Raw genomic sequence first — 72089 nt, forward strand, 5'->3', positions numbered from 1 at the left:
GACAGTGAGGAAGTATGACCTTCCAGGCCTCCATAGCCTCATCTCGAACCCACCTCTGTACTCAACCTGGAAAAGGACGATCGATTACAAAGTCAACATGGCGATAAAACACTATACTACAAGGAATCCGCTCTAAGTTCTCTCTCAAGTTCTGGATAGATAACACTCCACCCTCTGCAAATCTCCTATATCCGAAGAACCCACCATCTCCTCCCATCCATCTTCACGCTAAAAAAACCCACCTATCTGTACATGCCCTATTTGTAAAACCGACGACGAGACAGTGGAGCACTTTGTTGGACTCTGCTCCAACCTGGACCATCTCCGTCAGGATTTTACCAGCAAAGTCAAGGAATGTATCGTGGATTATCCCATCTGTTTAAACTTGTATGATGATGATGACCCACAGCAACTTACCCTTGCTACTCTGTAACCCTTTCATCCATGCCTGCCTTCCGAAATTCATAATAGCCTTATTCTACTATACCTCTTTTTTCTATACAAAATTGATGCCTGTCGTTTAATGCTATCCAAAGCTCTTAACCGGATGGATTGACACTTTTATTATATTTGGATTCCGGGAATCTCCAACATAGTGGAGGGATCAATTAAGAAGAAGAAGATTACTTCCTAACCAATTGCCTCAAGGACATTTCCCCCCAAGAAAGGGGTAGGGGCCGTAGCCAGTGGCCTCTTGAAATAACCGAAGCGCCCCCTTTCTATTCCGATAGCTACCCTTTTCACTTCTGACAAATGCCCCTTTTGTTCCGATAAGAGACCTTTAACCAATGTTTCCCATTATAGGTTTATAAGAAATTGCCATGATTGCTCATGATGGCGGTCTCCTGCGTTTTCTGTAATTTATCTCTTTTTTTTATTGAAACATATTTGAGTTTGTATGCATCTTATTTAATGTACTTAAAAATGTATAATTATGTAAAATAAAGAAATAATTGTTACTTTATGTATATGATTATGTTCTATTTTGAAAACACAGAAATAAAAACAAATAAACAAACGAACTTCAGCCATACATAGTTATATCTAGGTCCGAAGATAAAGAAAATCTTTACTACAGCTATAGCCCCCGCCCTATTGATTCAAACATGTTCCGAGGCAGTGGAGCAGGGGGGCGCAACGGCTCAATATTCGATAAGAACTAAGTATACTTTTCACTTCACACATGTTGACATGGTGTAACCTTAAAGCTCTTATTCATTCTTCGATTGAGGAAGAGATTTTGCTTTAATTCAGATTCATTCAGGTTTATTCAGATTCAGATAAATGTTATTGGTCCATTTGGAAATTCAGTTGTTGGCATTACACAAAGCACATGAACAATATATAATAGTATACAAATAATACACAGCAGTGAGGGCATTAGTAAGAATAACCCACACAAGGTACCTTTAGAACAGTTTGTTTGGGCTGTTTTGAAGGTATCGAGTGTGGGTAATTTTACTAATGCCCGAACAAAATTATGTGTATTATTTGTTTTATAAGATTATGTTTGATTTGTTTTATAACATGATTTTACTAATGACCGGTCATTTTCCAAATTACGCGTTAGGCAAAATAAATGCCCAGTCATGTGTACGCTTTCAGCCAATCATTTGATTAGGATCCTCGTCATCATCTTATAAAAAATAATATACAGAAATAGATAATACAAAGTAGCAATTTACAATGACATATTCATATGGAAACACGGATATAAATAGTTTTTACATGGTGGAATAATATAAGAAAATGAATGGACGAAAGCCTCACCCATCGTGGTTATTATCTTGAATAGCATCTGATCGGTCGGAAAGAGACCTCACAAATGCATTGAAAAGTAATTATGCGAGAGTTATAGGATACTACAAAAGTCGATAGGAGCCTATCCTGAAATAGTTGCTCTATTTTACCATAACATATTGTAACCCCTCAATTTTTACCGGATAACACATTGACCAAAAAGTTGTCAGAAGTAAGATGGTGTATTAATAAGCATTTAACTACAATATTTTCAAAGTAAGGTAAGGCTAGGTTGAATTTATGCTAAATGGCACTATGATATAAATCTAATACCTTTTTGAGGCTAAGCCAAATTGAATTGTAGCCTGCTCACCTTAGAAAACTTTATAGGCAAGTAACATCTAGTCGATATATGAAAATGAGCAACAAGTATAGCGCCATCTATCGTCAAGTTTTCAACAAGTTTGAAGCGAATCTAACCCTTATAACAAGGTCATTTTTTGTTGTAAAAGCAGAAAAACAAGAGAAACAATGTTGACATAATGTTGTCACAATGAACCAGTACAAACTATTCCTCATTATATTTTCGTATCGTGAAATCAGGGAGGTGTCACTCAAGTGCACCTCATTTCAATTTAATTCTTTGTTGATCTACATTTTTATTTTAGCGGAACATTTGCGTTTACTGATGCGTTTTGGTCAGAATTTAAAGTAATTCCATGTATATAAAGTGAAGTTGAAGGAGTCATTAAATAACTATGAACATTATTTCTACTATCAAGTTATTTGTCTATACATTACCGACCGCATCATTAAAAATACACTGTTGACCATAAACTTGTTAATTTGTTGCAAATGAAAATCAATAAAATCCCTGTGGAGGGAAAAAGTATGAAAAAGTATGGAAAAAAATCTTATAACAATTTTCTTACCTCTTTTTTATTCTTGATTTTATGTTTTTAATCGCCTCAGAACTTTATCGACCAAAATATTTCTATGGATATTTTCATATAGATGGTTCAATAAAGGCCTTTGATGATGATGATGATGATGATGACGATAGTCATAGGTAATAAATTATACAACGCGGGTACTTACACCGTCCATTAAAGGTTTAATGTCCATTTTTTTTTTATTATATCATAAGTATAGGCCCACCGATGTATCCACTGTTCTTGCTTGAATAATGTAGTAATCATTAAAACTATGACATATTTAATTTATCTTCTTATAAAGAAGTACATCTAAATTATCTATTGTCAAAAAACTGTGAAAAAACAAACTCGCGGATGTGAAAGATTTTACAGAATAGTGCGTCCCAGAAAAAAACGAAACCGAGAATTATCGATGTTTTATCATAACTAAGTTAAATTTATGATCAATAAATGACACATATTTGGAAAGCTTGGATCCTCTTTTCTTTCATGTGATGCAACTCATATGATGCATATTTTAGGCATGAGTGATTAAAATCAATTTGAAGAGAGGAAACCAAAAAGTCATTTGACGGACTATATCTGAATTTTAAAGAAAAAATCACATTTCTAGAAAGTTGAGTTTCTACTCTCACATATGACACCTCAATCAGGAAAAATGAGTTAGGAATGACAAAGTTCTGTTTGTTTAAAGTAGTGCTTGTATTTCCATAATTGTATCAAACGAATTCGTTTTCACTGGCTCAACAACATAAAACCATTCAGTTTATGGTGTAATCAAGTTAGAATATGTTGATTGATGAACTATTACCAGTCTCCTTTTAACAGATTATGCTTTGTGTGGTTTTGAATGAAATAAACTGAACTGAAAATTGAAGTTAAATGTGTATGTTTACCATCTTCTTACAGATGAAGGATACTTATAACATCAAGAAAGCGTTTATGGTCTTTGACGGCTTCATCACTCTGGGCGCCCTCAAGAGCATTCCGATTCACTTTACGCTATACCCATGTCAGATCAGCTCTTTACCCAACTTAAGGAAGGTAAGAATTAATGTTAGCCAAGCCTGACCTCTGTACTTTGGCTTAATAACATAACAACCACTAAACAAGTTGCAGTCAGTGAAGTGTTGATTTTATGTCATATTTGATGTAAATCAAATCCAAAAGCATAACTTTTCATTTAACTGTCTCACAAGTTAAATAGACTTCAAGCCTTTTAATTCTTATCATCGTTTTGCCCTGCTTTATGACATAAACTTTATCTATATACATGTAGTATATATATATGTCTGTCATCATGCATTGCTTATTCCCTCCATTTTTAAACATGTACCATTAAAGGTAGCTTAGAGAAATATAGTGGCACATAAAGACGCATTTGGAACACTAAAGGCATTGTTGTTTTGTTTAGTAATCAAAGTTATTTTTTAAATAAATAAGTCTGAATGGAAATTTAGCTTAGATAATTATAAAGTTATCCCCTTTTTAAAAAAATACCATGGAATGTTATAGTTGTTGGTAATTTAGACAAAAACCATGGTAACACCGAACTAAGGTAACCATGGTTCGGTGTTACCAGGGCTTTTGAGTTAAAGTCTCACCTCCCTGGTGTTACCATGGTTCTTCGTCCAAATTACCATCCACCACATGAACCATGGTTACCATGGTTCTCACATGCCTTTCGTTACCATGTTGTTGTTGTTCTTGGGTTTTAAGACCGACCAATCCAAAAAGATTATTTCTATGGTTCTCCCGTACCTTGGTTACCATGGTACTTGCACTACAATGATAATGCACCACAGACACCTTTCTATTCTCCATGTAGCTAAAGAAAAAATAGCATTGGTTACATTGCACTATAGGAATTTGAATCAGCTGAAATTCTACTACCTCAATGCATTTCTAACACTGTACTCCTCACAAAATCTGCCAGCCCTTGTTTTTGTTTTTACTTTGAAAGAGCATGCTGGTCTGCAACGTAGACACAAACATGACAGGAGCTGGCAATAAGTTCACTTCCAACACAATTAACCATTTTCCCGAGTCCCAGCCACTTCGCTCGCAAACATCTGTTAACAAAAGACATCACAATCATGTTGATTCATCTGTATAAGATTTAACATTGAAGTTTGTTTCATTTTTATTGTCTGTCAAAATATCACACATCATAACGATTAAATTACATGAACGTTTAAAAGCGAGGATCACTTGAAAAGGTTAAATTTTTGCATATTTCAACCAGAAAAAAAGAAAAAATAATAAAAACATTGTTAAATTGGCTAATTACACTGTATTGTCTAAAAAATTATGGCCAGTTTTAACGAAGAGATATCAGTCTTGAAAGTTTGGAGTAGATGTTTAAAAGAGTAGGTTTGGCAATTTGCAATAGTTTCTTACTGACGGCAGCCATCTTGAGTAGAAAAAATGAGCACACATTTGTGCTGAAAATTTTATTAGCAATTTCGACTGGGGAAAATGAGGTAATTTGCCCAAATGTAAGTACTTTATTCATATATTTCAATTAGGAGAATAACTCACAAACGAAAAAGCAAAGCAACATTTTTAGCTGTAGATTTTTCAAGGTACATGTAAAGGATTGATTTGAGCAAAGCAATTAGAAATGAAAATATTGTGTACTATACATATAAGTCCACTATATTTACAGGCAAGACAAAATTAATTAGGGCCTTAGTATTTTGACAAGTGCATGGAAGCGGCCCTGGGGAGGGGGGTTGTGATATTATGGTAACTAAAGAGTGTGCTATTCATCAATAAATCTATTTTAAACCCATTTAATTTTTCGAATTATGAACCTTCAGATAACGATTTCCTATCCATTTAAAGAGGGCATTTTAGTAATTTTTAATTTAATCAAATTTAATGCATAGGTCTTTGTTAAGTGCTCATTACCAATAATTTAATTCACCTGTTAAGAATAAATGTATTTAAATAGTCAGAATGCAAATTGAATACATTATTTGTTGCTAGGTAGGACAAATATTATGGCTTGCCCTACCTAACAACACGTAATGTTCGCATTCTGACTGAGATAATTTGTAACGCGGCACTTAACAAAGATATGTGCATTGAATTTGATTATATAACGAAAATGGCCTAATCACAATATTTTATTTAGGACTAACCCTTTACACTTTTTAAAGGAAAATCCAACCAATTAACTACATGTAATAATTAAATCAATTACCCCCCCCCCACACACACACACACACACGCACACACACACACACACACACACAAGGAATGCAGCGATTGAACAGAAGCGTTTATAAATTGCCCATTCATTGGGTACGAGGTCAACCGAATACTATGCTTATGGAGGTAAAACCATGCATTGCATAAAGTTAACCACTTTGTGAATTCCGACCGTAGTATCTGGTCATTAGAGAAATTATCTTTGTTTTTGTACTTTTTTTACATTATTCAAACATGGGATCAGTGATTCAAGAAATCTGTATACCTGGTTATGGTAATAATTTCCTATATACACACGTCAGGAGAGACAACTGTAGATAAAATAAAATAATTGCTCAGTACATACGCATAATCAGTGGTCGAATGTTAAAATCAGAATTGTTTGTGATTAAAAGTCAAAAGGACGAACCATGATACATATTCCATGACATAAGTTATACTTATCTGGTCATGGAAGGGCCCAAATGGACCTTAAAAACGTTGTAAAAACCTTGTAAAAATGGATATGAAATATGTATTTTTTTAATGATGTGGTACAGTGTAATACGCTTCAATTGTCTGTATCTTGTAGGATAAAGCTGAGTAAATATGCGTAAGACCTTTGCTGTGCTCAGGTGTCATTCATTTAAACGTAACAAAACTTCGGCAGTTTTCTTTTTTTCAGCGACTTTTCGCATCATATCTGAATGAGTCATATTTGAAGGAGTCATAATTTAAGTGTCATCTCTTTTTCCATGCTTTCCTTTCACATATAGATACGACCAACCAACAAGGGTTACATCGATCATCAGCACTTCTTGAAGATGATGGGTAAGGAGTTTGCTCCTGGGGATGATGGAGGTGAGAGTAAGTGCATCGCGGAGGAATCTTCAGGTACTCTTGAGGGCCACCACCAAACCCAACTGGATAAACAGTGAGTGGAACTGAAAGGATAGCATTCAAAATGATGTGATAGTTTACCAATACAATACATGTAGGACTAGTCACCAATTGGAATTATTAGCACATCAATAAAAGACTTGAAACTAAACTAAAACTAAAGAAACTGCATTATGATTGTTACAGAATAAAGAGCATATAGGAATTCATATTCAGAATTGTGTTGAAGTTAACTTGTGCATGCACATAATACATATTTTAGCTGCTTTGATTGGTCTACTCATGTGACACTTTACCTTTATTTAGAGTGTATCTTCTTACACAAGTAATATTTGAAGCCATTATTTTGAATATGCATGATGTATACTGGCATAGAACCGCATACACATTGAGCGAAATTTGTAATATGCATATATTCCATGAGTAGCTACAGAGTATCAGATAAAATAGAGTTAATCTGTTTGCATACCACATTGGAGTTACAAGTATGTTGGGAAGTGCTTCATCGATTCCTTAAGGATCAACATCACCATCCACCAGGCGTCCAAGGGAGCCTTCATCTCGGTGGACAAGCTCCTGCAGGATCTCAAGGACCGGATGAGAGACAAGTACGGCACCTTCCAGGGAGCCTTCGCTCAGCTGGACAAGAGCAAGAGCGGCCGCATCACCATCGCAGAGCTTCTGTGGCTGTGATAATGGTGATGATGATGGTGATGATGGTGGTTTTGATGATGGTGATGGTGATGATGGTGGTTTTGATGATGGTGGTGGTGATGATGGTGGTGGTGGTTTTGATGATGGTGGTGGTGATGATGGTGGTGGCGATGATGATGTTGGTGTCGGTGGTGTTAGTGGTTGTGATGATGGCGGTGGTGGTTGTGATGATGATGGTGGTGGTGCATGGTGGTGATGATGATGGTGATGGTGATGATGGTGAAGATGGTGGTGGTGATGATGATGGTGATGATGGTGGTGGTGATGGTGGTGATGATGGTGATGGTGGTGATGTTGCTGATAAAGATAGTACTGGTGATGGTATTGATGATTAGGTTGCTGATGATGTAGGTGATGTAATCGATTGAGATGAAGAAGATTTTAAATATAAAAACAAAAATAATAAAGCGTATGATTTAAATGAGAATTATGAGATCCAGGATTGTAATTTAAGTAGTGATCATTATAAAGGCCCTGATATCTTAGCAGAACAATACAAAAAATCCCAATGCATGTCTTGTTTTGATGAGAGATTGATATATACATCAACAATTAAAATCGTGATTGCAATTTGAATTTCTATCCAGATAAGTAAACAATAAAGACACAATGAGCATAATGCAATGTACGTCAAATTCCTCATCAAAACCCACATCTAAAACATTACCCTACAACCAAATTCTATCTAAGGATTGGACTACCAACAAGCAAGAGCACCCTGAACTATGAAGATTTCCTGAAGGCCTTCGACGAGGGACGGGAGGAGAGGTACCAGAAGAAGAATCTGCCGGAGGTTCGTCCAGAGATTGTTCTCCACTCTCACCACAGACAAAGCCCTGCATAAAATGAGGAAACAAGTGCAACATAACATTACCACGATAAGTTCTTATTTCCTGTTTACCATTATTATTATTAAGTATTTATGCCTTGGAGGGGGATAGCGAAGTCAATGATTAGGACCCTCAGATCTTTCCTCTTGGTATCTGATTTTGGATGTTCAGGTGGACCACTGCACTAGTTCAGTTTGGTTCAAAGTCATATTCCATGCTTATGAAAATTATCAATGATGTAATAAGAATAATAGAAATACTAGGCATTTGTATGGCACCATCTTTATTTTCTGTTAGCAAAGCCTTGATTTGGAGAAATGGCACTCATGACACTTATTCTTAAATTTTCCTTGTGGACTGCAGAATAGTTTTAGAAAGATGTTCTCTCTAAAACTCTTCTGCGGTCTATTCTGAGGTCCACAAGGAAAATTCAAGGTGAAAAAATGGTGCCATGAGTGCCATATCCTCATATCAAGGCGTTGCTAACAACAAAAATTATAATGTGTATAACATATATGTTCATATCTTTAAAAAGAGGTTTACCTACATGTTAAAATACATAATCTATAATTGTGATTGTATACTAACTCAGAAAGGGTAATAGTTTTTCATTAGAGTCTTGACAATGCATAGCAGAATGACACATTCTGAAATGATATTTTCATGTGTTTGAAATTGGACGTAAATGAGGTTCATATTGTATTCAAATATGATAAAATTGCAAATTGGTCACATAAGTGACTTTGATCCTAGCCCACCACTTTTTGTACGGCTGTCTTGTTATGTACTAAATTTAATGAGTGAAACCATCATTTGAAATGCCATGCTTCATTGGTAGATTGGGCATAAGATGTATTCTTTCCAGGCATATAACTTCATGATAGATTTAACTGTGTCCGTTTCTTGAAGAAAATCCTGAACCTTCTTTAGTTCAAGCACATTATCATAGCTGCCAACCATTTCTATTTCCTGGACTTCAAACGAATGATCCAACCTTAATAGATTCCTGTTGAAAACAACTGTGTACAACTGTACACTATAATCTTAATTTTGCCTCGAGCAGTTCTTCCTTAAGGTTTTGAAAGGATGGCATGTATACCTTAACCAGGGAGACGGATCACTCGAATTCTTGGTTGGCATTTGCTGTCCACAGCATTGGAGGGCTGAATATACAGTCTAGTACAGAAAGATCTCAGCTAGCTTCAATGCTCATTCTTTTTAACCCTCAGGCCTTTGGCGCGTTTGAGAAGGACAAGCTCGGCCGTCTGAGCCCCGGTGATTTCCGTCGAGTCCTCGATCACTTCTACTTCAAGATGACGGACAAACAGTTCAAGTCACTGATGACCAAACTATGGGTAAACTCTGACCTGACCATCAGTTACCCAGCATTCCTGGATGAGTTCTCAGCCAACGAACAAGAGGTGATTAATCAACCAACATGTGATTTTTTTTTCTACAAGTTTATGTTGACTAGGATTGAAGGTTTTAGCTTTTCGTCACAGCCAATGGCTGAATTGAGAAAGATTTACAATAATGAAAATATACATTTTTTCCCCCCTCAACCATGCCCACCTTGAGTAAAAAAGAGGATTTGGGGGAAAAACGGCATCTAACAACATCACCCCCCCCCCCCCTTTGAGTAAGAAAATTGGGGGGAAATAGGAAAGAATAGAGAAAATAAGGGGAAAATCAGGAAAATCGGGATAAAATTGGGAAGAAAATGAGAAGAAAAAAATTGAGGAAACTGATTTAAATCAGGTAATTATCAGGCCTGTATAACTTAAAACATAAAAATTATTCTGCATGAGAAAATAAGCAATTGGTACACTTTTAAAGTAATGATTATGAATCGCATCTTCTTTCCAGCTTGCTAGGAACTGGATCGAATCAGTTCAGAAGAGTGACGCCCAGAACAACAACCACTCCTCACCCACCATTGATGAAATCAAGCAGGAGCTCTGACAACTTGTCAAGGCACGCTTCTACCGCTTTGCAAAACGTTTCTCCAAGATCGACTACGCAAACATCGGTGTGGTAGCTCGGGATGACTTCAATGTAGTCCTCAATGAACTTGTTTTCAGATTGAGCTTAGATCAGGTAGGGACTTAAAACAAATCGTTGATTGCAGATATATTTATCTAGGTCATGCTTACCGAAGAAACCTTGTGCAACCATGAGAATATGGACATTACATGTATGCACATTGATCCGTACTGCTTAGGAAACAAGTACAGTCAAAGCTGCTTTAGCCACCACCTGTGTAAAAAGACCATATATCCAGATTCACTTGAACAGCGTTTCTCATTGAAATCATTCTTTTAAACATATAAGAGGTTTCTTGTTACGTTCCATCATTCTTATATTTGAAATTATGAAAAATTCGACATAAATTAAAAGATGAAATAGCAAATAATTTAGGAGTACCATGGATACCAATTCAACAGAATTTTTTATTAAAAAAAGAGCCCCCTTCAGTACTAAAAGAGCCCCCGTGAGAAGGCTCACAGGCGCTCTTTTTTGGGAGGGAAGAGCCCCTGTGGACAAAAAAATTAATTTGAGCCCTGTTCATATCCCTTGTAAATTTGATGTAGTTTGTGCTTTTCGTAACTAAAGAATGAAATGTGGATTTGTTGAATAAGAGCCTTTGTCGAATACCTTTAGATGTGTGCTTTAATATGTCACATTCTCGAGAAACATAAATGAGGACAAATCCAATATGATTGTAATTAGAAGTTAGGAATTTTGTTTGTTTAGGAAGTTGATGTCCGAGTATATCTCACAATCTATCTCTACTATAAAAACTCACCTTCTCTTGTGATGATGACAGAGAAGGTCGAAAGTTGTCATGGCTGAATAAAGCCTCTGAAAAGCACCACAGCCAGCAAACCAGGTTGTCGAGGTCTCATGGGGATAGTTTTCCGGAACCGGGCGTGGCTCTGTTATTCAAACTTAATTGTCAGATGTAAAAGAACTATTGAAAGCATTTACCGTGGGTTGTCAAGGATCCGACGACATTTACAAATCATGTGCATATGTTTTTTTTTTGACAGAATTATTATGATATAGAATCAAAGGAATTTCTTGTCTCCACCGCAGCGAGAACGTGAATCTGATCGGTGATTGCTAGCCATGAGCAGTGATGCAGTGGCACTTCACGTTCAGGATTGCCTATTCTCCCGCAAATAGTTTAATTTAAAAAAAGAAAGTGAGTACATGTATCATGTGTGGATACAAAAATATCTGAACCCATAACCAAAAACTCTAAAGGTAGAAAATAAAATGCAATTGGAAAAGTACAGCATCAAAGTAAATGTACACTGTAAAAGTAATCCTTTCATTCGCAGAAAACATTATCTTATGGCAACACCATGGAGGATAACAGTCATGACTGTATGGTCTGGAGTTATGTGATGTCCAAGGAGACTCCAGACCTGGTGGGTGCCATTAATAAAGAGGGCAGGCATCTCTGGAACATATCCACTCAGTCAGGTTGCAGAACTGTTTCTACATATGATATACATGTACAATGTACTTGCTGTTGTAGATCTATATTTAACAGAGGAGTTGAGGAAAGAAGAAAAGAGGTATCTCTGAAAGAATTCTACATGTGATCACTCAGTCAGTTTGCAGAACTGTTTCTCCATATAGTTTACATGCATTTCTAGATTTAGAAAGGAATTGACGAAAGAAGAAAATAGACATCTCTGGAACAATTCTACATGTGATCACTCAGTCAGTTTGCAGAACTGTTTCTCCATACAGTTTACATGCAGTTCTAGATTTAGAAAGGAATTGAGGAAAGAAGAAAATAGGCTTCTCTGGAACAATTCTACATGTGATCAGTTTGCAGAACTGTTTCTGAATATAGTGTACCTGTAGTTTAAGATTTAGAAAGGAGTTGAGGAAAGAAGAAAAGAGTTATCTCTGGAACAATTCTATGTGCGATCACTCAGTCAGTTTGCAGAACTGTTTCTACATTATGGTGTACCTGTAGTTTTAGATTTAGAAAGGAGTTGAGGAAAGAAGAACGAGAAGGAGAGAATGTTTAAACTCACTGTAAGGTCGAGTCCTGGCAGTTTGAGTTATAGGTTCACTCCTCTCATCGCCACTGACGGTTATTATGGCAATGTCATATGTTGTCCCTGGAATCAGATCCGTGACCTCTGCTGCCGGGTCAGTGAAGTCTCCATTGAACACAGCTATGCCATGATCAGGTGTGACTGTGATGGTAAAGTCATCTGCATCTCCTGCATACGCCCATACCAGGTTTAGTTCCCGCTGACCAGGCACGATGCTCAACTCAGATGGAGTTGCAGGAACTGTTTGGAAAAAGAAACACAATGTATATATATATATAAATTATATATGTAACAATGATTTCAAGGTAGAGTATACAGTAAATAATGCAGATACGGAAGGAGGCGAAAACCGGAAAAGCATAGCTTGAGTTGGGAACGCCCATAAAAGGTTAACACAGTTACCGAGAGAACATTTTAGATATTATTATGAAAATTACATATTATACAACAGAACGTTGATAAGAAAGATCCCAAGATCTATTCACAGGTGTATCATCTTCACTCCACAACATATGACCCATCCATCTCAATACACTTCTTTTTACCACTTCAACCGAAGTTCCTTCCAAACCCAACCCTTCCCTGAGCTCATGCACTTGGGTTCTTTCCGTCAGATAGTTTCACACCACACATCTTCCATATTGTGGCTTTTTCAGTTCTTCTCCAGATAACCTCTTCTTCAACACCAATTAAAATAATTGATTTCCTTATCATTATTACTACTATTATTAATTACCTGTTCTCTGATCCACACTCTTCCCCTCGCTAGTCTTTGGCGTCGCGTCTTCAACACCAACCCCACTCACCGACACCACAGTGAAGTTATAGTGCCTCCCCTCTGTTAAATTTGACATCTGAGAAGAATACTCATTAACACCAGTCATGTAATCTACTCTGATTGGTTCCTGACTGTCGGGTTCAAAGGTCAACAGAAAATAGTCGAAGACGCAGCCCGACCACTGCTTGAGATGCCACTGTACATCGACAGTAGTTGTGGTGTATTGGCTGACAGAGATGTTTTCAACCGACTCAGGCACTGCAATTAAAGGATAACAAAAACAAGCGCTTTAGCAGTTAACCGAACAAACCTCGTACAGTACCATTATTACAGGCAGGTGGTCTTTATGTAGGGTTCGTTTTAGTTGGTGGTTGCTAAACAGGTTTCACGCTGAAGCACGCTGGCCATAGCGCGGCGAGGTCGTCGAAAAGTTTGTGCATGTACAAAACTGTTGACGTATGCTAGCGTATGGCTCATACGTCCTGCATACGCAGGCCATAAGTTGTAGGTAAGTTATAAGATCGGTGACACAGGTTCACACACGTTACTTGTAAGTTACTCTTAAGTTGACATACGTTGAGATAATGTCTAGGGTACCCAAAAGTTATTTCTAACCTATGAGTAACATGCTTTGAACCTATTTCGAACTTATCTCCAGCGCATATTGATGTATGTAGACGTATTTGGCATATTCCAGACGACCACAGAACTTACTGAACCCGTTTCCTAACTTACTGCTACCGTATAATGGCATATTGGCAACGTTTAGGGGTATATAAAAGTGGGGTTCACAGGAGTTATCAAAACGTTCTATATAAGTTACTACTCAGGTTATTTATACGTCCATCTCATTATGAATAAGCTATGTAAATGCCCAAAATTGCAGAAAAAAACATTGATAGTTCAGCGTATGCCGTTATAGAGAAATTTTAATACGTCCGCATACGCTGGCTAAATCGTCAAGGTGTGACAGGGCCATATGTACATACGAGATGGGCGACTGCAAACTTCTAATTGATATGATTCAATCTGAACTCTTTATAAGACAGGGTCCTAAAGTACTAGATAATACAAACCTGCAACCAGGTAGATAAGACTCGAAGCTCTGGTGCTGTAAGAGGATGAGCCTGTGCCCACTTCACTGTAAACAGTCATGCCATAGGTCTCCCCTGGTCCTGGCAGGTTCACACAGGCTGCTGAGAACAATTCTTGATCGGTGTCTTCGATGGTGGATGGGAATGCGTCTCCACGGCTACACGCGATCCTGTACCTCTCTACCGTGTCGTTCTGCCTCATCCAGGATGCGTTAACTGATGTCAGGGTCGAAGGTCCTTCCTCGAGGTCCACTCCAAGGGGCACTACATGTATGTGAATAATAAAAATAATAATAATCATTATGATGGAGATAATATAATTAATAATAATAATGATATTAATAATGATAACAATGTATATAATAATCTATATGATAGCTGGAGGTTTTGGGGCCTTTTGATGTCCTTTGGGGGAATGCGTACCCGAGGTGCCGAAGCTGTGCCTGGCAGAGTTCATATTTCGCGAAAGCATGCCATTTGGCTGCAAAATATAATTTTCCATAACAAAGCGCCATTAGAAAATACAACCTGGATGGCTTGCAACCTGCTACGCCCACTGATCGCCTGTATACAAAAAGTCTAATACTGCCCCAAGTGCTCGCAAATACCACCCATCCAGTACCTGTGATTCATGAACAAATATAGCTTTATACCGTATTTCTTCCCCAGAAATCAGTTGGTTCTACAATGGGAGGAACACAAGACTTAAACCTGTAACGATTTAAATGATGATCTTAGACAGTTCTTTGTGCGATTCAGATCTTTCATAACACTAACAGAAGGACACAGAAAAACAAGGAGGTTAAATGTCCGTTAAAACAGAACAGTCTTCATCGAAGAAATCATGATTATAAGCCCATGATCTGAACAGCATTCTGTACACATTCTTTTTCTTTAAAACATTCTCCGGTAAGATCCCATTTAAGATTATCTTGAATTGTTATACCAAGTAATTTCATATGAGATACCACTTCAAGCTGAACACCATTGATCTCCAAATGAGGGACAGGCGGTGTATTGCGCAAGAATGAGATCAGCATTGTTTTGCACTTTGTTAGATTGGCCTCACGTCGTTTATTTCACACCAATCAACAAGATAATCAATGTGTGTTTGTATTAAACTGCGGAGGGTCCGACTTGTTGACCTCTAGAAGACTTAGATCATCAACATATTTCGAGCGGTTTTCTGTAGACAACGCAGCATTATTAACCATTATCAGAAATATAATGGGTCCTAGTTTAGTCCCCTGAGGAACACCACAAGTGACGTGGGAAAGATCTGATGTAACCCGCGATAACGAACAGTTTGCGTTCTTTGTGTCAGGAAACTACAAATAGTCGGGAGAATGGAGCGGTCGACTCCTATGTCAATAATTTTTCTGATTGTTGTGACATTGCTGAAATCGATCATACATAAGTTAACATTATCCAAGAGACTGATTAAGTAATGGCAAAATGATGTTCCGGGCATGTTCCCAAACTGTTGGGGATCAATAGCATAGTGCACATCTTCAATAACGGGCAAGGAATCCCTCAAACACTCGTGCCAATACTGATGTGATAGAACTGCGCCTCAGTTGGTCAGGCGTCGTTGCCGGCGGGGCCTACGGCATGGGACACACCAATGCATTTTTCCAGATATGTGGGAAACATCCATTTTTCAAACAGCAGTTGAAAAGGTGGGTGAGCGATTCAGACAGCTCATACGCAAATTCCTTGATGAGGTGTGTTGGACAGTCGTTCGGGTGACCAGCCTTGGAGACATTGACTTTTCGAAGGCATTCAAAGACCTTTTGTCGCTCGGTGATTGGAGGTGGTGTTGGCGCAGGGAGGAAGTCCGGCAACAAAGCCAGGTCGAGAGATGGAAGTGCCGAGCAATTCCAGCTAATCTCCAAATTTGATTTGTCGGCTGGAAAGCTGAGAGACTACTTCTTTTTAGTCCTGCTAGGTGCCGAATTTGCTGGTGCCATTTCCCAGGTTCACTGTGCTTCAGATGCTCTACTTTCCTGCTATAGAGACTTTTTTCTTGGCAGAGCTGATTTATGGTATATGTTACTAAAACATTTATATTACCCAAATAATATACGCAAGGGCACAGATTCTTACGTTGAAAGTGAGGGATGACTCTCTCTCGAACATTCTCATGATCAACCAAAGGGTCACGTGACTGGACTTGTATTCAATGCGCGTTCTATCAGACATGAAATGCCAAACTTACTCGCCCACTTGGCTACCGATCATGCTGAAATCATTTGCATTTGAAAGTTGGCTGAACGCTGCATGTGAGGATGTTGAACTTGGGTTTCCATCTAACTAATTTTGCAAGGATAGAATGACCAAGACTGGTGGCGGAGTATTGACTGCCATCGACGCTAGCCTTTGCCCTAGGAGATTAGAAAACTTGGAACATCTGGAGTTGATAAGCATCTAGTTTTCTTCTGCGCAAAAGAAAATGTCTTCTATTATCTCTATATCATCCGCCTAACTCCAGTATGCCCAGTACTGGAACTCGCTTCAAGAGCACATTGACAACATTCAGAGGACCTCAATTCATTTTGATGGTATTATCCTTACCGGAGAACTGAATGTTGACCTGTTACAATTATTTATCAAGCGATTCTTCACGTCTTCTTTCTATATTCAGCACTATGGAACTGACTCAGCTTGTTACTACTGTAACCCGTCCTTCCAAGGACGACACTTCGTCTGGTACCCTGATCGACCATGTGTTCACCAATCGTATTGACCTTTTCGTTGAGGCATCTGTCTGACCCAACCCTGTTCCAAGTGACCATCATGGCATTGTATTTAAGATCATGTCACCTAAACCCTTTGCTTCCAAGGCAGTTCTTTGTGAGTTCCTCAACATTCCCAAAGTTGACTTTGACCATATGAATCGCCTGTTGCAGCTAATTGTGCCATGGAACCTTTTCATCGATCCTGAAGACATAAACTCTACATGGGAAGGACTCTTAGACATCTTTGAGGCTGCTTCTAAAGATACTATTCCAAGATGTCGGATGAGGACAAGGAAATATAAGCCATGGATGTCTATAAAAGAGATAAAGCATATGATTTGTAAGAAACGTAAGCTCTTTGTTAGAGCTCAACGGTCCAACTTAGTTGCCGACTGGAGCCTCTTCAAAAAAGCTCGGAACCTTGTGAAATACGAAATCAGGGCTGCTTACTGGCAGTATGTTAATGACTTGTTCCTTTGTTGTGATAATAGAAAGAGGTTTTTTGCCTACATTATAGGGAACATAAGCGCCACTCACCGCCTGCTACTATCGCGAGCGGTAGTCGCATCCTCAACAAACCACAGGACATTGCATCTGAACTTCTTGCAGCTTATCAAACCTCCTTTACTGATCCCCAGGGAGTTCTATGTCAACCTGAGAAGTGTGACTTCCCAATCAACCAGCTACAATGTTTTGAGATCTGCGTAAGTGATGTCTACCGCCAACTACTTTCTCTCCGGGAAAAGAAAGTCTCTGGTCTAGATAGCCCCTCTCCATCCTTGCTGAAACATCCTCCAGCATATCTAATCTGTATCACTAGCTCTTGTTAAAGTCCCAACCATGTGTGAATCTGCCAATGTTACACCTGTGTTTAAATCTGGTGATAAGTAATCTCCGTTTAACTATCTTCCAGTGGCCCTTACTTCAGTCGGGAGTAAAATCAAGGAATCGCTGATAGTTGCTAAAATAGAATCTCATCTTGATTCTTCATGTTCAATCGCTACCTTTCAACACGGTTTTTGTAAGGATTACCATCAAACTCAGGACATGTACATGTATGTATCTTGCAGAGCCAATGAACTTATTAGATTTCAGGGTCATATAAGGTCAAAGGTCATGGGGCTCATTATTTATGCAAAAAATAGCTTGTCAGTGCATTATCATTAAACCGACGGACTGGGGTAATGTAAAGCACTTTGAGAGGGCCTGTGATCCTGAAAAGTGCTAGAACAAACTATTATTAGTTCATTCAGTTCAGTTCATTTTATTCAAAACCACACAAAGAATGATATAATATTATATTGTTAATTAAAGATAAAGACCAGTTATGGTCATGCGATTGCATTGTGAAAGAAACGTTGTGGAATCGATCAGAAAAGGTTGATCATCTAGCATATAAGTATTGGTTTGTACTGCAAGGTTCTGGAATCATCAAAATGATAAGAAAATGGCCTAGTCTTGGAAAAGTTACAAGCACTGTACACAGAAAGATGTATATGGGACTACGCGACACGTGCGCGACACGTGCGCGATATCTATTATGTCCAAATAGATATACTATTTTACCAAACATATCAATTAGTAGGCGGTTCCTCAGCAAAATTTGTATCATTACGTATTAGTCAAAACATATTCTTTCACATGATTGGTAAGAGCTTCCATTTCATTTTTTTAGAAGGGGCGTTTCCAAATCTGGTATTTACCTTTAAGAAGAGCAAGAGATAAAAGTGCAAGTACACTGTAAGATTTTAACGAGGTTCCAATGTCTTATCATCTGCACTGACTGTTCAACTTACGTGCAAAGACTGTGATGGTGCTGACTGCACTCGGCTTGTTGTTGCTAATAGCAACCACCGAGAGGTCGTACTGTTCTCTAGGTTTGGTTAACCCTACGCAGTAAGCCGTCAACTGCTGCCCGCAATGACTACTGTGCACAGGAATAGATGCTGGGGAGGCAGTACCATCGGAGCACGTGATCTTGAAGGTATCCACCACACTGTCAGGGACTGTCCATGTAGCTGAGATGGCTGTAATGTTAGACTCACCCTCGGAAAGTTCAACAGCCTCTGGTACTATTTAAAAAAAAAATCATGCAACCAAAACCCATGACAAGTAGGCCTTCTTTCGTTTATTAAACTGATTTAAAGATATCTATTTATAACATGAAAATACATATCAAATATTTGAGATTTCTGTAAAACTATGTTGATTACCCTATGTTAACCTTTTTAATGCAATTTGCTGTTTTAACTGCCCTATTTTCAATGCTGCATCTCATACTGTTCAGGCCACGTTGTTTTTCCGTAAAATTGAAAAACATATAGGTCTATATAGATTGTGACGATTGTTAGTACAGAACACTACTTTGATCACGAGGAACATTGAAAAAACAGACAATTATAAAAAAAAAAAGAGGCTTACTTGCCGTACATGTTGGTCTACCATGTCATATGGTAGTGTAATAGTTAAAGGGAGATGGTTGTCAGACTCCATGTGCAGTAGTTCATAATTCGCCTACACTTAGTGGTGATACCATGAATAGGTGTACAAGTCTCGCACACAGCAAAATCCCCCAAAAAAGGGTATGATTTTGTATATGAAATCCCTTCAAATGAAATGGCCCCACTTTTAGTTATTGACCTTAATCATGGGTAACTATTAATACCTCACCCATTTCCAATATTCTGACTAAACTGCAAACCCCAGATGCAAAAATCATTGCTTTTTATATGGAACTCCCTAATAATGGATACCGGTACCCTTTTCTGCCTAAAAATGGGTATGGGTTTGAATGTATCAGACAAGGGATTTTCTAACATTTATGGGATAAACTTACATGCAGTGATTGTGATGGTGTCTGTCTCACTGCGTTCATCACTGCTGACTGAAGTAACTGATATAGTATAGTTTCCTCCAGGAGTTAGGCCAGTACAATATGCTATTAGGTATTCTGAGGCGTAGACCTTGTCTGTTGAAGCAACTCCATTGGAACAGGAGACTTCATAGTAATCCACTATACCATAAGGCATGGTCCATGATGCAGTGATGGTGGTAGTATTCACCATATATATCTCCTCATTTAAAGTGACTGCTTCAGGCACTACAAGAAAGAACAACAAATTGTGATTATGTGTGTGTGTGTGTGCTTGTAAAGCACTTTTCACGTTGATGACATTGTAGTCAATTTCATTTTGGGTGTCTTGACAATTGTCCTTGTTAGCTCCTTCCATTCCTAGTTTATCAGAAGTGTAGGCACTCTAAGTCAGCTGAATTGCAGATATCTTTGTTTACAGGTATTCAGGTTCTTACCAAGAACTGTTGGTACAGAGAATCATGTAGAAAAAAATGTGTGTCCTGCAGAAAACGGTATACCGCTGGTATTTTCTCCTGCTCTTTTTACAACTTTATGAACATCCTGTTTCACAGTCATTTCAACATTTAAAGGAAAGCTCACCCAAAAGAATAAGGGTAGGTATTCTCAAAAATGAAATGTATTCCTCCCCTTTAAATTGATATTTCTTTCTACAAAGGTGTTTAAGTGATATATAAATGAAGATATTCCTTGCATGATGTAATGCTGCCTTTTGGCATAACATGGGCACAGCCATTTTATTGATAATGTGACGTACCAGGTGAACTTGTACATGTATCATACACAAAGCTTTAGTTGGAAAGTTTTTTCAATTCAATAACAAAACCTATACTTTTCAATGGAGGAAAATCATAGATGAAAAGGTAACAATTATATTTAATGAAAATATATAGCAGAGTTAAAAGAACACTCATCTCTTTAAATAAACTAAAACATAGTAGTTGAAAATGTTATTTCATCTATGCGAAACCTTCAACACAAAAGCACAACTTATGTATGTCATTTGCGTTCTGGAAATTGCAATACAAAGGATAAAACAAGTGAATGGAATACATCCCCACCACACACACCTCGAAAGGAAGCATTATTCTTGCTTTATACCTCTTTTATATTCTTTGGTGGACAATCATGTAGATTAATGGGCAAGAATATAATAAACTTCTTAGAACAATAATCAAGCTATTACTTTAAGAGTTAGGTGTTCTTTAGGGTAAACATACAATAACAAAAATAAAGGGAAAGAGAAAGTCGGGTTTATATTAAATTTGTTCATTACTATATTACTCAAGAGTCATAGATTTATGAAAGAGATAATTGAAATATGAAGAGAAAAATTGATATTGAACCAAACTTTCCACATACAACTATTTTACTATGACCTTTTTTTTTTTTAATTCCAGCAACTAATACATGTAGCAATAAATTTTCAGGATGTCACTCAAAATTCTGTGGAAGACCATCACAAAACCTCATTTGGAAGAAGAAACAAAAATAAGACACAAGAGCATCTGGTCTCACTCAGGTGGATGCTGAATTAAGACTGGATTGCTAGGAGGGAGGCCATAATAACGTCTAACCCCCAGCATAGGAAAGATAGACACCAAACAATGACACTGATACTGACTAATTAATAAACATGAAAGATCAACTTACCTGCAACAATGTACACGACTATGGCTGGACTCTCTCCATTGTTTTCCCGAGTGATAACACTAATTGAGTGATTGCCCCCTGGTGTGACCCAAATACAAGTCACCTCAGTAGCTGAACCAGGAAGATAATAGTCAGGAGATGGGAAGCCCTCAGAGCAGTCCACTCTAAACCAATCGGCTCCAGTTATTACATTCCAGGTGACAGTAACTGACGTTGTGTTTGATGAACTGTCCTCAAAGGTTACTACGTCTGGAGCTAAATGTAAATAGTTATACAAAAATATAACCAAGATTTTAGTTGGTTTCATCCCAAAAGCCAGAATAGAAACCCAAATATCTAAGAGTCCCATTCATTCTATACAATATGGAGCCAAACAAAGCCTGAAACAGAGAGAGGTGAAAGCTAGTGACTAAATAAAGTAAGGCATGAGCCTGAAAACTGAAATCTAGCTTGCCCCTACATCTACGTTTCAATGTTATACAGAAGACTACTGGATTATTTCATTGTTATTGCTACTCCTCTTCATTTTACTCTCACTTCAGGTCTTAACCACAAAAGAAAAGCCCAATTTCTACTGGGTGGTTTGCTAAAGGACCCCCCCCCCCCTACCTAAACAAATAAAATTTTAAAAAATAAAAATTTGGTCTCGACTACAACTAGATTAAAATAAGCAATAGAATAGATATATTTTTTTTTGTAATGATTTGAAAAATGTAAATTGGTTATACCAAGGGTACCAGATTGTCATATGAATAATATGATTGAAATTGAAGGGACCAGTAAACCTTCTTGAGGCTGGAAGTCTGAAACAGCTTTCAATCCTAGTAATGGGAATTCAGTCGCATAACTGGTTACCGATTGATATCCAATTTGGTTTTCTTGGACTACAACAGCAACTTAGATATTTCTTAAACTCGAAGGCTAATTAACATCAGGCAACCCAATATGAAAATACTTTTGACTACTCTGGACCTCAGAAGATGAGCGTTCATTTTACAAAAAGTATTTTCAACTCTGTATTTATTTCAACATTAGGGCAAGTCCAAGCTACATTAATATGTATTGAATTCAGGGAGAGAGAACATATACTTTTATCCACATGAATTTAGTTTTTCATGACCAAAAGTATTTATTGTACAGAAGTGTAATTACTTACTTGCTGCTGTAAAGGTCTTAGTGACTGGGCTCTCTTTATCCCCACTCACGCTGGTCACAGTAATGTCATAGGGAGCTCCAGCCATCGATACGTTACAAGTTGCTTCAAAAGTGTTGTCGGTCCCTTGATCATGGTTGAGAATGAATTCAGTGCTCCAATCAGCACCACAGTCTACGATGAAGTAATCTTCTTCTCCCTCTGGATCATCCCACTGTACAGTTATCTGTCTCGTTGTGATTTCACTAGATCTCAGAACTGCACTTTTTGGATCTACAAGAACATCACAAATAAAATATATACAGTCAATGGAATCACATTATCATGATCACTATCAAGTATATGGTATTATCAAGTATATGGTGTCACCAGTGAGAGGAAAGGTGAACTGGATCAGTGTGACTCTTGGGTCTCTCCTCCCGGTATAACTGATCAGGACATACACGTGTCCAACCTCACCTCCGTTTCCCCCTACCCTATTCAAATAGTGCAGTGGGTTCTTAACATGCATTTGTGATGATTCTCCTACACACCAGACCTCAAATTTACATTTAATCCGAGAGATGGTGTCTTTTCTACTGTAGCCTAGCCTGGAACTATGGAACAGAGTCGGGTATGCCATCCATAGCTGTTGGAATTATAAATCAGATCATGGTTTGTTTTTACAGAAAAACATACCTGGAAATAAACCGTTAGACTGGGAAAGTAACCGAAAGTAATAGTATTTTGAAACTTGAAACTTACATGAAGTGATTTTGATGGTGTCTGTCTCACTGCGTATGTCACTGCTGACTGAAGTAACTGATATAGTATAGTTTCCTCCAGGATTTAGGCCAGTGCAAGATGCTATTAGGTATTCTGAGGCGTAGACCTTGTCTGTTGAAGCAACTCCATTGGAACAGGAAACTTCATAGTAATCCACTATACCATTGGGCATGGTCCATGATGCAGTGATGGAAGTAGTATTCACCATATATATCTCCTCATTTAAAGTGACTGCTGCAGGCACTACAAGAAAGAACAACAAATTGTGATTATGTGTGTGTGTGTGTGCTTGTAAAACACTTTTCACGTGGATGACATTGTAGTCAATTTCCCTTTGGTCGTCTTGACAATTGTCCTTGTTAGCTCCTTCCATTCCTAGTTTATCAGAAGGGTTTGAGCTCTAAGTCAGCTGAGTTGCAGATATCTTTGCTTACAGGTATTCAGGTTCTTACAAAGAACTGTTGGTACAGAGAATCATGTAGAAGAAGTTGTGTGTCCTGCAGAAAACAGTATATCGCTGGTATTTTCTCCTGTTCTGTTTACAACTTTATGAACATCCTGTGTCACAGTCATTTCAATATTTAAAGGAAAACTCACCCAACATTATGAGGGTATTCTAAAAAAGGAAATGTATTCCTGCCCTGTGGAACGATATTCCTTCATACGAAAATGTTTAAGTGATGCATGAATGAAGATATTCCTTGCATGATGTAATGCTGCCTTTTGGCATAACATGGGCAAAGCCATTTTATTGATAATGTGACGTACAAGGCTAACTTGTAAATGTATCATACACAAAACTTTAGTTGGAAAGTTTTTTCAATTCAATAACAAAACCTATACTTTTCAATGAGGGAACATCATAGATGAAAAGGTAACAATTATATTTAATGAAGATATATAACAGAGTTAAAAGAACACTCATCTCTTTAAATAAACTAAAACATAGTAGTTGAAAATTTTATTTCATCTATGCGAAACCTTCAACACAAAAGCACAACAACTTATGTATGTCATTTGCGTTCTGGTAATTGCAATACAAAGGATAAAACAAGTGAATGAAATACATCCCCACCACACACACCTGGGAAGGAAGAATCTATTACTTTGAATACCTTTAGATCAGGCCTTCTCAACTAGTTTATTAGAAGTGCCAAAACTAAAAAGAATTTGTAGTTGAAGTGCCACTCTGTATGGTTGACTGTGCTGCGAGGGAGCGTAGCGATTGAGCCGAAAATTGGTGGGGTCCAGGGGCGAAGCCCTAATGGGGGTAGCAAGGGGCAAAGCCCCTGAAGCTGGTGGATTTAGGGCTTTCTAAAGGCCCAAATGGGGCATTTTTAGCACCATGTCATTCCACAATAAAATCAATCATAATTTCATATTGATTTGAATAAATAAGTACAATTCCTGGGTACAAATACACTGGAGGTATATTTATATGTAGTTTTTTGTGTGCAATAAACGCGGGAAATGTCAAAATAAAGTGAAAATCAAACAAACAAAAACAAGGTGTTTCCAGAGATTGGCAATGTTAAAATTGGTATCCCATCGTAAGCTAATTGTTGTTCAGACCTCAGGTTCAGATTCATATAAAATGGTAAAAACGATAAATTCCCCTTTCTTCCTGTTTGTTAAGCAGGCATTTTGGGCTTAAATTCGACTGCAACTTCTTGATTAAGCTCAGTATTTAATTCTAAAATATATATTTTCTTTCTTTCTTTTTTTTGTTTTGTTGTTGCAATAGTCGCGCGCCACTCAGACTAACCACAGCGCCGCCAGCTGAGAAGGCCTGCTTTAGATGATAAATGACTTCGCATAGTACGTCACGTTATCAAGAAAATGGCAATATCCATGTCTTGCTGAGAAACTCTACATTATTCTTGCTTTATACCTCTTTTATAAACTTTGGTGGACAAGCGTGTAGATCAATGGGCAAGAATATAATAAACTTCTTAGAACAATTATCAAGCTATTACTTAAGAGTTAGGTGTTCTTTAGGGTAAACATACAAATAATACATATAAATGTACCAAATAAAAAAAAAAAAAGGAAAGAGAGAGTCAGGATTATATTTTGTTATATTAAGTTTATTCATTACTATATTACTCGAGAATCATAGATTTCTAAAAGAGATAATTGAAATATGAAGAGAAAAATTGATATTGAACCAAACTTTCCACATACAACTATTTTACTATCACCTTTAAAAAATAAAATTGCAGCAACTAATACATGTAGCAATAAATGTTCAGGATGTCACTCAAAATTCTGTGGAAGACCATCACAAAACCTCATGTGAAAGGAGAAACAAAAATAAGACACAAGAGCATCTGGTCTCACTCAGGTGGATGGTGAATTATGACCAGTATGCTAGGAGAGAGGCTATAAGGGGGTAGGAAAGATGGACACTAAACAACGGCACTGATACCGACTAATTAGTGAACATACAAGATCAACTTACCTGCAACAATGTACACGACCATGGCTGGACTCTCTCCATTGTTTTCCAGGGTGACAACACTAATTGAGTGATTGCGCCCTGGTGTGACCCAAATACAAGTCACCTCAGTGGCTGAACCAGGAAGATAATAGTCAGGGGATGGGTAGCCCTCAGAGCAGTCCACTCTAAACCAATCAGCTCCAGTTAATACATTCCAGGTGACAGTAACTGACGTTGTGTTTGATGAACTGTCCTCAAAGGTTACTACGTCTGGAGCTACATGTAAATAGTGATACAAAAATACAACCATGATTTCAGTTGGTTTTATCCCAAAAGCCTGAATAAAAACCCAAACATCTAAGAGTCCCATTCATTCTATACAATATGGAGCAAAACAAAGCCTGAAACAGAGAGAGGTGAAAGCTACGGACTAAATAAAGTCAGGCATGACCCTGAAAACTGGAATCCTTGCCTCTACATCTACGTTTCAATGTTACACAGAAGACGACTGGATTATTTCATTGTAATTGCTACTCTTCTTCATTTTACTCTCACTTCAGGTCTTAACAAAAAAAGGACCTCTCCCCCCTCCTCCCTAAAAAAAAAAAAAAAAAAAAAAAAAAAAAACTTTTGGTCTTGACTAAAACTAGATTATAATAAACAATATAATAGATATGCTTTTTAAAAAATGATTTAAAAATGTATTGTACAGAAGTGTAATTACTTACTTGCTGCTGTAAAGGTCTGAGTGACAGGGCTCTCTTTATCCCCACTCACGCTGGTCACAGTAATGTCATAGAAAGCTCCAGCTATCGATACATTACAAGTTGCTTCAAAAGTGTTGTCTGTCCCATGATCATGGTTGAGAATGAATTCAGTGCTCCAATGAGCACCACAGTCTACAATGAAGTAATCTTCTTCTCCCTCCGGATCATCCCACTGTACAGTTATCTGTCTCGTTGTGATTTCACTAGATCTCAGAACTGCACTGTTTGGATCTACAAGAACATCACAAATAAAATATAAAGTCAATGGAATCACATTATCATGATTATTATCAAGTAATTGGTGTCACCAGTGAGAGGAAAGGTGAACTGGATCAGTGTGGCCTTCGAGTCTCTCCTCCCGGTATAACTGATCGGGACATACAAGTGTACAACCTCACCTCCGTGTCCCCCTACCCTATTCAAATAGGGCAGTGGGTTCTTAACATATATTTGTGATGATTCTCCTACACACCAGACCTCAAATTAACATTTAATCCGAGGGATGGTGTCTTCTCTACTGTAGCCTAGCCTGGAACTATGGAACAGAGTCGGGTATGCCATCCGTTGCTGTTGGAATTATAATCAGATTATGGTTTGTTTTTACAGAAAAATGTACCTGGAAATAAACCGTTAGACCAGGAAAGTAACCGTAAGTAATAGTATTTTGAAAATTAAAAAACTTACATGTAGTGATTGTGATGGTGTCTGTCTCACTGCTTATGTCACTGCTGACTGAAGTAACTGATATAGTATAGTTTCCTCCAGGATTTAGGCCAGTGCAAGATGCTATTAGGTATTCTGAGGCGTAGACCTTGTCTGTTGAAGCAACTCCATTGGAACAGGAGACTTCATAGTAATCCACTATACTATAGGGCATGCTCCATGATGCAGTGATGGTGGTAGTATTCACCATGTATATCTCCTCATTTAAAGTGACTGCTGCAGGCACTACAAGAAAGAACAACAAATTGTGATTATGTGTGTGTGTGTGTGTGCTTGTAAAGCCCTTTTCACATGGATGACATTGTAGTCAATTTCCCTTTGGTCGTCTTGACAATTGTCCTTGTTAGCTCCTTCCATTCCTAGTTTATCAGAAGGGTTTGAGCTCTAAGTCAGCTGAGTTGCAGATATCTTTGCTTACAGGTATTCAGGTTCTTACAAAGAACTGTTGGTACAGAGAATCATGTAGAAGAAGTTGTGTGTCCTGCAGAAAACAGTATATCGCTGGTATTTTCTCCTGTTCTGTTTACAACTTTATGAACATCCTGTGTCACAGTCATTCCAATATTTAAAGGAAAACTCACCCAACATTATGAGGGTATTCTAAAAAAGGAAATGAATTCCTGCCCTGTGGAATGATATTCCTTCATACGAAAATGTTTAAGTGATGCATGAATGAAGATATTCCTTGCATGATGTAATGCTGCCTTTTGGCATAACATGGGCGAAGCCATTTTATTGATAATGTGACGTACAAGGCTAACTTGTAAATGTATCATACACAAAACTTTAGTTGGAAAGTTTTTTCAATTCAATAACAAAACCTATACTTTTCAATGAGGGAACATCATAGATGAAAAGGTAACAATTATATTTAATGAAAATATATAACAGAGTTAAAAGAACACTCATCTCTTTAAATAAACTAAAACATAGTAGTTGAAAATTTTATTTCATCCATGCGAAACCTTCAACACAAAAGCACAACAACTTATGTATGTCATTTGCGTTCTGGTAATTGCAATACAAAGGATAAAACAAGTGAATGAAATACATCCCCACCACACACACCTGGGAAGGAAGAATCTATTACTTTGAATACCTTTAGATCAGGCCTTCTCAACTAGTTTATTAGAAGTGCCAAAACTAAAAAGAATTTGTAGTTGAAGTGCCACTGTGTATGGTTGACTGTGCTGCGAGGGAGCGTAGCGATTGAGCCGAAAATGGGTGGGGTCCAGGGGCGAAGCCCTAATGGGGGTAGCAAGGGGCAAAGCCCCTGAAGCTGGTGGATTTGGGGCTTTCTAAAGGCGCAAATGGGGCATTTTTAGCACCATTTCATTCCACAATAAAATCAATCATAATTTCATATTGATTTGAATAAATAAGTACAATTCCTGGGTACAAATACACTGGAGGTATATTTATATGTAGTTTTTTGTGTGCAATAAACGCGGGAAATGTCAAAATAAAGTGAAAATCAAACAAACAAAAACAAGGTGTTTCCAGAGATTGGCAATGTTAAAATTGGTATCCCATCGTAAGCTAATTGTTGTTCAGACCTCAGGTTCAGATTCATATAAAATGGTAAAAACGATAAATTCCCCTTTCTTCCTGTTTGTTAAGCAGGCATTTTGGGCTTAAATTCGACTGCAACTTCTTGATTAAGCTAGGTATTTAATTCTAAAATATATATTTTCTTTCTTTTTTTTTTTTTTTTGTTGTTGCAACAGTCGCGCGCCACTCCGACTAACCACAGCGCCACAAGTGGCGCGCGCCGCCAGCTGAGAAGGCCTGCTTTAGATGATAAATGACTTCGCATAGTACGTCACGTTATCAAGAAAATGGCAATATCCATGTCTTGCTGAGAAACTCTACATTATTCTTGCTTTATACCTCTTTTATAAACTTTGGTGGACAAGCGTGTAGATCAATGGGCAAGAATATAATAAACTTCTTAGAACAATTATCAAGCTATTACTTAAAAGTTAGGTGTTCTTTAGGGTAAACATACAAATAATACATATAAATGTACCAAATAAAAAAATAAAAGGAAAGAGAGAGTCGGGATTATATTTTGTTATATTAAGTTTGTTCATTACTATATTACTCAAGAATCATAGATTTCTAAAAGAGATAATTGAAATATGAAGAGAAAAATTGATATTGAACCAAACTTTCCACATACAACTATTTTACTATCACCTTTAAAAAATAAAATTGCAGCAACTAGTACATGTAGCAATAAATGTTCAGGATGTCACTCAAAATTCTGTGGAAGACCATCACAAAACCTCATGTGAAAGGAGAAACAAGAATAAGACACAAGAGCATCTGGTCTCACTCAGGTGGATGGTGAATTAAGACCAGTATGCTAGGAGAGAGGCTATAAGGGGGTAGGAAAGATGGACACTAAACAATGACACTGATACTTGAACTTGAACTTGAACTTGAACTGATACCGACTAATTAGTGAACATACAAGATCAACTTACCTGCAACAATGTACACGACCATAGCTGGACTCTCTCCATTGTTTTCCAGGGTGACAACACTAATTGAGTGATTGCGCCCTGGTGTGACCCAAATACAAGTCCCCTCAGTAGCTGAACCAGGAAGATAATAGTCAGGGGATGGGACACCCTCAGAGCAATCCACTCTAAACCCATCAGCTCCAGTTAATACATTCCAGGTGACAGTAACTGACGTTGTGTTTGATGAACTGTCCTCAAAGGTTACTACGTCTGGAGCTAAATGTAAATAGTGATACAAAAATACAATCATGATTTCAGTTGGTTTTATCCCAAAAGCCTGAATAGAAACCCAAACATCTAAGAGTCCCATTCATTCTATACAATATGGAGCAAAACAGATCCTGAAACAGAGAGAGGTGAAAGCTAGGGACTAAATAAAGTCAGACATGAGCCTGAAAACTGGAATCCTTGCCTCTACATCTACAATTCTATGTTACACAGAAGACGACAAGATTATTTCATTGCTACTCCTCTTCATGTATTTATTTCAACATTAGGGCAAGTCCAAGCTACATTAATATGTATTGAATTCAAGAGAGAGAGAACATATACTTTTATCCACATGAATTTAGTTTTTCATGACCAAAAGTATTTATTGTACAGAAGTGTAATTACTTACTTGCTGCTGTAAAGGTCCCGGTGACAGGGCTCTCTTTATCCCCACTCACGCTGGTCACAGTAATGTCATAGGGAGCTCCAGCCATCGATACGTTACAAGTTGCTTCAAAAGTGTTGTCGGTCCCTTGATCATGGTTGAGAATGAATTCAGTGCTCCAATCAGCACCACAGTCTACGATGAAGTAATCTTCTTCTCCCTCCGGATCATCCCACTGTACAGTTATCTGTCTCGTTGTGATTTCACTAGATCTCAGAACTGCACTTTTTGGATCTACAAGAACATCACAAATAAAATATATACAGTCAATGGAATCACATTATCATGATCACTATCAAGTATATGGTATTATCAAGTATATGGTGTCACCAGTGAGAGGAAAGGTGAACTGGATCAGTGTGACTCTTGGGTCTCTCCTCCCGGTATAACTGATCAGGACATACACGTGTCCAACCTCACCTCCGTTTCCCCCTACTCTTAATCAAATATTGCAGTGGGTTCTAAACATGCATTTGTGATGATTCTCCTACACACCAGACCTCCATTTAACATCCTATCCACGGGATGGGATCTTTTCCACTGTAGCCTAGCCAGCGACTATGAAACAGAGGCACACGTTTCGGTCATCTGCCTGGGCTAGATTTGAACCAATGGTTTTTCGTACTGAACCTTAAACCTGAAATACTAACATCAACAGATGCCGTTCTTCAATCAGTGAGCGTACCCAGGAAAATCCATCACTAGAGTTGGGTATGCTATCCGTTGCTGTTGGAATTATAAATCAGATCATGGTTTGTTTTTACAGAAAAACGTACCTGGAAATAAACCGTTAGACCGGGAAAGTAACCGTAAGCTATGAACAGTATTTTGAAACTTGAAACTTACATGTAGTGATTGTGATGGTGTCTGTCTCACTGCGTATGTCACTGCTGACTGAAGTAACTGATATAGTATAGTTTCCTCCAGGATTTAGGCCAGTGCAAGATGCTATTAGGTATTCTGAGGCGTAGACCTTGTCTGTTGAAGCAACTCCATTGGAACAGGAGACTTCATAGTAATCCACTATACCATTGGGCATGGTCCATGATGCAGTGATGGAAGTAGTATTCACCATATATATCTCCTCATATAAAGTGACTGCTGCAGGCACTACAAGAAAGAACAACAAATTGTGATTATGTGTGTGTGTGTGTGTGTGTGTGTGTGTGCTTGTAAGGCACTTTTCACGTTGATGACATTGTAGTCAATTTCACTTTGGTCGTCTTGACAATTGTCCTTGTTAGCTCCTTCCATTCCTAGTTTATCAGAAGGGTTTGAGCTCTAAGTCAGCTGAGTTGCAGATATCTTTGCTTACAGGTATTCAGGTTCTTACAAAGAACTGTTGGTACAGAGAATCATGTAGAAGAATTTGTGTGTCCTGCAGAAAACGGTATATCACTGGTATTTTCTCCTGTTCTGTTTACAACTTTATGAACATCCTGTGTCACAGTCATTTCAAAATTTAAAGGAAAACTCACCCAACATTATGAGGGTATTCTAAAAAAGGAAATGTATTCCTGCCCTGTGGAATGATATTCCTTCATACGGAAATGTTTAAGTGATGCATGAATGAAGATATTCCTTGCATGATGTAATTCTGCCTTTTGGCATAACATGGGCGAAGCCATTTTATTGATAATGTGACGTACAAGGCTAACTTGTAAATGTATCATACACAAAACTTTAGTTGGAAAGTTTTTTCAATTCAATAACAAAACCTATACTTTTCAATGAGGGAACATCATAGATGAAAAGGTAACAATTATATTTAATGAAAATATATAACAGAGTTAAAAGAACACTCATCTCTTTAAATAAACTAAAACATAGTAGTTGAAAATTTTATTTCATCTATGCGAAACCTTCGACACAAAAGCACAACAACTTATGTATGTCATTTGCGTTCTGGTAATTGCAATACAAAGGATAAAACAAGTGAATGAAATACATCCCCACCACACACACCTGGGAAGGAAGAATCTATTACTTTGAATACCTTTAGATCAGGCCTTCTCAACTAGTTTATTAGAAGTGCCAAAACTAAAAAGAATTCGTAGTTGAAGTGCCACTCTGTATGGTTGACTGTGCTGCGAGAGAGCGTAGCGACCGAGCCGAAAATGGGAGGGGTCCAGGGGCGAAGCCCTAATGGGGGTAGCAAGGTGCAAAGCCCCTGAAGCTGGTGGATTTAGGGCTTTCTAAAGGCCCAAATGGGGCATTTTTAGCACCATTTCATTCCACAATAAAATCAATCATAATTTCATATTGATTTGAATAAATAAGTACAATTCCTGGGTACAATTACACTGGAGGTATATTTATATGTAGTTTTTTGTGTGCAATAAACGCGGGAAATGTCAAAATAAAGTGAAAATCAAACAAACAAAAACAAGGTGTTTCCAGAGATTGGCAATGTTAAAATTGGTATCCCATCGTAAGCTAATTGTTGTTCAGACCTCAGGTTCAGATTCATATAAAATGGTAAAAATGATAAATTCCCCTTTCTTCCTGTTTGTTAAGCAGGCATTTTGGGCTTAAATTCGACTGCAACTTCTTGATTAAGCTCAGTATTTAATTCTAAAATATATATTTTCTTTCTTTCTGTTTTTTGTTTTGTTGTTGCAACAGTCGCGCGCCACTCCGACTGACCACAGCGCCACAAGTGGCGCGCACCGCCAGCTGAGAAGGCCTGCTTTAGATGATAAATGACTTCGCATAGTACGTCACGTTATCAAGAAAATGGCAATATCCATGTCTTGCTGAGAAACTCTACATTATTCTTGCTTTATACCTCTTTTATAAACTTTGGTGGACAAGCGTGTAGATCAATGGGCAAGGATATAATAAACTTCTTAGAACAATTATCAAGCTATTACTTAAGAGTTAGGTTTTCTTTAGGGTAAACATACAAATAATACATATAAATGTAGCAAATAAAAAAATAAAAGGAAAGAGAGAGTCAGGATTATATTTTGTTATATTAAGTTTGTTCATTACTATATTACTCGAGAATCATAGATTTCTAAAAGAGATAATTGAAATATGAAGAGAAAAATTGATATTGAACCAAACTTTCCACATACAACTATTTTACTATCACCTTTAAAAAATAAAATTGCAGCAACTAATACATGTAGCAATAAATGTTCAGGATGTCACTCAAAATTCTGTGGAAGACCATCACAAAACCTCATGTGAAAGGAGAAACAAAAATAAGACACAAGAGCATCTGGTCTCACTCAGGTGGATGCTGAATTAAGACCAGTATGCTAGGAGAAAGGCTATAAGGGGGTAGGAAAGATGGACACTAAACAACGGCACTGATACTTGAACTTGAACTTGAACTTGAACTGATACCGACTAATTAGTGAACATACAAGATCAACTTACCTGCAACAATGTACACGACCATAGCTGTACTCTCTCCATTGTTTTCCAGGGTGACAACACTAATTGAGTGATTGCGCCCTGGTGTGACCCAAATACAAGTCCCCTCAGTAGCTGAACCAGGAAGATAATAGTCAGGGGATGGGACACCCTCAGAGCAATCCACTCTAAACCCATCAGCTCCAGTTAATACATTCCAGGTGACAGTAACTGACGTTGTGTTTGATGAACTGTCCTCAAAGGTTACTACGTCTGGAGCTAAATGTAAATAGTGATACAAAAATACAATCATGATTTCAGTTGGTTTTATCCCAAAAGCCTGAATAGAAACCCAAACATCTAAGAGTCCCATTCATTCTATACAATATGGAGCAAAACAGATCCTGAAACAGAGAGAGGTGAAAGCTAGGGACTAAATAAAGTCAGACATGAGCCTGAAAACTGGAATCCTTGCCTCTACATCTACAATTCTATGTTACACAGAAGACGACAAGATTATTTCATTGCTACTCCTCTTCATGTATTTATTTCAACATTAGGGCAAGTCCAAGCTACATTAATATGTATTGAATTCAAGAGAGAGAGAACATATACTTTTATCCACATGAATTTAGTTTTTCATGACCAAAAGTATTTATTGTACAGAAGTGTAATTACTTACTTGCTGCTGTAAAGGTCCCGGTGACAGGGCTCTCTTTATCCCCACTCACGCTGGTCACAGTAATGTCATAGGGAGCTCCAGCCATCGATACGTTACAAGTTGCTTCAAAAGTGTTGTCGGTCCCTTGATCATGGTTGAGAATGAATTCAGTGCTCCAATCAGCACCACAGTCTACGATGAAGTAATCTTCTTCTCCCTCCGGATCATCCCACTGTACAGTTATCTGTCTCGTTGTGATTTCACTAGATCTCAGAACTGCACTTTTTGGATCTACAAGAACATCACAAATAAAATATATACAGTCAATGAAATCACATTATCATGATCACTATCAAGTATATGGTATTATCAAGTATATGGTGTCACCAGTGAGAGGAAAGGTGAACTGGATCAGTGTGACTCTTGGGTCTCTCCTCCCGGTATAACTGATCAGGACATACACGTGTCCAACCTCACCTCCGTTTCCCCCTACTCTTAATCAAATATTGCAGTGGGTTCTAAACATGCATTTGTGATGATTCTCCTACACACCAGACCTCCATTTAACATCCTATCCACGGGATGGGATCTTTTCCACTGTAGCCTAGCCAGCGACTATGAAACAGAGGCACACGTTTCGGTCATCTGCCTGGGCTAGATTTGAACCAATGGTTTTTCGTACTGAACCTTAAACCTGAAATACTAACATCAACAGATGCCGTTCTTCAATCAGTGAGCGTACCCAGGAAAATCCATCACTAGAGTTGGGTATGCTATCCGTTGCTGTTGGAATTATAAATCAGATCATGGTTTGTTTTTACAGAAAAACGTACCTGGAAATAAACCGTTAGACCGGGAAAGTAACCGTAAGCTATGAACAGTATTTTGAAACTTGAAACTTACATGTAGTGATTGTGATGGTGTCTGTCTCACTGCGTATGTCACTGCTGACTGAAGTAACTGATATAGTATAGTTTCCTCCAGGATTTAGGCCAGTGCAAGATGCTATTAGGTATTCTGAGGCGTAGACCTTGTCTGTTGAAGCAACTCCATTGGAACAGGAGACTTCATAGTAATCCACTATATCATTGGGCATGGTCCATGATGCAGTGATGGAAGTAGTATTCACTATATATATCTCCTCATATAAAGTGACTGCTGCAGGCACTACAAGAAAGAACAACAAATTGTGATTATGTGCGTGTGTGTGTGTGTGTGTGTGTGTGCTTGTAAAGCACTTTTCACGTTGATGACATTGTAGTCAATTTCACTTTGGTCGTCTTGACAATTGTCCTTGTTAGCTCCTTCCATTCCTAGTTTATCAGAAGGGTTTGAGCTCTAAGTCAGCTGAGTTGCAGATATCTTTGCTTACAGGTATTCAGGTTCTTACTAAGAACTGTTGGTACAGAGAATCATGTAGAAGAAGTTGTGTGTCCTGCAGAAAACGGTATATCGCTGGTATTTTCTCCTGTTCTGTTTACAACTTTATGAACATCCTGTGTCACAGTCATTTCAATATTTAAAGGAAAACTCACCCAAAATTATGAGGGTATTCTAAAAAAGGAAATGTATTCCTGCCCTGTGGAATGATATTCCTTCATACGAAAATGTTTAAGTGATGCATGAATGAAGATATTCCTTGCATGATGTAATGCTGCCTTTTGGCATAACATGGGCGAAGCCATTTTATTGATAATGTGACGTACAAGGCTAACTTGTAAATGTATCATACACAAAACTTTAGTTGGAAAGTTTTTTTAATTCAATAACAAAACCTATACTTTTCAATGAGGGGACATCATAGATGAAAAGGTAACAATTATATTTAATGAAAATATATAACAGAGTTAAAATAACACTCATCTCTTTTAATAAACTAAAACATAGTAGTTGAAAATTTATTTCATCTATGCGAAACCTTCAACACAAAAGCACAACTTATGTATGTCATTTGCGTTCTGGTTATTGCAATACAAAGGATAAAACAAGTGAATGAAATGCATCCCCACCACACACACCTGGGAAGGAAGCATTCATCAATTTGAATACCTTTAGTTGATAAACGACTACGCATAGTACGTCACGTTATCAAGTATTATGTTTGAGTCCGAAATAAGGCAAACTAAGACAGAAGTTTGAGTTTCAGTTGTATGTTTAATATGGCAGCTTCAATTTACAATCAGGGGACTATGCCCTCAGTCGGCATGAGATATACAGTTTGAATTGCATACACAACACATTTCCCCCCTTTTAAGATAACTGGCTTATGACAGTTTCAATATAAACGTCCAGAAATATTTTCAATTTTAACTTGAGTTCACTCTCTTGATGGTTAGACAAGATATCCAAAATATAGCCAAAATACATATATCCAGTTAAAGTTTCATTCTCCTTTTTGTATGCAGTTTACTTCATGGTTTAAACATAATCCTTCAGGTACCCAGGTTGTTGTCACATTCTTTGCGAGCGACGAAGAAGTGACTGTGGCTGGTCATTTTCTTCCTGACGGTGGTCGACCTTGTCATCGAAGATGAACTGGTCATCGCTCTGATCACCCAAACTTCCAGGACGGCTTGCGATCAGTCGTCGTGCATTCCACCGCGTTTTGTTGTGCAAGAGGAACGAGCTTGGACCTAACCTACGGATGATCTGCTTCGGTGGTGAGAACGAAGAAGCTACTTTGTGCGAGTGATTTGGGCGCTTGATTCGAACCCAGTCTCCGACCTTAAATGTTGCTGGTCTCGCGTTTCGACGTTTGTCAATGTACTCTTGCACTCGCTTCTGTTTCTCTGCGATTTCTTTCGCTTTCTCTGTGACCTCCGCAGATGGTGCAGTAGACGGTTCACCGGTCAAGGAATGAGATGTAGATCGATATGTACGCAGGCATATCTGGATCGCTTGAGCAACGCTTTTCTCTTCTGTCATGCTAGCTTTCACACTTTCTTTGATAACGCGATTGAATCGCTCAACGCCTCCGTTCGACTGTGGATTATAGCGAGATGTGCGATGGTGGCGTATGTTGTAGTGGGCCAAGAACTCTGTGAACTCTGCTGATACGAACTGAGGTTCGTTGTCTGTTGTCACGTGTCGAGGCAGACCCCACTTTGTGAAAAGCTTCTCGGGAACAGCAATGACCGATTTTGTAGTAACCGAACTTGTTGCAGCTATTTGTGGCCATTTGCTATGTAGGTCGTGTATGACTAGAAGGAAACGCTGACTACTCGGTGCTGCGACAACTTCTCCGAAGATGTCTACTTGAATGGATTGCCATGGTCCTGTAGCCCATGGCGTTGGCTGTAACGGTGCTGGGCGAGGAATTGCTGACTTTTAGCTCAGTGTACAGCTCACACAACTCTTCACCATTTCCTTGATTCGCGTGTCGATACCAGGCCACCAGACTGTTTCGCGACACCGCTGCTTCATCTTGACAATGCCTGGATGACCATCGTGTGCGACCTGGATGACCCGATGTTGCAGAGATTCTGGAATGACTGCTCGAGTAACGCGTGCAATGCAAACGTCGTCAAATATTGCGCGCTCATGTCTGACGCGGTAGTACGGTTTCAGAATATCACCTATGTCTTGAGGCCATTGTGTCTGCATATATTGACAGACCAGTTTCAGCGTAACATCTGTAGCTGATTCTGCGATGAGTTCTTCTCGCGAGACCAAGTGTGCTATTGCGTGCGACATGACTGTGAGAACGTAATCTTCGGTGTCCTTCGTGGCGTCATTGGGGCGATCGCTAGTGGGCGTGAGACGACTTAACATGTCTGCGACTCTGTTGCGCTTACCCGAGATGTACTCCACATCAAAATTATACTGGTGTAGACGATCAGACCAGCGGTAGATGCGTAGTGGGCGATGTCCTGACCCGGTTGTGCTCAACAACGTCGTCAGAGCCTGATGGTCCGTACGTAGAGTGAATCTGCGACCAAACAAGTACATATGCCAGTGTTCACAGGCATACACACAAGCAAGAGTTTCCCGCTCCCCTGTTGAGTACTTGCGTTCGGTGCTACTCAATGCGTGTGACGCAAACGCGACTGGACGCTCTTCTCCATCAATCAATTGCGACAGCACAGCTCCCACCGCGATACCAGATGCATCTGTAGTGACGAAGGTCTCCACATGAGGATCAAAATGTGCGAGTACCGGTGGCGAAATTATCATTGACTTGAGCGTGTCAAATGCCTGTTGCTGCCTGTCGGACCATTCCCATGGTGTGTCCTTACGCAACAATTTCTGCAAAGGTTCAGAGATGACTGCGTATTGCGGAACGAACTTGCGATAGAAATTTGTTGTGCCAAGGAACGAGGCGAGCTGTTTCGTGTTCTCAGGAGCATCTAGCTTGCGAATATAGCTTCGACGTTGTCTCGCTTTGGCTCCACTCCCGCTGCTGCAACTTTGTGGCCTAGGAAATCCACTGCCGATGCTGCGAATGTGCACTTCTCCCTGTTGAGAGTCAGGTTGTGCTTCGCGAAACGAGCGTGAACGTCATTCAAACGTTGATCATGCTCTTCCATTTCGCGACCATGGATGACGACATCATCTAGGAGGTTGACAGTTCCCTCACACTCTGCGAGAATTGAAGACACTATCTTTTGAAATGCGCTGGGCGCCGAACTGAGACCATATGGCATGCGCTTGTACTAAAACATGCCATCATGTGTGATGAATGCAGTAAGGTACCGGCTGCATTCTGCGAGTGGAATCTGTAGGTAGCTACGACGCATGTCTAGCTTCGTGAAGACTGTCGAGCCATGAAATGACACTGACAGCTCTTGGATGGTTGGCAGCGGATACTTATCCGGTATGATGGCTTTATTGACCGCTTTGAGGTCAATACAGAGGCGCAGTTCTCCATTCTTCCGGCGTGCTATCACCAGATTAGAAACCCACTGTGAGGAGTCTATGCGTTCGTTGATGTCATCCTTTTCCAGACGATGTAGTTCTGCTGACACTTCCTCACGAACTGCGAATGGTAGATGGCGTAAGCCCTGCGATACTGGACGCACTGATTGGTCTACCTGCGGTGCATGGCAGTATCCTGTAACAACTCCAAAGTCTGTGAACAGGGATGGATACTGTGCCATATGAGAGTGGTTGATGATGTTGACTTGCTCACCTGAGGGGTCACAAACGCGAAAACCCAGCAGGTCAAATAGGTCAACCCCTAGGAGGCTCTTACCCTTCGCGACGTAGATCCGACAACTGTCCACAGTCTTGTCCTTGAAGTGAACGGGCAACTTGACGCAACCTACATGTAGCACTGGAAATGACTTATCGGGGTAAGAAGTCAAAGTGACGGGTGCTGGCGTTAGCGGAAATGTAGAGAAATATCGCTTGTAGATCAAATCGTTGATGATCGTGACACTTGACCCTACATCGATCAAGAGATTGAGTGATACGCCATTCACTTCAAGTTCACAATACTTGAAGTCACCTCTACTCCCAACACTGTATACGAAAGCTGAGTGTTCCTCCTCACAAGAACTGGTGTCCTCTTCAACATATTGAACGCTTTGACCCTTTGAGCGACACATCTTAGCGAAATGATTCATTTTCGCACATGCTCTGCACTTTTTGCCATTTGCAGGGCAAGCACTTCTCTCAAATGCGTGTGTCCCTCCGCAGTTTCTGCATTCCGAGCGATGCTGCGTGGCTTGAGGCTTTGGACGGTAACCTCTCTTGGACACACCTTGTACTCGACCTTCTGAGCAGCTGGTTGCTGCAGCTGCAGTAGAACCACTATAACCAGGTAGTTGAGACTCCCTGCTATAACTCAGTGTTTTGGAATAGAGAAGAGCAGCTTCAACATTCTGTGCAACAGTTACTGCTTTCTCCAATGTCAAATCATCATTTTCCAACAACAATCGCTCTCTAATACGGGGTGTACTAGTTTTCTCGATGAGTTGGTCTCTAATTAGTTCATCTTTTAGGCCCCCAAACTTACATGTAGATGCCAACTGCTGCAGTGCAGCCACATATTGTTTTACTGGCTCCCCATTACCTTGAGCTCGTTTCCTGAAATTATACCGTTCGATCATAACACTTGTCTTGGGCCCAAAAATACTTCTCAAGCACTTCGACAGCTTCACTGTATTTGCTTAGTGACTTACCGCTATCCTTTGCTAGTTGATCGAGAATCCTCTGACCCTCTACGCCCAAGCAGTGGGCTAGAATGGCTCGCTTACGCTCCGGTGTAGCAGAGTCCAAACCAGTCGCTAACAAATATGTATCAAACGTTGAAATCCATCTTTCCCAAGGCATAACAGGTTCTCCTGGGCTGGCCAAAAAAGGCGCTGGGGCCGGTAGATTCAAAGCTGTAGCCATCCTCGTCGCCACGTATTATGTTTGAGTCTGAAATAAGGCAAACTAAGACAGAAGTTCGAGTTTCAGTTGTATGTTTAATATGGCGGCTTCAATTTACAATCAGGGGACTATGCCCTCAGTCGGCATGAGATATACAGTTTGGATTGCATACACAACATCAAGAAAATAGCAATATCCATGTCTTGCTGAGAAACTTTACATTATTCTTGCTTTATACCTCTTTTCATGAGTGATGAATTCAGAGTGATATACTCTGGAGGGAAAGTAAGACAACGTGGTGTTGCTCTTTTGCTGGACAAGCAAACAGCAAAGAATGTATGTAGGATTGAGGCTGTAAGCGATAGACTGCTAGCAGTCAGAATAAAGGGATCACCAGTTGACATCGCTGTGTTGGTTGTGTACATGCCTACAAGTGACTATGAAGACAAAGATGTGGAGGATATTTACGACATGATCGATGAGGAGCTGGAAAAAGGAAAAGGAAATGACTACCGTATTCTTCGTGGTGACTGGAATGCTATTGTCAGAAGCTCACATCACAAACACGAAGATGCTGTTGGTGAGTGGGGTCTCGGCAGGCAAAACCATAGAGGAAATAAGTTAGTGCAGTTTTGCAAGAGGAGAAAATTGGTGGTTACCAACACTCTCTTTGAACAGCATCCTAGACGCCGCTATACATGGAAAGCACCTGGGGATACTGCACGCTACCAGATTGACTATATTCTTGTGAACCAGCGTTACAAGAATAGTGTGAAAAATCTCTGGCATATCCAGGCGCAGACTGTGACTCGGATCACAACTTGGTGATGATGACAGTGCAGCTGAAACTGAAAAAGATGCGAGGGAGCTCCAAAGTGACGAGAATAGATAATGCAAAGCTGAAACAGAATGCATTAGTGTATGCATCTGGTGTCCAAACCCGGCTGTACTCTAGAGAATTTCCAGAGAGTCCCTCAGTTGCAGATGAATGGGAAAATCTAAAAGGTGCCTTGCATGGTAGTGCTGAAGAAAACGTTGGGTTTGGTAATAGAAAGAAGATCCGTAAACGATGGATAACGGAGGAAATGATTGATAAGATGGACCAGAGAAGGACGCTGAAAAGGACAACACTGCAGAAGGCAAAAGGGGTTACAAGAGGCTTAATAATGAACTAAGAAGAGCTACAGACAAAGCCCGAACTAACTGGTGGGAACAACAATGCAAGGAATTAGAGGATCTTAAACCGCATTGGGAGAACAGACCTTGTGTACAATAAAGTGAAAACTCTTAGTGATGATTTGTACAAAGGGAAAGAAAAGAACAACACATTAGGGGTGCTGGACGTGAATGGAGAACTGCTAACCAACCAACATGACATAGAGGATAGGTGGCGTCAGTATGTAGAGGAGTTGTATGCGAGGGACAATAAACCAGTCGCTCTGCCCTTGGAAATGGAAGAATATGTCATGGCAGATGACGTTGGTCCCCCCTTACTTCCAGAAGAGGTGCATGCTGCAGTCTGTCAGTTAAAGGAGAAAAAGGCAGCTGGGGAAGATAACATTACTGCTGAAATGCTCAAGAATATGGGGGAAGCTGGCATAATGGCACTGACTGAATTATGTCAACATATATATGAAAAGGGAATATGGCCAGAGGATTGGACAAGAAGCGAGTTGATCACTATTAAGAAGACTACAAAGGCAATCAGATGCGAGGATCATGGCACAATCAGCCTGGTATCACATGCTTCAAAAGTATTGCTAAAGATGCTCCACCATCGGATTGAAGCGAGGTCCAAAGATTATATTGGAATTGACCAATTTGAATTTCGTAAAGGGGTCGGTACCCCAGAAGCAATTGCTGTAATGAGAATATTAAGTGAGAGATGTATACAGCATGATCAGGACCTATATATCTGTTTAGTGGACTACAAAAAGGCATTTGATCGTGTCAATTGGACTAGGCTGATGGAAGTGCTGTCAGCCATTGGTGTTGATTGGAGAGACCGTAGACTGATTGCATGACTGTACATGTCTCAGACTGCAAGCGTTCGCGTTGGAGATGGGGTCTCTGAACCAGCCGTCATTGGACGGGAACACGCCAGGGATGCCTGCTGTCTCCTCTTCTCTTCAATATCTATGCAGAGGCAATGGCGCTATATCTCCCATCTCCATATATCTCTATGAGTATTACCGATACAAACAACGGAAGCTCGCAGTTTAGTATGACTGTCAACAGTTGCTATACTGCGCCGGTAGTACCGGTGTGCACGATGTCGCCCCATATTATATCTGTTCGAGCTAGAGGCGATCATTCGCGCAAGGCCCGAAACATGTAGAAGTTTTTCGTTGTGAAAAGCTACATCCTCTGAAATCTGACGATTCAAAAGACCAACAAATAATGAACAGGATGAAAGTCAGTATACCCCTATGTTACTTGTAAAAGAAAGAGGAAAAATGTCGCCTTAAATAAATGATAATCATGGAATAGCAAAGAATTTAGGAGTATCATGGGAACAAATTCAATGGAAATTTGTATTTAAAAAAGAGCCCCCGTGAGTACTAAAACAGCCCCCGTGAGAAGAGCCCCCATGAGTACTAAAAAAATATACAAATAATACATATCAATATATCAAATGGAGACTTACATAAACATAGAAATGACAAAGAACAAAAGCAAATAAATCACAAAAGAACTTACCAAACTTTCCACATACAGCTACTTTACTATGACTTTTTTAAAAATTTCCAGCAACTAATATATGTAGCAATAAATTTTCAGGATGTCACTCAAAATTCTGTGGAAGACCATCACAAAACCTCATGTGGAAAAAAGAAAAAAAGGAAAAAAATAAGCATCTGGTCTTACCCTGTTGGATGCTGAAATAAGACCGGAATACCAGGAGAAAGACTGTAAGGGATAGGAAACGACTAACTCCCCCCCCCCCCCAGCGTAGGAAAGATGGACACTAAACAATGACACTGATACTGATTAATTAGTGAACATGAAAAATCAACTTACCTGCAACAATGTACACGACTATGGCTGGACTCTCTCCATTGTTTTCGCGTGTGATAACACTAATTGAGTGATTACCCCCTGATGTAACCCAATTACAAGTCACCGCAGTAGCTGAACCAGGAAGATAATAGTCAGGGAATGGGTAGCCATCAGAGCATTCAACTCTAAACCAATCAGCTCCAGTTAATACATTCCAGGTGACAGTAACTGACGTTGTGTTTGATGAACTGTCCTCAAAGGTTACTACGTCTGGAGCTAAATGTAAATAGTTATACAGAAATACAACCATGATTTCAGTTGGTTTCATCCCAAAAGCCTGAATAGAAACCCAAACATCTAAGAGTCCCATTTATTCTATGAAGCGATCCACGGCGAGACGGCCCGGTGGCCAAAGCCGCCCCGCCTAGTACCGACTCAGAAAATGTTAAAGTATAACTTTAGTTCTTGAAGTGTAGAAACCGAAGATAAATCAAAGTCACTAAAACAAATTCTTGATTGGAGTTGAAGATTTATTAAAATAAACGTAGAATTAATAAAATCACGAAGTTCATGTTTTGGGGCTGGGCAACCCAATTGAAGCAAATTAGCAACTCATGTCGGAATCGTAACGGAAAAGAGGTCCCGCTCCAGAGACGCAACTCGGTTTTTATCCCCCCGAACTGACACGCCTCGTCCTCCCAAAAATTGAGGCGTGTCACACAGACGCTTTGCGTAATATCAATCCACCCATAATTAGTTTTCATATTAAAAGGTCCTATATTTCTTGGCGAATTTACCCCCTCGGATATTAAGGCGCTCCGGATGATCCGCATCTCTATTCCTCACATACTTCTTTCACGCACCCACCTGTGTCTCTTACATTCTAATCTTTCAAACAAGAGATGCAAATCACCCGGAGACCCAACAACCCTGGAAATTAATTCAATGAATATAAAAAGGGATAAATGTTGCTATGTCCGTCCACACTAGCGAGCCCACATGCTTCTGGCTATTACACACCTGTAATCCTCACTTCCTCTCTCATACTATTTCGATAGTGTGAACAGACCCGGCAACAAGGAAAAACCCTTCCAATTGTAATACAAATCTATTTCCCAAATTTGCCTAATTAAATTTAAGTCAACTGTGGCGACACGCCCAGCGACACCTAATCCAATCGGCCAAGCCGAAAAAGTAGAGCCAAAATTAAGAGCGCAACGTCTCGGAACAGGTGTTAAAAATAGCATACAAGGAATTCACCATGTATGTTTGTAAACATAGTTCTAGCGAAATCTACCAGGAATTTGCCTTGTACATGTACGTCAATGAACCTTTGAGGAAAACGTAAACACGAGAATATCCATATCATTACATCTATACAATATGGAGCCAAACAAAGCCTAAAACAGAGAGAGGTAAAAGCTACGGACTAAATAAAGTCGGGCATATGAGCCTGAAAACTGAAATCTAGCTTGCCCCTACATCTACGTTTCAATGTTACACAGAAGACGACTGGATTATTACATTGTTATTGCTACTCTTCTTCATTTTACTCTCACTTCAGGTCTTAACCAAAAAGAAAAGCCCAATTTCTACTGGGTGGTTTGCTAAAAGACCCCCCCCCCTTCCCCCCCCCCCCCCAAAAAAAAAACTTTTGTTCTTGACTACAACTAGAATATAATAAGCAATATAATAGATATGTTTTTTTTTTAAATGATTTGAAAAATGTAAATTGGTTATACCAAGGGTACCAGATTGTCATATAAATAATATGATCGAAATTGAAGGGAGCTGTAAACCTTCTTGATGCTGGAAGTCTGAAACAGCTTTCAATCCTAGTAATGAGAATTCAGTCGCATAACTGGTTACCGCTTGATATCCAATTTGGTTTTCTTGGACTACAACAGCAACTTAGATATTTCTTGAACTTGAAGGCTAATTAACATCAGGCAACCCAATATGAAAATACTTTTGACTACCCCGACCTCAAAAGATGCCCGTTCATTTTACAAAAAGTATTTTCAACTCTGTATTCATTTCAACATTAGGGCAAGTCCAAGCAACATTAACATGTATTGAATTCAAGAGAGAGAGAACATTTACTTTTATCCACATGAATTTAATTTTTTATAACTGAAAGTATTTATTGTACAAAAGTGTAATTACTTACTTGCAGCTGTAAAGGTCATAGTGACAGGGCTCTCTTTATCCCCACTCACGCTGGTCACAGTAACGTCATAGGAAGCTCCAGCTATCGATATGTTACAAGTTGCTTCAAATGTGTTGTCTGTCCCTTGATCATGGTTGAGAATGAATTCAGTGCTCCAATGAGCACCACAGTCTACAATGAAGTAATCTTCTTCTCCCTCCGGATCATCCCACTGTACAGTTATCTGTCTCGTTGTGATTTCACTAGATCTCAGAACTGCACTGTTTGGATCTACAAGAACATCACAAATAAAATATATACAGTCAATGGAATCACATTATCATAATCAATATCAAGTATTTGGTGTCACCAGTGAGAGGAAAGGTGAACTGGATCAGTGTGACTCTCGGGTCTCTCCTCCCGGTATAACTGATCGGGACATACACGTGTCCAACCTCACCTCCGTTTCCCCCTACTCTTATTCAAATAGTGCAGTGGGTTCTTAACATGCATTTGTTATATATGATTCTCCTACACACCAGACCTCCATTTATCATCCTATCCAAGGGATGGGATCATTTCCACTGCAGCCTAGCCCGCAACTATGGAACAGAGGCACACGTTTCGGTCATCTGCCTGGGCTAGATTTGAACCAATGTTTTTTTGGTACTGAACCTTAAACCTGAAATATTAATATTAACAGAAACCTTTCTGCAGAACTGATACAGCGAGCGTACTCATGAAAATCCATCACTAGAGTCAGGTGTGCTATCCGTTGCTGTTGGAATTATATGCAGATTATGGTTTGTTTCTACAGAAAAGCCTACCTGGAAAGTAACCGAAAGTAACAATATTTTGAAATCTTTTAGAAATATGCATTATTGAAACTTACATGCAGTGATTGTGATGGCCGTGTCTGTCTCACTGCGTATGTCACTGCTGACTGAAGTAACTGATATAGTATAGTTTCCTCCAGGAATTAGGCCAGTGCAAGATGCTATTAGGTATTCTGAGGCGTAGACCTTGTCTGTTGAAGCAACTCCATTAGAACAGGAGACTTCATAGTAATCCACTATACCATAGGCCATGGTCCATGATGCAGTGATGGTGGTAGTATTCACCATGTATATCTCCTCATTTAAAGTGACTGCTGCAGGCACTGCAAGAAAGAACAACAAATTGTGATTATGTGTGTGTGTGTGCTGGTAAAGCACTTTTCACGTGGATGACATTGTAGTCAATTTCACTTTGGTTGTCTTGACAATTGTCCTTGCAATTGTTAGCTTCTTCCATTCCAAGTTTATCAAAAGCGTAGGCGCTCTAAGTTCACTAGAGTGGCAGATATCTTTGCTTACAGGTCTTCAGGTTCTCATCAGGTTCTCAAATAAGACGCAAGATCATCTGGTCTCACTCAGGTGGATGCTGAATTAAGCCTAGAATGCTAGGAGAGAGGCCATAAGGGATAGGAAACGTCTAACCTCCCAGTGTAGGAAAGATGGACACTAAACAACGACACGGATAAATTAGTGAACGTGAAAGATCAGCTTACCTGCAACAATGTACACGACCATGGATGGACTCTCTCCATTGTTTTCCTGTGTGATAACACTAATTGAGTGATTGCGCCCTGGTGTAACCCAATTACAAGTCACCTCAGTAGCTGAACCAGGAAGATAATAGTCAGGGAATGGGTAGCCATCAGAGCATTCAACTCTAAACCAATCAGCTCCAGTTAATACATTCCAGGTAACAGTAACTGATGTTGTGTTTGATGAACTGTCCTCAAAGGTTACTTCGTCTGGAGCTACATGTAAATAGTTATACAAAAATACAACCATGATTTCAGTTGGTTACATCCCAAAAGCCAGAATAAAACCCCATGATCACTCTATACAATATGGAGCCAACAAAGCTTGAAACAGAGAGAGGTGAAAGCTAGGGACTAAATAAAGTCAGACATGAGCCTGAAAACTGGAATCTAGATTGCCCCTACATCTACAATTCATTGTTACACAGAAGATGACTGCATTATTTCATTGCTATTGCTACTCTTCTTTATTTTACTCTTTACTTGATTTTAATAAGCAATAGAATAGATATGATTTTTTTTTTTTAAGATCTGAAAATTGTAACTGATGATAACAAGGGTTCCAGTTTTTCATATGAATAATATGACTGAAATTGAAGGGAGCTGTAAACCTCCTTGACGCTGGAAGTCTGAAACAGCTTTCAATCCTAGTAATGAGAATTCAGTCGCATAACTGGTTACCGCTTGATATCCAATTTGGTTTTCTTGGACTACAACAGCAACTTAGATATTTCTTGAAGTTGAAGGCTAGTTAACATCAGGCAACCGCAATATGAAAATGCTTTTGACTACTCTGGACCTCAGAAGATGAGCGTTCATTTTACAAAAAGTATTTTCAACTCTGTATTCATTTCAACATTAGCGCAAGTCCAAGCTACATTAACATGTTTTGAATTCAAGAGAGAACATATACTTTTATCCACATGAATTATGTTTTTCATAACCGAAAGCATTTATTGTACAGAAGTGTAATTACTTACTTGCTGCTGTAAAGGTCTGAGTGACAGAGCTCTCTTTATCCCCACTCACACTGGTCACAGTAATGTCATAGGGAGCTCCAGCCATCGATACATTACAAGTTGCTTCAAAAGTGTTGTCTGTTCCATGATCATGGTTGAGAATGAATTCAGTGCTCCAATCAGCACCACAGTCTACAATGAAGTAATCTTCTTCTCCCTCCGGATCATCCCACTGTACAGTTATCTGTCTCGTTGTGATTTCACTAGATCTCAGAACTGCACTGTTTGGATCTACAAGAACATCACAAATAAAATATATACAGTCAATGGAATCACATTATCATAATCATTATCAAGTATATGGTGTCACCTGTGAGAGGAAATGTGAACTGGATCAGTGTGACTCTCTGGTCTCTCCTCCCGGTATAACTGATCGGGACATACAAGTGTACAACCTCACCTTTGTTTCCCCCCTACTCTTATTCAAATATTGCAGTGCGTTCTTAACATTTGTGATGATTCTCCTACACACCAGACCTCCATTTAACATCCTATCCAAGGGATGGGATCTTTTCCACTGTAGCCTATAGCCTGCGATTATGGAACAGAGGACACACAATGCAGGATACGGTCATCTGACTGGGCTAGATTTAAAACCATCGTTTAATTTGGTACTGAACCTTGAACCTAATATACTAACGTTAACAGAAAGCTTTCTTCGTACAGCGAGCGTACCCAGGAAAATCCATCACTAGAGTCAGGTATGCAATCAGTTACTGTTGGAATTATAATGAGATCAGGCGTACCTGGAAAAAACATACCTGGAAATAAACCATTTGACCCGGAAAGTAACCGAAAGTAACAGTATTTTGAAACTTGAAACTTACATGAAGTGATTTTGATGGTGTCTGTCTCACTGCGTATGTCACTGCTGACTGAAGTAACTGATATGGTATAGTTTCCTCCAGGATTTAGGCCAGTACAAGATGCTATTAGGTATTCTGAGGCGTAGACCTTGTCTGTTGAAGCAACTCCATTGGAACAGGAGACTTCATAGTAATCCACTATACCATAGGGCATGCTCCATGATGCAGTGATGGAAGTAGTATTCACCATATATATCTCCTCATTTAAAGTGACTGCTGCAGGCACTACAAGAAAGAACAACAAATTGTGATTATGTGTGTGTGTGTGTGTGTGTGTGTAAAGCACTTTTCATGGTGATGACATTGTGGTCAATTTCACTTTGGTCATCTTGACAATTGTCCTTGTTAGCTCCTTCCATTCCTAGTTTATCAGAAGGGTTAGAGCTCGAAGTCAGCTGAGTTGCAGATATCTTTGCTTACAGGTATTCAGGTTCTTACAAAGAACTGTTGGTACAGAGAATCATGTAGAAGAAGTTGTGTGTCCTGCAGAAAACGGTATATCGCTGGTATTTTCTCCTGTTCTGTTTACAACTTAATGAACATCCTGTGTCACAGTCATTTCAATATTTAAAGGAAAACTCACCCAAAATTATGAGGGTATTCTAAAAAAGGAAATGTATTCCTGCCCTGTGGAATGATTTTCCTTCATACGAAAATGTTTAAGTGATGCATAAATGAAGATATACCTTGCATGATGTAATGCTGCCTTTTGGCATAACATGGGCGAAGCCATTTTATTGATAATGTGACGTAAAAGACTAATTTGTAAATGTATCATACACAAAACTTTAGTTGGAAATGTTTTTTAATTCAATAACAAAACCTATGCTTTTCAATGAGGGAACATCATAGATGAAAAGGTAACAATTATATTTAATGAAAATATATAACAGAGTTAAAATAACACTCATCTCTTTTAATAAACTAAAACATAGTAGTTGAAAATTTTATTTCATCTATGCGAAACCTTCAACACAAAAGCACAACTTATGTATGTCATTTGCGTTCTGGTAATTGCAATACAAAGGATAAAACAAGTGAATGGAATGCATCCCCACCACACACACCTGGGAAGGAAGAATCTATTACTTTGAATACCTTTAGATCAGGCCTTCTCAACTAGTTTATTAGAAGTGCCAAAACTAAAGAGAATTTGTAGTTGAAGTGCTCTGTATGGTTGACTGAGCTGCGAGGGAGCGTAGCGACCGAGCTGAAAATTGGTGGGGTCCAGGGGCAAAGCCCTAATGGGGGTAGCAAGGGGCAAAGCCCCTGAAGCTGGTGGATTTAGGGCTTTCTAAAGGCCCAAATGGGGCATTTTTAGCACCATTTCATTCCACAATAAAATCAATCATAATTTCATATTGATTTGAATAAATAAGTACAATTCCTGGGTACAATTACACTGGAGGTATATTTATATGTAGTTTTTTGTGTGCAATAAACGCGGGAAATGTCAAAATAAAGTGAAAATCAAACAAACAAAAACAAGGTGTTTCCAGAGATTGGCAATGTTAAAATTGGTATCCCATTCTAAGCTAATTGTTGTTCAGACCTCAGGTTCAGATTCATATAAAATGGTAAAAACGATAAATTCCCCTTTCTTCCTGTTTGTTAAGCAGGCATTTTGGGCTTAAATTCGACTGCAACTTCTTGATTAAGCTCAGTATTTAATTCTAAAATATATATTTTCTTTCTTTCTGTTTTTTGTTTTGTTGTTGCAACAGTCGCGCGCCACTCCGACTGACCACAGCGCCACAAGTGGCGCGCACCGCCAGCTGAGAAGGCCTGCTTTACTAGATGATAAATGACTTCGCATAGTACGTCACGTTATCAAGAAAATGGCAATATCCATGTCTTGCTGAGAAACTCTACATTATTCTTGCTTTATACCTCTTTTATAAACTTTGGTGGACAAGCGTGTAGATCAATGGGCAAGAATATAATAAACTTCTTAGAACAATTATCAAGCTATTACTTAAGAGTTAGGTTTTCTTTAGGGTAAACATACAAATAATACATATAAATGTACCAAATAAAAAAATAAAAGGAAAGAGAGAGTCGGGATTATATTAAGTTTGTTCATTACTATATTACTCGAGAATCATAGATTTCTAAAAGAGACAATTGAAATATGAAGAGAAAAATTGATATTGGACCAAACTTTCCACATACAACTACTATCACCTTTGAAGAAAAAAATTGCAGCAACTAATACATGTAGCAATAAATTTTCAGGATGTCACTCAAAATTCTGTGGAAGACCATCACAAAACCTCATGTGAAAGGAGAAACAAAAATAAGACACAAGAGCATCTGGTCTCACTCAGGTGGATGCTGAATTAAGACCAGTATGCTAGGAGAGAGGCTATAAGGGGGTAGGAAAGATGGACACTAAACAACGGCACTGATACCGACTAATTAGTGAACATGAAAGATCAACTTACCTGCAACAATGTACGCGACCATGGCTGGACTCTCTCCATTGTTTTCCCGAGTGATAACACTAATTGAGTGATTGCCCCCTGATGTGACCCAAATACAAGTCACTTCAGTAGCTGAACCAGGAAGATAATAGTCAGGGGATGGGAAGCCCTCAGAGCATTCCACTCTAAACCAATCAGCTCCAGTTAATACATTCCAGGTGACAGTAACTGACGTTGTGTTTGATGAACTGTCCTCAAAGGTTACTACGTCTGGAGCTAAATGTAAATAGTTATACAAAAATACAATCATGATTTCAGTTGGTTTTATCCCAAAAGCCTGAATAGAAACCCAAACATCTAAGAGTCCCATTTATTCTATACAATATGGAGCCAAACAAAGCCTAAAACAGAGAGAGGTAAAAGCTAGTGACTAAATAAAGTCAGACATGAGCCTGAAAACTGAAATCTAGCTTGCCCCTACATCTACGTTTCAATGTTACACAGAAGACGACTGGATTATTACATTGTTATTGCTACTCTTCTTCATTTTACTCTCACTTCAGGTCTTAACCAAAAAAGGAAAAGCCCAATTTCTACTGGGTGGTTTGCTAAAATACCCCCCCCCCCTTCCCCCCCCCCCCCCCCCAAAAAAAAAAAAAAAACTTTTGGTCTTGACTACAACTAGAATATAATAAGCAATATAATAGATATGTTTTTTTTTTAAATGATTTGAAAAATGTAAATTGGTTATGCCAAGGGTACCAGATTGTCATATGAATAATATGACTGAAATTGAAGGGAGCTGTAAACCTTCTTGATGCTGGAAGTCTGAAACAGCTTTCAATCCTAGTAATGAGAATTCAGTCGCATAATTGGTTACCGATTGATATCCAATTTGGTTTTCTTGGACTACAACAGCAACTTAGATATTTCTTGAACTTGAAGGCTAATTAACATCAGGCAACCCAATATAACAATACTTTTGACTACCCCGACCTCAAAAGATGCCCGTTCATTTTACAAAAAGTATTTTCAACTCTGTATTCATTTCAACATTAGGGCAAGTCCAAGCAACATTAACATGTATTGAATTCAAGAGAGAGAGAACATTTACTTTTATCCACATGAATTTAGTTTTTTATAACTGAAAGTATTTATTGTACAAAAGTGTGATTACTTACTTGCTGCTGTAAAGGTCATAGTGACAGGGCTCTCTTTATCCCCACTCACGCTGGTCACAGTAACGTCATAGGGAGCCTCAGCTATCGATACGTTACAAGTTGCTTCAAAAGTGTTGTCTTTCCCTTGATCATGGTTGAGAATGAATTCAGTGCTCCAATCAGCACCACAGTCTACAATGAAGTAATCTTCTTCTCCCTCCGGATCATCCCACTGTACAGTTATCTGTCTCGTTGTGATTTCACTAGATCTCAAAACTGCACTGTTTGGATCTACAAGAACATCACAAATAAAATATATACAGTCAATGGAATCACATTATCATGATCATTATCAAGTATTTGGTGTCACCTGTGAGAGGAAAGGTGAACTGGATCACTGTGGCTCTCGGGTCTCTCCTCCCGGTTTAACTGATCGGGACATACCAGTTTACAACCTCACCTCCGTTTCCCCCTACTCTTATTCAAATATGGCAGTGGGTTCTAAACATGCATTTGTGATGATTCTCCTACACACCAGACCTCCATTTAACATTTAATCCAAGGGATGGTGTCTTTTCCGTTGTAGCCTAGCCTGCGACTATGGAACAGAGGACACACGATGCAGGATCAGGTCATCTGTCTGGGCTTGATTTGAACCCATGGTATTTGGTTTGACATATAAGGTACTGAACCAACTTGCCCCCTCTTGAAACATAAGGGATAATGATCTTGTAAGACATTCTGATTTTGTTAAAACAACTGAAAAATCATCGAAAAATTGGATACACTGAATGCTAATGTGAAAGCGATCTGTAGTGAAGTCTCTGAGATGCAAGCAAATATGGCTGATTTACAAGCCGCAGTCGCGGATTCCAGCGAAAGGCTTACTGTGATTGAAAGTGATGTTTTGCCCAAGATGCAAAAAAAGAATGAAAACCTCAAAAACGAATTGAAGCAAATGATAATGGCATTGGAATTAAATGATCAAAAAATTAATCTTTTGGTCTATAGAGTAGAACAAAAGAAAGATGAAAGAGTTGTGGAAGTTGTGATAAGCATAATTCGAAAGGTGGGTTTCTTGAAGGAGGAGGCGCCGAGTATGTTCATAGCGAACTCACATCGGTTCCCAAGACGTGTCACACCCGGAAATTACGAGAGTAGACGTGGTCATGATCCCATCATTGTATGGTTTGGCGCCATGTGGGATAGGGATGCCGTCTTAAATGCATACCAATGAGCAAAAGTACTTCCGATGACCTCGGAAGGTCAAGCTGCTGTCCGTCATGCTTTCCGCATTGTGACCGACTTACCAGCACCACTGAAGAGAAGGCGATTCTTACTCGAGCAAAAAGCATACCAAATGAGAAAGAATTGGAATAAGTCCACAAGAATCAAAATAAATGGGTGTAAATGTGCCTCTACAGTGTCAAGAGAAGGGATCATCGTCAGCATGGCGTATTGTTCTTGATTGAGGTATTATAAAAAGCCTCCACATTTAAATAGATCGAAACGAATAGTTTTGAATCTATGTCACCTGAAGTTGTCATAATTTGTACCATTTTGGGTGCCAAGTCTTATAGGCCAAGAGCATTAGGTCAAAATAGGCTTAAACCTGGACATTTTTGGTAACAAGCTGATTTTTTTCAGGATAGCTCCAGGAATATGTCTAGAATAACATACTAAAAGTCCTCGTATATCCTCCTTGAGCGTTTTCCGTAATCCAAGATGGCGTCCAAAATGGCCGCCATTTCCTGATTTTCTTATAACTTTGCAACTAGATAACCCAAATACAAAATTTAAATTTCTAAATATATATTTTTTAGCATAAGGAACTCAATAAAATACATGTTGATAAATTCTTAAACACACAAGTAGCTATAAACCACTTTTAGCCCTTTTCGAAATCCAAAATGGCGCCCAAAATTGCCGCCATTTCCTGTATTTCTTCTAACTTTGCAACTAGATAACCCAAATACCAAATTTAAATGTCTAAATATATGTTTTTCAGCATAAGCAACTCAACCAAATACTTATCAATAAATTTTGAAACACACAAGTGGCAGTAAAACCACTTGAGCCCTTTCCGAAATCCAAAATGGCGTCCAAAATGGCCATTATTTCGAATTTATCTCACTGTATTATTAGGTGCGTTATGAATAGAATCAAATGTCTATACTAGAAAAGCACTATTGTAATACATATCAGTACAAATAAACCTTTCATTAAATAATTAAATATTTCTTATACATAACGTATACACACCCACCCACCCACCTACACACATATGGCTGCTTCCATCAGACTGACAGTGTGCAAACCGTGAAGAGTACTCAACGTTAGATGGAACTGAAAATGGAGACACATTAGTACCAATTACTGTCGCAAAGGCAAAAGTCACAAGGTTTCAAACAGGAAATGCACCTCAATAGCACATGCCATGTCATCTCTGCTAGTAGACCAGGTCATTTCTGCTAGTAGACCAGGTCATTTCTGCTAGTAGACCAGGTCATTTCTGTCGCCAATATTGTTGGAATGGCTTCGTATAAACACCGGAAGTGCAACATGAGCTTTGTCCTTCATGGATTGGTTTCATGAAAGTGGCCATGCAGAGTGACCAGTACGAGAATTGAAACTCTGCCCATCATAAATTTAGACCCCTCCAATCCGAGTACCATCTCCACGGCACTATACTTTGCAGTCACAATGTGAAAAACATATAACTTAAAAATATGTGCAGTAACATTTAACCAGCCCTCGTACTTCAAGGCAGCAGAGATTGTAGCTTCTTCTCAAGACCTAGGAAAAGTAATCGTCCGTTTTGGTGGATTTCACCTCCTCATGTCATATCTCGGCAGCATATAGTCCACGTCATAGGCAGAAGTATGCTTGTAGAGCTATGGGAGACAGTGTACGTCAAAGGGTCTGTCATACATATGCAATCTGGTCATGCATTTCCCCCCTTCTCTTCGTGCTCACATTCTTACTTCAGCTGCCGGCATTGGCGTGTTGATGGGTAAACCTGGTGTCTTAGACAGCATAGATAAGGACCACTTAGCGAATCTGTATGGCGCACTCCTCAACCAGGACAAGAAGGTGACTGCTGTACCTGAGAAGAGTGTGTCAAACAGTTAAAGTCAGATCATTTCACAACTCATTGAACGGGCAGCAGGACACAGTAGGACAGGGAAACTTTGGTTGCAGTAAATCCGACATTTATGTGTCTCTTCTGCAATGTTTCATTCCAGCTGAAAGGACAGGGGACTGGAAGCTCCATCTCAGCTGTGTGAGGGAAATGATACAACATTTCTATGCTGCAGGACATCTTCCCTGGTTCAAATATGCCAGGTTGTTTTTACAACAGATGGAAGCTCTAGAGCAAACCATGCCAGGAAATGAATATATACAATTCGCAGAAATGGGATACTTGACCATCCGCCATGTGGATTCATTCTGGGGTGGAAACTGCTCTGATCAGACCATTGAAAAGTTCCTGATGCGGCAGCTGAAAACATCAGAGAAATGACTCATGGACGTGGAATCACAGACAGTACATTGGCTATTAAAGTGGGTTCATGCACTTCCTCACTGTGTTCCTACCTGATGAACTGGAACAGTTCACCGGAGTACACACTGGTACACCAGAGCAGCATAAAGACATACAGCAAAGTACCAGGTCAAGAGACAATAAAGAAAGATGTATCTTTGTTGGATGGCTGCAGGCACATCACCATTTGCTTGATACGAAACTAATTGCCAGGTCTCCTTGTCAACTGGCATCGTCGCTGGCTTATCTGTTTATTGTGATTAACCTGTACAAATCGGCCTAGTAGCGGCATCCGAAACGAATGCATGGTAGGAAGTTTACAGAATTCAAGCTACGTACATCGTAAGGACAAGGTGAAGACCATTGGTGCCAAGAGTAAGAGAGTGAAAATCAGGGGACAAAGCACATAAGTCAACCCAACACTACTGTTCAACAGAATAACATGTGTCCTGAATAACAACACTGAGATGGAATCGGTCTTTGCTTATGAACATATTCCCACGCACTTTCCCTTTCAAAGGTGGGGTGATGCGGAAGCCAACAAAGAGTTCTCTGGGTCTCCTGCTGAATTCGTTCTCCAAACAATCCAACGTGCCAGAAATGGTCTCTTTGTTTAAGATGGTGGTCGCCTACTGCACCCTTAAGCATTATGGAGCTCATTTGACGGTGGTGTTCGATGGATATGGAAGTGCAACTTCGACAAAGGTAGCTGAGCAGAGACGAATAGCCCAAAGATGTACCTCTTTATTTGATGATAATATATTATATGCCTACAAGCACAACCCAAAACAGCTTTCCTTGCCAATAGCAACAATAAGATGAGACTTATACAAACTCTACGTGACAAAATACGTATCAAGCAGGCAGAAGCGGATGCCACTACCCTGATTGTCTCTACAGCACAAGCAGTAGCAGAGTCAGAACAGGTGCCCGTTGTTGTCGTTGGTAAAGACACAGATTTACTGGTCATGCTAGTTGCTCCGGCAACCACTTCCACAGATATGCACATGCTATGCCGCAGAATCCTGTCACGGTCTTCAACATTCATGAAATTCAGCATGCCATAGGGGACACTATAAATTGCCTGATGTTTCTTTAAGCTGTGACAGGGTGTGATACGGTCTCTGCAATCTACTGTCAGGGCAGTCGTAAAACTTTCAATATGGTCCACAAGAAACTTGACTATGGCTTGCTTGATACATTCGCAGTGGAAGCACCCATGACGAGGTAAAAAAAAAGCCGGGAAAGCCTTTATGGGGCCAGCAGTTCTTGATGACTATCGTCACACTGCATACAATTAAACAGGCAATTGGTCGCAGTTCTCTGAGTTCATCCTTTCAGTTCAAAAGTCTACTTTCAACTAGTGCTGCAGCAAAGCAACATCCATACCGCACCTCTTACAGTCATTATGTATGAAAAGCTTTAGCGACCTTGGTACTAATGTGCCTACATTTTCAGTTCCATCTAATGTTGAGTACTCTTTACGGTTGCACACTGTCAGTCTGATATCGTTGAGGATGATGGAAGCAGCCATATGTGTATGTGGGTGTGTGTGTGTGTACTTTATGCATAAGAAGTATTTTTTAATTAAAATATTGTTGTACTGATATGTATTTCAATGGTGCTTTTCTAGTCTAGACATTTGATTATATTCATTACGTATCTACTTACAATGAGATACATTTGGAAATAATGGCCATTTTGGGTGCCATTTTGGATTTCGGGATGGGCTCAAGTGGTTTTACTGCTACTTGTGTGTTTCAAAATGTGTTAATAACTATTTGGTTGAGTTCCTTATGCTGAAAAACATATATTTAGACATTTAAATTTGGTATTTGGGTTATCCAGTTGCAAAGTTAGAAGAAATACAGGAAATGGCGGCAATTTTGGGCGCCATTTTGGATTTCGAAAAGGGCTAAAAGTGGTTTATAGCTACTTGTGTGTTTAAGAATTTATCAACATGTATTTTATTGAGTTCCTTATGCTAAAAAACATATATTTAGACATTTAAATTTTGTATTTGGGTTATCTAGTTGCAAAGTTATAAGAAAATCAGGAAATGGCGGCCATTTTGGACGCCATCTTGGATTGCGGAAAACGCTCATGGAGGATTTATGAGGACTTTTAGTATGTTAATCTAGACATATTCCTGGACCTGTCCTGAAAAAATCAGCTTGTTACCAAAAATGTCCATGTTAAAACTAATGCTCTTGGCCTATTAAGCTTATAAATATTTTATCACCATATATGTGTTAAAACCTTTAATCACAAGCATCGCTTTCTACCAGTATGGAGACAGATGTGAAAGTGTACAGTGATCAAATGTTAAGTCATGATCACTTTGTGTCTGTTTCTCAATCTTACCTACCGTACATTAAACAACTTTCTTAAAATAATGAATGAATGATCATTTTGAAAAAAAATAAAGGGAAAGAGAAAGTTGAGTTTATATTATATTTGTTCATTACTATATTACTTGAGAATCATAGATTTATAAAGAGATAATCAAAATATGAAGAGAAAAATTGATATTCATGAGATCTGTCAACACAATTGGTGAAACAAACAAATTCTTACGGATCTGGCAACAACAAAAAAGATCAGCAGAGACAATGTGTAATGACTTCTATACACCCGATAGAGAAAAGAAAGAAGAAAATACTTTTGAGGGAGAATGAAAGTTTCCTGTCTTTCGTTTTAGGAGCAATTTTTGTTGAATAGGATGAAACTTACCGGTATATGGTTCTATTAATACCAATCAGTCATTGCCCATTACCTGTGTTGATGCCAAAGTAGTCTCTTGAAAGATAGCTTTAGTTTTAAAACAAAGTAACTCAATAGGGGTGTGGTTTTTTTTTTTCTTCTAGTCGTTTATAACAAGAAATGGCTAATCAGGAATCTAAACATCACCAAGTTATGAACACTAAAAGGAAAAAACCCTTGTGACTTGTTTGTCATCACATAATGGAAATCAAAGATTACCTTACTGTTTTGGGGTTTCCTTTGGGGGTGGCGTGTGAGTGGGAAACAACTGTGGTCATGATCATAGAAATGTGTGATCTGAAATGGTTTAGGGTGCATTTATGCTTAATTTTTGAAGGCGTAGCGTTTTGAATCGCACATCGTAAACGCAGTTCAAAAACACAGTTCGCAGGGATATTGTTTGTGCTCACTTTTGGGGTGCTCGAGAGAGGAAGCTGATTTAAAAGAATAGACCAGCTTCATAATGTATTCAAATTGAATGCATAGGCATATCAAAATGAGAAAAGACGCAACATTGTTTTGGTCTTCACGTGTTTGAGAACGCTCACTCTGGCCCGAAAGGGTTGAGCATGGGCGCAGCCTTATAGTGAAGCAATGCTCGTGCAAAATACGCTTTGTTACCCTTATACTGATCACTTGTTCATGTAATGAATGCTATATATGGATAATTCTCAGAAGTGTTTGTGGGCTCAAGATTGGAATTTTGGGAATTTATTACTATCTAATAAACAAAAGTATTAAGCTAGATCTCTTTTGCGTTTGGTGCAATTTTATTAGACACTGACAATTTTCAGAGAACTTACAAGCTGTGATGGTGATTGTAGATTCATAACTGCTTTCATCTCCGCTCTGTGATGTGACAGTGATAGTGTAGTTTGCCCCGGCAGTAGATAGTCCCTCACAAGATATCTGGTAGATGTAAGTGCCATCTTCCACTATTGGTGAAGATGGATCTTCTGTACCATCTGAACATGAGAAGGTGTACTGGTCTATAGCTCCACTAGGCTTGGTCCACTCGGCTGAGATGGAATCGTTTGTGGCTCCGTATTCAAAGAGATTCACGGGGGAAGGTTCTGCAAAAAAAGAATAATAATAAATAGATAGTAAAAATTCCAAACCCTATCTATGATATGGGAAAGCACCTTGCATCCTCGGGAAAAGGCACTATAATTATGTACATCAAATTATTATCATAATTATCAATATCATTATCATTTTCTTTATTATTATTATTGTTTTTTTTATATACCTCTCTTTAAAAATCTAGCCATCTGATTGGTCGAAATTGCAGTTGTGGTTTTGGATATTCCCTTAAAGAGACAAACAAATGGTCAATAGTCCATGAGTGATTTAATTTCTGCAAGATTGTGGGTACCAGAAAAATAGTTAAATACCCATTGGTTAATGTGTTAAACTTCGTGTTCAAACTAAGTTGTAAGCCCAGCGCGGCTACCGTACAGTTTTTGTGCGATTAATTTGGTTGCTACATTTGCACACAGTGCAGACGACCGCCAATCTCGATTGTTGGCCTAGATCTACATGTAATGACGAGATGACGCCCCTTTGGAAATATGGAGATAAACCTGCTCTTTCATACGACACGTGATTTTTTGAGTATCACCTTTAGAATCACAAGCACTAAAGGTTTGAATCTCGATTCATGAATAATTTTGTTGACCAATTATGCATGATCGCGCAATGCACGTATACTGCATAGGGATATATGCATGTAATCTCAATGGGAAGGATTTTAGCACACTAAATCAAGTGCGCCAAAGACTAGGTCTCTACCTTCAAGTTATCAACACAGACCTCGATAGCATAACAAACTTGATTACCATGATTGGTAAGTTGCATGTGTATTCTATGACCTCTTTTTACGGTGTATAAAAGATATGACTGCTTTAATATTCGAGGAATGGTTTGTTTTATGGGCTCTCGCAGATGTTGCATCTTGATACCACCCGTCCGTCACACCTCGGGGTGATATCAGGATGCAACATCCCCTTGAGCCTATAAAACAACTATTCCTCTTAATTACAGCAGTCATTATAGCCTATCTATAATATAATTTATTATTGTCCTTATTATTATCATCATTATTATTATTATTAATATTAATATTATCGTCATCTTTATAATTATTATTATCATAATCACTCTTTATTTAAACATTGCTTTTTGAGAGTACATATAAATACAATGATACTTTTGGTCCATGTTTCAGTTAAAACAAACCCCAATCTAAAATCATGTTAACAAATAAAATGTAGACTTCAGAGTCAGATCAACCTCAATTGTTAAACCCAATTTTGAAAAAAGCTTCAAAGCCGAGCGTTCAGGTTTAAAATTCATTAGAATACAGGCTAATGTATCTATTAATGTTGAGACTTACTTGTTCTACCCTGTCCACTGCCATCATTAGTCTCATCTGTTCCATTTTTGGCAGTGACCGTCACATTGTAGAGCGTCCCTGGTGTTAAATCAATGATGGTATAATCTGCTGCTGTTCCGCTAAGATCAGGTGATGTGCCCCAGCCAGAGCCGTCAGGCAGAGACCATGTGACCGCATGAGCCATAGCACCATTTGGAGGAGTCCATGTCACTTTCAGAGAGTCAGTGTTTCCTTCATTTTCCACAGAGACAATAGCTTACCATGCAGAAAAGTGAAAAGAGCAAAATAATATTTATATTTGAGACAATTCTTATAATCGCCCGATCAAATCTCTTTTCTGCTGCCAAAAAACACGCTCTAGTGTAACTAGTTCTAGAATTTAGACCGATGTGCCATGCTCAATTTGTCACATAAATTACCTGCATCTACAATTTTTGTGTACATATATATGCACCTGATAATCAGGGCCTTGTTTTCATAACAAATTATAATAACAAATGCTAAATTTCTATGACAAATTTGCTCTCAGCCAATCAAATGCCACAAGTTCACTATAGCCTAACAGTTATTGTAACATGTTATTGATAAGAAGTTTTATGAAACAGGGCCATGGGCCACTATCATACAATAAATAAGTACATAAATTAAGTCAGTTTTTTATTTAGAATGTGAATTTTATATAAATAATAATAATTAGAACGATTTATATAGCGCAGCTACTACATAAATATTCTCTACTGCGCTGTGATGAAAACAGAACTCCTATTAAACAGTGCTACTTGACAGACACACAATACAAAAAATGTGCAAAAAAGCTCCTGAAAACAAGTGCATATCTTCAACAAAACTTTGAAGACAACAACAGATGAGGCTTTTTTTAATGTCTGGTGGGAGGTTATTCCGAAACTTTGGAGCGACACAACTGAAAGAGCAATATGCATGTACAAGAGTTACTTTTGTTATTGTGCGAGATATGTTATGTCTATATTATTTATGGATGTGGTTTTAAAGATAATACTTCAGACATATCATTTGGGGCATGACCAATCAATGTTTTGTAAGCTAAGTTTAGAGTAACACGTCCCTTAGATTTACCTGGTGCATCTATCCTGCAAGTCTGTTAAAGTCAAACAAAAGAACATAAAACAGTTTAGTGAAGAGTTAAAGTTGGTTGTTGGGCACTCATACATATTTCATTGGTCAAATCAAGTTCTAGGACTTTGGAATTTAACACTTTTGTGAATTCCAGCTTGGGTTTGATTTGTTTGCTTCTCTGTCTAAAAAAGACTCTGTAGTACTTGTAATGGAATTACTTTAAATTATCAGTAGGAATTCAAATAAGTCTTCAAAAAATTCAACTGTACATTACATACATTGCTCTGTGATCTAGCTAATATCCAAACATACAAGTACATTTGAAATGATTTAATCGAACACAATGATTTATTTCAAACTTTGCCATTATATTTATTTTCTTTTTCTGCTTTCATACAAAAGAACTTATTACAAGGGTTGGATTGCCCTTTAATTATGTGAAATCCATTAGCATGCTGGCTATCAAGATTATAAACAACTGCTGGAACAAATGTTTGAACAATAAATTAAACCCTTTACTAATCCTAATCATGTAGAAATAATCAAATCCAACAGATCTATTCAGATAGCATGCCTTGATTTGCCTCACTGTTTACCAAGCACTATAAGAACTTTTCGTGATTTAAAAAAAAAAATACAGAAATCAGAAAATCAAATGCAGTATCATGGACTACTATATCAAAACAAAATCTTGCAAAATGATTGCTCTCAGAGTGGTCATAGATTATGAAAAATGCATGCACAAAATAAAGAACTCTGAAGTCATGCCATTTGTGAAAGTTTCTTGCTTTTAAGAAAAATCTGCATTTCTTTACAAAAAATTCTGGTTAAATTTCCAGTATCCTAAATGCATGCTCATGGCATGCTCACTTACTTATAAATGGCAAAATCAATTTGGAAAAATGTAATGATCTTAATAGTAGTAGTAGACTTTATTGGATATCTTGTTTAGCACAAGGCTATTCTAACACAACATGCTTTCCATAAATTTACATAAATACATCGTTAGACTTCATGTATAATGTTTGCTGTTAGAATGCTTTGACATCAACATAGTGCCACTTTGAGGAAAACAATTGAACTTGATTTAATTAGGTAATATTTGCCGGTGTTGTTTTAATTGAATATATCTCGTCTATCCCTACTCTGATGTCTCCCATATTTTATTAGCTGAGACTTTACTCTACAAGTGTACTAAGATTCAATTTTTGATCAGAAGACAGGATCATGGTCAAAATTCTGATTTAAGATGAAGATTGCAAAATCTGCCATTATGGTTTCTCCTTGTACGTGTTATATGAACGGAGGCTGGGATCTTTTTTTTAATTCCGAATTTCTCATTGACTCTGTGTTATTAGGTGATCGGCCGATTAATGCTCCTACTTGATATCCTTATCATCGACCCTTCCAACTGTCAAAACACGATACTTGGCGGGGTCGTAGTCTAGCCATTTGGTCTCATGGTCAGATTCTGTGAAAGACTGTTGGTTCATTATCTCTCTCTTAAAATTCTCGTCTGCAAATTTTCCCCTCAAGATTCTTGATTGTCAACATCGCTTTTCTTGCTTGCTCTGTATGATCTAGATAATCGTATAATAAATAATCAGTGCTTTAACTTTATGGACGACGTGTTATTTTGTTATTTGTTCGCCTACTCCTGTCATCTATTTAATGGTAACAGGGTTGTACCAAATTAGTCAGCACAATCATTTCTACTGTTTCTACATCCTTGATTACTAAATGAGCTTGTACATAGGCATGTTATCTACCTTGAGTTTCTACATGTGTTATGCCTCAATCAAAGCGGCAGATCACCCAATTTGTCTCCGTGACAAATTCAATGTCTAGTTAAAAATGTATAATTTCATGTACTAATTGTAGCAATAAAGCAGGCAAGAAAAGAAATATGCATGCTTAAATGAGCAGTAATTCAATTCATTACTAGAACTTGTGTATTTAATCTATGTATGTGCATTGTAAACAGTTGTTCACATATTTTAAGATTGGCTTCTCGATATATGATTTGCAACATAAAGCCCCCAAAAAGCAAAGGATTCTTGGGCAAGTTGTCCCCAAAACTTTGTTTAAATTACCATAAAGCATAAGGAGATATATCTGTAAATGCCATTTGATCAAGAGAGATTAAACAGTGCGTCAATAAATGGACATCTTATTCCTTTAGGATGCCAGACAGAATTTAAATTTATGAGAGGGCCTGAACCCATCTACAATGAGCCATTTTGTACCCTAGGAAAGCTGAAACTTTGGCATGAAAACACTTGCATGGCATGAATTCAGGCTTTGCTTGAAAACTAACATCCCTGCATGTAGTGCTTACATTTTCTCCAATAACGACTGTATCTCCTGGCTGACACGAGCTGCTATCGCCTGTACATTTGTTATCATAAACACACCAGACACATGTAAAAAGGCTTGTAACACAAGATGAACATCTGCAAAAAATTGATAATCATAATTGTATTAAAACTACAGTAATATACCAAAACTATACGACTATTTACAATGATGTAAGTCAAACCCTTTCTAAAATACTGCCAGCAGTTCCAATTTGAACATTACACAAGTACAATGAAATGAATACAATGTAGGCCTACTTTTGTTCACTTATTAGTTATCGGTAGATTTAAAAATATGCCTAATAACAAATCTCTAATTCTTTGAAATTTCCCTATCTTAAGTTACACCATAACAAAGACTACACAAATATATACAGAGCAAGCACAGTGAAAACAAAAATACATATATATGAATGAAAATCAATGTTTATTCCTAAGCGTATGGTAGTCTTTATAATTCATGATCCAATTCCAATAAAGGCTATCAAAATATCACTGTACCTATTGTAATAAAATAACATAAGGCAGTCTAATTGATATTCATATAACTGAGGGTAATTGAGTTGTCATGAATAAACCAAGTGGAGCCTCAATAAAAAATGTGGTGCTTGCATGTAAATGCAGACTTTTTAACCTTTTAAATAAATTTCTAGATATTTCTATACATAATCAATTCAAGCAAAAGCACAAGCCTTCTTTGATCCTTACAATGAGATCTAGATAAGGGAATAGAAAAGTGTTTATAAAAGTAAGATTAAACTTCTGAGCCAAAACCAAGTACTATGTTTTATGTAGAGGTGTCGTGGTCGAGTGGATATGTCACCGGATTGTGGATCACAAGGTCCAGGTTCAATCAAAGTCCCGCCGCGACACTAATGTCCTTTGGAAAGACATTGATCTACATCTGCCACACTCTACCCAGGTGAGGTAAATGGATACCTGGTAGGATTTTTCCTTGAAAAGCACTGAGCGCCGATATCGGTAGCCGGAGCTAAAACTAGGGTAATAATTTCCGAAGCTCTTTGGAAGCGCATAGAGACTAAGTGTAATGTGCTTTCCAAAAACGGACTATTATTATTATTTGTATTACTAAAGCAATTAACAAGAATAACTTTCCATTTGTTATTGTGTACCATGTGCGTTATCATTACCAACAACCCCATTACCATCATCAAGTTCAAGAACTTACGATTTAATGTGACTGCAGTCATAAATGAAGAAATCTGTGGTCACAAAGTCGACATCCGTTTCAGTTGAGACAATAGACAGAGGCAAGTTCAAGAAGTACACTAGCAAGCAAATGAAAAGAAATGTTAAACATACTAATCATTTTAATGTAGACAAAATCATGTATAAGTATAGGATGATGATCCACTTTCTGATTTTTGTCCAATGGCAATTATATTTTGAGGGTCAGGGCATGGTGACTGCCGACGAAGAAAATCAAGCAGATTATTAAAGGGCCACTAAATACTGAATGAAATACATTGTAATACATCAGTCAAACATGTACATTATTTCATAAACATCTGAACACCTTTATACAATGGGAAGGTCTCAAATCAAGGAGACATTTCACCTTGGGTTCTACATTCAACTCAATCTACTTCGTAGATTCCTGCATGGGAGTGTACGTCTCTTAATTGTGTAATTTGAATGAGTTGCCTTTCAAAATATCCACAACAAAATATTAATAAATACATTAGATAACAAAATATTTACCATATATTTCAATGAATTTTCACAGGTATTGGTACTTTTATTGCATATCAGTAGTTTGCACATGTTATATATCGAGATGGCAATAAAAAACCCCACATAACTGTCATTAAATTTGCAAAGACAATGCACATGATGATGTACATGTGCAATGCGCACTGATTGACATTTCATCTTTATATGTACTTACATCCATCTGGAATTGTAGGTATGCTGTCTGCAGGAGGGGATGTACAGGTGACACTATTTCCGGTAGTTGTAGCAGAGACCTCATACGAGTCATTAAAGGCACACATGTATTGAAAACTGCTCCTAAGATCCGGGAGTTGTTGTACTGTCATGGTAATCTATATTAAACAAGAATGGGAAAGAGATTTCTTAACAGGACTCACATGCGCAGGAAATCTCACATGTAATCGTACATGTTATTGCATTTACTTTTAATACTTTTTTTAATTCCCTGGCTATTGAATTTGAAACCTTATCATGAAAAGGGTAATAATATAAATTTTAATATTTTGTATAACTGATCATCATGATGCCAGCAGTCTCTGTATGGTGAGTCCCAAATGAGCTAGTCAAGTACCACTGATAATTATATGTAGTGCAAAATATGTTTTAATCACCTGTAAAGTGATCAGACCAGCATTGATATGTGGAAGGGTTAAGAAAATCTGAGAAAGTACAATCTTAAATGTATTTACTTCTTGTTGTGTCTGATGATAAGGGAGACTGTTTGGCTGGACATCTGAGATGGATACACACAGTAAGGCATCGTACGATAACCATCGAGTTGATTCATCAGGGAAGGGGCATGCCTCATATCTTGTGCACCTTGGGAAGTAATCAAGATAAGGTTCAAATAGCTTGCATGTTACAACATACTTTCTTACAAATCTACCTGCATAAATAAACCAACAAGAGAGCTTAATCTATAATCTATTCTTTGCAATATTCGTAATCTATTACTTTATATGGACATATCATGAAATCATTTATTTGATATATACGTTCTTTGGCATTACTTTCACTTATTTTCATGCAGTTTAAACATATAAGGTATGCTCCAACGTTCCAAACGTTATTTTCAGTGTCGGAGTATCATGTGTCTCTCATAAAAAAGTATAAAATGTTATGTACAGCTCGCGTAGATCACAGATTGAAGCAGCTAGCTGTACCTGGTATCTAAACTATTTGCAGTAAAGTCCTTGAATACCTTGAATACCAAAGCTTCTGGAAGAAAGCCGTCTCCAGCTGCCAAGCTTCCAAGCAGGTCTAACTTCAAAGGGGGGGGTGTCCCAGCTTCCGGGTCTTGCACCTTAGTTGCTTTACATATATATCTTGCTTGCTGGGTCATATCAGGAATGTCATAATTGGAGTGTCTACTGTGAGAAGGGTCCACAATAAGGGTCTCCATCATTTCCTCCATTCTCTCCAAAAAAACTCACCTTGCTTCTAGAGTACACCCTCCATAAGAGTTTCCATCATTTCCTCTATTCTCTCCAATGCACTTACCTTGTTTCTAGAGTACACTATCCACAATACTGGTCTCCATCATTTCCTCATCCATGCCTACCAAAGCACTTACCTTGCTTCTAGAGTACACCATCCACAGTAAGGGTCTCTATCGTTTAGTCCATCGCCTCCAATGCACTCACCGCAGGTCTGGTATTGGCCACAGTTTGTCAAATCCAATGTCAGGGCCTACATTTTGTTTGCAAAAAACAAAGATCGAGCAGCATTATTTATTTATGTACATTATGCTGATAGATGTACGTGTATCTATGGATTTATTTTTCACCAATTCACTCGATCACCACAGCTCTTGTATTGTTTGCAAACTAAAATGCAAGGACCTAATTTGTAATAATAAAAAAAGGGAATTATTATTTTTAGATTTATACATGTAGCATTGCAGGGCGTTTCATTTCCTGATCTTCATGCCATTTGTCACAATTAAATGAAAAATAAACAAATATGCGGAAATTATGAGAAATCAATATCGAGCCCTTCTGTGAGGAGATTCTCATACTTCAGTATGAATCTGTTTTTTGCGCTCTCCAGGACCAACATGCTCTTCTATTATCACACACAGTACGTTGTCGACTAGACTCGCCGTGGCAAAATGATTAGCTTTGTAAGGCGAAACGGCAACTTTGAAGACTCGAACGGATTACATCTTCATTATCTAATTATGGCCAAGAAAAAAAACATCAGATATTCAAGGCACCGAGTACAAGAATGCAGTTTAAAGCGCTAAAACAGCGTATCCACATAACCAATGCAATGGGCTGATTGCAGTGCTAGGGAGTTGTTCCAGTTTTTCATGAATAAACTTGAGAGGATATCCTAATCCCTAAGAATGCATCCACATGTTATGTTCACATTTGATTTTCCAGAAGAAAAAAACTTCATTCCAAACCTATAAATATGTCACAAAAAAGCAAGTTCCAGAGATAATAAAGACTTCTTTTACAAACTAGATGGAACTTCGACTGCGCGCAGTCGAAAATGATGCCTCCGTCATAGAGCAATTTTAGAAACCAAAACAGAAGAAATTTTAAAAATTCCAGTTCAATTGTAATCCATTAACAGGTTCTCAGAATATCGTGATTACAAGCAATTTCTCATATACATATATGACCCTTTGATCATTGACCTCATGACCCTAAAATCTACTCAGTTCATTGGCTCTGCAAGATGTCCTGAGTTAAATAGTAATCCATCTGTCAGTTCTAATGAGAATGCTTTCACATGCTATTTTTGCATACATAATGAGCCAATGACCTTTGACCTTTGACCTTATGAACCAAGAATCTACTCAGTTTATTGGCTCTGCAAGATACATAAATGAAGTTTGGCAGGAATCCATCAATCTGTTCTAATGATTGTACGATCACAAGCTATTTTTTGCATACATAATGTGCCCTGTGACCTTTGACCTTTGACCTCGTGACCCCAAAATCTAATCAGTTCATCGGCTCTGCAAGTAACATACATGACCTAAGTTTGGCAGGAATCCATCATTATCCACCATTATCTTGAGATAACGCGATCATGAGCTGTTTTTGCATACATAATGAGCCCTGTGACCTTTGGCCTTTGACCTCGTGACCCCAAAATCCAATCAGTTCATTGGCTCTGCAAGATAAATACATGACCAAAGTTTGGCAGGAATTCATCAATCGGTTCTTCAGATAACGCGATCACGAGCTGTTTTTGCATACATAATGAGCCCTGTGACCTTTGACCTTGTGACCCCAAAATCTAATCAGTCCATCGGCTCTGCAAGATACATACATGACCAAAGTTTGGCAGGAATCCATCAATCGGTTCTTCAGATAACGCGATCATGAGAACGGGACGTACGTACGTACAGACGTACGTACAGACGTACGTACGGACGGACAACCCGAAAACATAATGCCTCCGGCTACTTCGTAACGGAGGAATAAAAACTGTAGCCTGGATAACATTCCAACTTAAATTGTTTACTGCAGGCATGTCGGGATGAGTTTGTTCCAATAACAACCTACATCATTAATGAATCTTTTTGAACAGATTGTTTCCAGAATGGCCTTAAACAGTCTTTTATTTGTCTTCTCATTAAATATCAAAGGTTGGACTGCAGTGAAGATTTTTCAAAAACTATTGCCCAATTGCAATCTTTAAGTTTTTGGTGAAGGCTGTAGAGTATAGTGGCCCAGAAGGGATATCATGAACCATGGAATAGCGAATCTTTGTTATGAAATTCATGACATTTTGTTTCAATTATCGTAGTGAATTTTACAACAAAGCTCACGATTCGCGACGTCCCTTCTGGGCCACTGTACTTTTGGACTATTCATCTGCATTCTACACAATAAGACATTATTTTGCAAGGGATGTCATATTGGTTTGAGATCTATGACCGTGCACTGGACTGGTTTCGCACCAAAACATCTCGGACTCAAACTGTCTCGATCAACAGTGTGCTGTCATCAGCTCACATACCAGCACCAGGTGTTCTGCAAGGGTCGGTTATTTATAGACCCTTGGTTTATGTACAATGTACATTTTACCTTTTAAGAGTACCATCGATTCGTATGGATTTCCTAAAAACGTTTTATGCAGATGTAGATACTGATCAATATCATCTGCATAAAACATTTTTTTCTATTCATGTATATATGCTCACTATTTTTTTATTTCAGGTAATATGATGAACTCCGAAACAATCTGGTGCATGTAGGCTATCGTTGTAACTTACCTGTGAACCTTGCTCTGAACTTGTCGCCAGTGTAAGCTGTTCTGTAGATTCATGGAGGAACATCTCCTTTAAGACAGATCCAGTTCCAAGCGAGACAGTCTCATAGACGTTGCCGAAGACTTTATTAACGATGTTTGTCTGGAGGAAAATTCATGAAAATTCAATTTAATGTTAAATTCAACTTCTTTTTCCTGATGATGATATTTTCTCATTTATTTCATTCTACATGTAGAAGCTTTCTTAAAGTGCTGCTTAAAATGAAAAATTCAGATTTTCTACAACAGATGCATTCTAATTTGGGTTATCTCATGTACATTTTCCTACACAATTACGATGAACCTATGACAGACATTGAATTTGACCCCGTTCTCACTCACTTTGTAAGTTCTCACTCACTTTGAAAGTGGTCTTAGTTAGACCGCTCCAGAGGAACGGGTCTTGAGAAACGGTTTGCGAGGGTTCACACTCCGAGCAGTTTTTTATGGCTCAAACCGCTCCACGAGTCAAAGTGGTCTTGTTGCTATGGCAGCTCAGGTCAGCAGGTCAATTTTTTCGCGCCCGGAATACAAACCGTATGTACCGTGCTACATGTTTCGCACGGAACGTCATTAGCTCACTTCCGGTCAAAGTACGCTTCCGTTCACATTGCACGTTAGAGCGGTCCAAACCGCTCTTAATAAGACCCGTTCTTCAAGACCACCTCCCGAGGTGGTCTTCTGGAGCGGTCCAGAAGTCCACTTCCTGGACCACTTTGACCGTTCTCACTCACCTAAGAACTGCTCCTGAGGAACGGGTCTTAGTTAGACCGCTCCAACGAAGTAAATGAGAACGGGGTCTTTGATATTCGGAAGCAACATGGAAAAT

The 72089-nt window shown here is 38.6% G+C and overlaps 3 protein-coding genes across 4 annotated transcripts in view; all 3 read right to left on the bottom strand.

Annotated features, from left to right (window-relative positions):
* Positions 1-10059: 10059 nt before the first annotated feature.
* On the bottom strand, positions 10060-49745 carry LOC105447587 (fibronectin-like). 2 transcript variants are annotated; one of them, XM_030987999.1, is made up of 20 exons: positions 49482-49745; positions 48616-48885; positions 47597-47851; positions 46940-47206; positions 46069-46338; positions 43920-44174; positions 35487-35750; positions 34605-34874; positions 33947-34201; positions 31406-31669; positions 30524-30793; positions 29866-30120; positions 27338-27601; positions 26615-26884; positions 25908-26162; positions 19840-20103; positions 18800-19075; positions 14248-14529; positions 13130-13429; positions 10060-12633 (listed from the first exon to the last, which is right to left on the bottom strand). In XM_030987999.1, exons 1-20 carry the CDS (start codon positions 49708-49710, stop codon positions 12317-12319), a joined length of 5352 nt encoding a protein of 1783 aa, XP_030843859.1. In that variant the 5' UTR covers positions 49711-49745; the 3' UTR covers positions 10060-12316. The 2 variants fall into 2 exon arrangements, with proteins under 2 accessions (XP_030843859.1, XP_030843860.1); XM_030988000.1 differs by lacking the exons at positions 46069-46338; positions 46940-47206; positions 47597-47851.
* A 2075-nt stretch (positions 49746-51820) lies between these two features.
* Positions 51821-60808, bottom strand: LOC115925118. Its single transcript, XM_030988335.1, has 4 exons — positions 60805-60808; positions 60214-60483; positions 53125-53394; positions 51821-52219 (listed from the first exon to the last, which is right to left on the bottom strand). The coding sequence occupies exons 1-4, from the start codon at positions 60806-60808 to the stop codon at positions 51939-51941; spliced, it is 825 nt and encodes a 274-aa protein (XP_030844195.1). The 3' UTR covers positions 51821-51938.
* Positions 60809-64279: 3471 nt separating this feature from the next.
* Positions 64280-72089, bottom strand: part of LOC581759 (plexin-B) — a 12646-nt gene continuing 4836 nt past the window's right edge. The window contains exons 3-9 of the mRNA XM_030988336.1: positions 71226-71363; positions 68565-68680; positions 67681-67810; positions 67167-67323; positions 66447-66546; positions 65239-65353; positions 64280-64357 (exon numbers count right to left, since the gene is read on the bottom strand). Coding sequence (XP_030844196.1) covers positions 64280-64357; positions 65239-65353; positions 66447-66546; positions 67167-67323; positions 67681-67810; positions 68565-68680; positions 71226-71363 — 834 coding nt within the window. The remainder of the gene's footprint in view (positions 64358-65238; positions 65354-66446; positions 66547-67166; positions 67324-67680; positions 67811-68564; positions 68681-71225; positions 71364-72089) is intronic.

Source organism: Strongylocentrotus purpuratus, unplaced genomic scaffold (genome assembly GCF_000002235.5).
Source record: "Strongylocentrotus purpuratus isolate Spur 01 unplaced genomic scaffold, Spur_5.0 spur5_scaffold_17, whole genome shotgun sequence".
Lineage (NCBI taxonomy): Eukaryota > Metazoa > Echinodermata > Echinoidea > Camarodonta > Strongylocentrotidae > Strongylocentrotus > Strongylocentrotus purpuratus.

Coding starts and splice junctions, on each gene's coding strand:
- LOC105447587 (XM_030987999.1), bottom strand. CDS start 49,710: ATGGTGAATACTACTTCCATCACTGCATCATGGAGCATGCCCTATGGT. Junction 14,530..18,799: donor CACCATCACAGTCTTTGCAC/GTAAGTTGAACA, acceptor ACATACATGTAG/TGCCCCTTGGAGTGGACCTC. Junction 12,634..13,129: donor GAGTGTGGATCAGAGAACAG/GTAATTAATAAT, acceptor TTTTCCAAACAG/TTCCTGCAACTCCATCTGAG.
- LOC115925118 (XM_030988335.1), bottom strand. Junction 53,395..60,213: donor TACAATCACCATCACAGCTT/GTAAGTTCTCTG, acceptor ATGTTCTTGTAG/ATCCAAACAGTGCAGTTTTG. Junction 52,220..53,124: donor TATGACCTTTACAGCAGCAA/GTAAGTAATCAC, acceptor ATTTACATTTAG/CTCCAGACGTAGTAACCTTT.